This window comes from Ambystoma mexicanum, chromosome 3q (assembly GCF_040938575.1).
Source record: "Ambystoma mexicanum isolate Mex_15411 chromosome 3q, UKY_AmexF1_1, whole genome shotgun sequence".
Classification (NCBI taxonomy): Eukaryota; Metazoa; Chordata; class Amphibia; order Caudata; family Ambystomatidae; genus Ambystoma; species Ambystoma mexicanum.
Window position 1 is genome coordinate 107014644 of NC_090926.1, and position 72089 is coordinate 107086732.

A 72089-nucleotide genomic window follows, 5' to 3' on the forward strand; every position below is an offset into this window, starting at 1 on the left:
ACATACCTGTGAAGAGTCAGTGGTATGTAGGGCTCGATCGATGGCCGACCCTCATGCAGCACAGTAACGTACTTCACCGACGGGCGTGGCGTCCCATTTGTGATTGCAGCCAGTTAGCATCATGACACACAGCCGCACTACATTGATGTAATTGTGAATGCAAGCGTTCACAGAAGCCTTTTCGACGTAATGTTGCAAGTGAGGAATTCGAAGGCCAGCATTTTGGGTTTTGAAGTAGCGGCGAGGATACGCCCACAGGTCTGGCTGGAAATGTAACGTTCTATTGTAGAATGTCCTTGGGACATGGCCCATAACGAGCAGGCAATGAATGATATGAATTGAATGGGATGCGCAATAGCGTAGTGGACGATAAGGCAGGACGTTCCCAAATCCATCTTGCTTCACAACACTACAGATCCGGCCAGGGGCACAGTGGTTTTTGCGGACTGCATTACGCACAGACGCGATGGAAGTTTCACATATTATGTGAGTGAATATTCATGCGTTTTCATTGCGGGATGAGGGAATGATGAATGGATGCATGGACTGATGATTCCGTTTAGGGTCTGCCATGTACATGGGTTTTTTGATTCACTCCCCTTCCCCTGCGCTATGTGATGCAAGGCTGCCATAGTGGGACATACGTCTATCTGCCCTTGTCGGATCCTCCCTGTCTCGACGCGCCTTCATACACTTGTGTCTAGGCACGTTACTAATCCCATGTCATGGGTTCTATCTTGACGGACGCATGCACAGTAACCGACGTTGCCAATGGTGTATTTAGCTCGATTGATTTCGTTATGATTCGATACTGATTTAGGGGTGTGTATATTCCTTTGGAGTGGGCTAGCATGCATATGGGTGTGGATTTGGTGTGTTGAATGAAGATTGTAATGCATCATGAGTCCCGTAATGCAATCGGTTAATTTGTGTTTCTTTTGGGTGACAGGTATCTCCTGCCCTATTGCAGATGCCATCTCTACGCCACTCCTCCAGATGGTTTTTACTCTCGACTCCTGCAGCTTCGGGTGAATCAGTGGAGCACCATTTCGATCTTATGGGACGATCGCCAATGGGCCACATGCCCTTACGCTGTACTGGTGGCTAGGTGCAACATTTCGGCCTTTCAGCTCGACTAGTGCCTGCCTCATGGGACGGACCTGCGGTTCTTGCCGCTTCCATGTTGCCTTTTGGAACGTTGATGTAGGCCCTGTGTGCCATGATGGTACAGGGCGTCACACAAGTGGAAGCTGGTCAATTATTGCAGATGCAGACCTCGGTGATGATGGTTGTTTTGGTGTTATTTTGCAAATTGCTGTGGGGCCTTTGTCATTTGGATGTGCATTTAAATTGTATTCCGATATTTGTCGTGTTGCGTTGTTCTTTGCAGGTGATGTGGCGATTTTCGCTTTGTGGCGGTATGTATTGCGAGATGATCTGCATTGTGTTCCGCCTTCTGAGTTGAGTTGTGTGGTACAGTACTGGCCGCGTTTGCCTACGTAGCACAGTATGGTCACGGATAGGGGCTGCCATTGTGACTGTTTACATGATGTGCTGTTCAGGGGCGGGGGATTGGCTTTTGGCCGACTGGTGCCTGTCAGCCAGGTCGATTGGTGGAATGATGGGATGTTCAGAATGTGGCTGGTCACAGGTGACTGTGTTTGTGTGCGTTTGTTGGAGGGGGACTGGGGTCATGTCCATTGGAATAGCTTCTGTATTGATGCCATCTGTGCCCTGCAGCTCCCATCGGCCCCTCTTGGGATGAGCCTGGCTGCTCAGTCACTCTGCCAACTTGTGTGGTACATGCTTCTGCTGATGGTTGGTTTGTTTACTGGCATGAGTACAGGGCTGGTGCAATCCCCCTCAGGATGCTGTTTTGGATGTTGCCTTGCGCTGGTGGCAAGCGATGGGGGACTACTGTTGTTTTGTGTCATGTGTTCTTGATTTTCATTTTGATGTATTGTACCTTCACATGCCTGTGCTGCGTCAGTACGGCTATGGTGACATGCCGTACATGGATGCCCACTCACGGGGCGCTTTGAGCCCCTGCATGCTTTTCTACGTTGGCATGCATGGGTGAATTGTGGATTTCACTGGTTGCATAGTGTGAGTACATTGCGCCTGCCAGGAGTTGTGCAATGTGGCCAGGGAGTGGAGTACAGGCACTCAGTGGGCCATTTACGGTTGGTTCACGTTGCCGTATTTCTCGCCATGGCGGAATGGTACTTTACGACGTGCTTGATGGCGTTCAGTACATGTCCGCTAGGGTCAGAATTCGCGTACCGTTGCGCCATGGCGGTGATTCCGGTTTTGCAAGGCGCGCGTGCGCGTACTTGGTGCAGTTAGCGTTGCCGTTCACTGCGGTGTCGCTAATGGCATCGTACTTTACGGTGACGGGTCATGATCGCAACGAGCGGTGTTCGATGGCGGTATTGCATTTCCGCCATCATTTTTCCATTTCCGCAAGGGTCGTAATGAGGCCCAATGTGTGAATGTGTGAGAATGTGGCGTACGCCTTTTGATGTGCAATATCATTTACGTTTGCGCAAACATATGTTGGTGCATAAGGATTGTGCTGCGTGAATGCATGTTCTTGTGTGCAAGAAAAGTGTTGCTTGTGTGCTTATGGATGCGAGGGAGAGAAAAGTGTGCCACGTGTCTGCACACGTGTGGATGTCCGAAGAAGATACTGTGTGTGTCTGTGTGTGTGACTGCGACAAAATGGTGGCGTGTACCGGCTTTTATGCAACGATGTTTCTAAAATGTACTCCAAGTAGAAATGTTTCTATATTGAAAAACGCACTAAATTCGGGTTTACAGTTGTGTGGGTGTGTAAGAAATATTAAATGTATTTATAAGTGTCCGAGAATTGTGCTGTATGTAAGCAACGTGTCACGTGCATGGGTGCAAAAAAGGATGCTATTTCTTTATTTATGCATTCTGTATTGTGCTTTGTATAGCGTTATCTACGAATGCAGCCACTTCGAAGCGCGCATAGAGGGTTAAACAGTCCGGTTGGAAAGGTGGTGTGACCAAACACAAAGAAAGAACAAAAGTGCAAGGGGTCGCGGGGGCCTTTCGTGGCAGAAGATGTAAGTATCTGGTGCAGAGCTTTCATGTGGATGGGGTGTCTCCGCGAAAAATCTTGACCAATGGAGAGACGAAGCACATAATCTCAAGTGTTTCAGAGCCACCTTAAGCTAGTGCTTTGTGAGATGGACCATTTATGAACTGAAAGATCTCTAGAAACCTTCTAAAGTATTGATGTCTTTCTTCCTCTCTGAGGGCAAGTGGCAGGTAGCACCAACGTCCAGCTTCTGCTGTGTCTAAAGTTCTCCCAGGAAAGGCCATAAAGAGAGTGATTTGGTGCTTTTTGATCTCAATGCCCCGACAGGGCAGCATATGAGGATTTGCGTCTTCAAGTAGTTAGGGACCGAGTCCTAGAAAGCCCGATGGATGAACATTGCTCTACTCTGAGAGTAATTAAATGCTCACTTTTTCAGGGATCTCTGTTTGATTCCAGTGTGGCTTAATCATAGACTTACCGTTGCCTTCCGCCCAGAACAGACGGCCCTAGGGTGAAACGGCGCAGCGAGTCGACTGGTCTGCAGCTGAGCATGGAACAGTGACTATAGAACTAGTCCATTAACCATGCTCTTTGGGGAATCATTCGAAACAATGTCCTTTTGAATGATTATTTCATTAGTTAATCATTTATAAAACATGAATGTTGAAACACCCACAAACCAAATTAACTCTGGACTCCTGGAATTCCTGATTGAGATCTTCATCTATTTCTGTAGACCTCTCAAAGTAGGGCCAAGATTCGGTAAAGGGGTACACTATTTTTTTTTTTTTTAAAAAGAATGTTTATTGGTTTATAAGAAAACAAAACCTTTCACATATCCACTCCTATTTTACAACCATCTTCACATTCAACCAAATGTCAACAATTCATGATAAAATATATACACGCTAGAATTTGATCATTTGCTTTCCAGACCAATTAATCTTCTTCTTTTAAAACGTATTCCTCACATGTCATTACTGCTAATACCAAGCTTGTTTTCCCCCAATCAATACTCTCTCCCACCACTCTTCTGCAGTTAGGGTGTTTGTTTCAAGCTCCCCTCCCGACATCTCGTTCTTACCTCTGTCAGGGCCTCACAGGAAGTTATTAGGTGGAAGAGTGTTTCTACTTTCTCAGTGTCTCCACATTATCTCCAGTATGATGTACTCACCAATCTCCGTTTCCTTGCTAGCAGCACTTCCCTTGTTGCGAGCGTATTCAGGCAACATCGCATTAGAAGGTCTCTGTAATTGGCTGATGGAAACATTTGTAGGTATCTCGGAGGTTTATTTAAGCCTTTCAGCTTGGTACTCAATATAGGCCCCAGTCTATCATCATCATCAAAAACATACTTTTATTCTGGATTTTACCTTTAAGTTATAAAATACAGTTCATACAAAAAGAATACAATTGTAAAAATATTCACAGTTGATAAAAAGAGATTCATTGGGAGAATAGAACAGGGAATTACAATACAAGGGAGTATAGACACAGGACTTCACAAATACAAATTCCTGCTATTGTTTATCAATGTATGGCTATAGCCATGCCAGGATAGGTCCAGTGATTGTCGGGGAGAGCAGAGATCGCAGCCACCGAATCTCACTCACCCACATCTACATTGGCAGGGCCATACCTGATAGTCCTACCTCTCAACAGCCATGCTCTATGGATGAAACACGCAGTGCCAGAAACCACATAGGGGAGAGGCATTCTCTTAGGAATCGTAGAGCTGGCACTGCTTGGTGAATTTCTGCGTTGTTCAGAATGCGTCGCAGGTCCATATGTCTCAAACACTCCATTTCTTTACATAGTAATAGGAAATGCAGCATATTTTCCGATCCAGAGACACACATTGGGCACAGCTCTGATTGGGACCCATTCCACCTCCTAGTTAAGAAAGCTACTGGGCGGGATCCAAGCCTTGAACGGATATAAAGAGATTTCTCGAAAGGGCACGAGAGTGGAGTCAAGGTAAGCCTTGAACCCCTGTACTAGTGTGGTTTCAAGGTATTCCACACCAAACTTCAGTTTTGTGGCATCGACTTTAAGTTAATTATACATATGCTTTTTAACCATTTTTCTTAAGTTGGTCAAATTCCATACCAATGGTACCTGGGACACCAGGCTATCCCTACCACTTGTCTCAATAGTTGAATCCAGTCAGGGGATTGCTACTTCTTTTTAGCCTTTGTTGGATTGGACAGAAGTAGGTCCCTTGAAATGTTGCACCCTTTAAGATAGTTCTCACATTTATCCATCCAGCATTTCAGTCCCCTATTTGGGGCAATCTCATTTGGTTTCATAATGTCAAATGGGGCTAAACTGTCAGGGATAATAAACTTTCGCTATAAGGATATGGTTTCCGACATTACTATGGACTCCAGGGATTGTAGCCACAGCTCATATCGAATAGAGCATACGGTCAGTGAGTTGGATAGTCTCAGAATCGTCTGCCAGAATAGTCTCTCCAGCAGTCCTCAAACTTTCCATGATCGGTTCAACAAAGAGTCTGCACTATAAGTCAAAATCTGCACCACCTTCTGCTTGTAGAATGTAATGAGAGGGAGAGTTGAATAAACCCCATATTTTCTATGTAGGGTGGCTCCCTGAGTTGCCAGCCTTCCCATTTTAGCTCTAAACATTTCATAGTGACCTCTGTCATCTAAGTTTTTGTTTACCTCTATGACCAAGTAAGTCATCAGATCTACTGTATCCAGCTTTTGGTCCTCCACCTTCCACGAGAAGGTTCTCCTGTGTTTCCTGCACACAGATCACATGGTTAGAATTTTGGATTTCCCCACATTAATTCGCATTGCATTCTCTTTCCAATAGAGGGTTGAAAACGCTAAGCCTATGTTGTAGTCCAATGGGCGTCAAATCAATGAATACCAAGTCACCTGCATACAGGATCCAGGTGATGTTGATTGCTTTAATTTTCAGTGGGAAAGCTCAGATCTTCCTTTGAGACTCCTTCAGGCCAGACATATTGAGGCTAAATAGCAGGGGAGCCACGGTACAACCCTGCTTTAAGCCTCAGTAGGTGCTCATTTTCCTTGACATAGCCCCACCTGCTGCAAAATCTCACATGAATCTATGTGTCTATGTATAGGGCTCTAACTGCCTCTATCAGGTCGGAGGGACAATTCCAATCAGCCAGCTTGGACCACAGACGTTCTCTACTGACCCCGTCAAAGGCCTGCTCCAGGTCCATGAAGACCAATTACACATTATTCTTGGACTCCAAGGACCTCAGCTTTAAAAGGTTAAGGACGAACAGATTCAGGGTGGTGCCCACTCTATTTACAAAACCCGTTTGTCTCGGGTCCAGTCGGCCTGACCTTAACACCCATGCAGTCAGGTCTCTCAATAGTACTGATGCAAATAGCATAACTAAGGTATCATGAAGAGCGATTGGATGATCATTTTTGGGGTCGCCTTGATTGCCCTTTTTGAAGATTGGCACTATGAAGGGCTCTGGGAATGTGGCTGGTATTTGCTTTGTTTTCATGATCTGTCTAAACAATCTTACCACAAAGTCTCCCTACACATTCACATTTCCCTTTAGGACATGGTTTGAGAAACCATCAGGTCCTGCTGCCCTTGAAGAATTTAGTTTAACGACCATTGCTCTTGCATCTCCCACATCCAATTCAAAGAACCACCAGTTAACCCACCGCCCCCAGTCGCTACTAGTTATTGTCATTCCTTTTTGCGCAAATAGGTTCGTGTAGTGATCCACCCACCTCTCCTCTGATACTTGGACCATCATATGTGCTGGTTGAAAGTTGCCCCCATTATTAATAAGCTCCCACAGATTCCTTGTTTTATTTCTACATACTGCGTTCAGCATTTTCTCTGCATCTGATTGCAGCCTTGCTGCTTTAGTTGCGTGGATCCAATTTTGGGTTTTCCGCTTCTGCTTCCTTATCTTACCATCGCTAGAAGCCGTTCTGCTCTTTTTCAATGTTCTAATATCTGATCTAAAGGCTCTTCTTGCCAGCACCACATCATGATTATAGGCATGCATGGCAACCATGTTTGTCTTACCACTTTAATCACCCTTTTCCTTAAATGCTTTGAGGATCCATGCATATTCCATCTTGCTTGGATTCTCCACTATGAAATTCTCAAAATGGGTGGCGATTCCAGGAACATTTTTTGATTCTGAGCCTTTTTTTCCCCCCGACAATACTTCCACCGGGGCCATTACCGTCCTATCCATTTTAAGTGGTGTAATATTTCAGCTGATTGCTAGGAGGTCATGAACACTTGAGCTCATTTCTACTACTTCAAACTTTTCTACAGTTACTGCGACGTTTCCTGACACAAAGCAATAATCCAAACAAGCTCTGCAAGCCCACCCCTCCCCATATGCATGCTCTGGGAATGTCCCCTTTTTTGTTTGTCCATTTAACATCACCAGTTCTCGGGCTCTCGTCTCAGTTGTCCATCTTAGAGCTCTTTTCTCCAACAGTGTCTCACTAAATGGCCCTCCCTCTCTGTCTAATAGGCGTACATTCAAGTCTCCACATATGATAATGTGGGGATTTTCCATCATTATCAGAGCCTCATTCACAGGTCCCAGTATTGTTTTGATGAAATATTCTACTGGGCATATGTTCACACTCCAGTATACATTAATGAGAAGGATTGATATTTTCTGCTTATGATTCAGCCAGCTCAGTTTTAACCCCTGGACAAATGGGTTTGGATCAGCTATGCTTTTGACCATCAGCCCTTTGTCAACTCTAGTCATAGTCACAAGGCCCGATTGAGGTCTGCCCATTCGTCGTTTCCTTGCAGGATTTAGGTACGTCTCGTTTCCTTCACATGACGGTTTAGATTTCAGCCAGGTCTCTTGGAGGCATAACATGTCAAATTGGGCTAAGTTCCAAGATCCCTTTGAGAAAAGAATCAAACACTTGTATTGTAGTAGCTGATGCCCAGGACTTTGTCTATTTGATCCCAAAGGCTCTATTGTTGATGGGACTTCCCGAGAGCTTGCGCCAGCCATGCCCAATTCTTCGACTTTCCCTCCTGCTGCCGATATTCCTGATCGACAGCAGGAGGGAAAGGCCAACCTTGAGGAACTTTTAGTTTGGGATAAAACCTCACCCAGGACCATTGCTTCCAAGTCCAATAGGGAATAACAATAGGAATGCTTTCATGACAGTGTTTATTCCCCTTGTTGCATAAGCCTCAACACAAGTTTGGAGGTAAAGGAAATACGTCCACAATTCTCATTGGCTGTACAGCTCTAGCAAAATTCCCAGTTAATCACAAGATTTCAACATTGCTTTTGAAGGGTGATCTAGCAAAGAATCCAGAAAATATGGTGGTGCCCCAGGAGATGTCGTACAGAAAATTCAGTCAGAAAAGGGGAAAACCTCCAACGGTAAGCCCATCAGCAGAAGATTTAGCAGAGGAGAAGGAGGATAAATTGACTAGGTGTCCACATAGGAGAATGACTCTGGGAGCCCCAGTGAACACTTCCCGATCCGAAGGTGACAGCCTGACACCTACCCTTGAGTGGAGGAAGCCTAATGTCCAAAAGAAGAAATTGGACCTGAACGATAAAAGATAGAGTGACCTTTAATAACAGAGAACTCCTGACAGACAACAGGAGCTCTCAAAAAACAAAGAGACCACAAGGAAAGGGTGAAACAAATAAGTGGACCCCTTTAGGATCCACACAAATGAAGTCCATAGTATGATTTCCATGTGTCTCATCAGTGACTTAACAACGTTTAAGACCCATGCGCTATAACCGAGAGTGGCTAGTTTTGGAGAAGGGGAGGCTTTTGCCGTTGAGGAGCATGTTGACTGAATGTGATAAATGAAGATCATTTGGGTGTTGTGTAAATGGGAAGTGTTTCGGCAGGGGTCATATAATCATTAAGGATTACTCATTGAACCAAAGAAGTGTGTGCAATTACATGAAGAACTTGGTGAAGCAAAGGTACTTTAGGAACTCTTCCCAAAGGAAAGAGTAATCACAGAATTGCTGGATGGTAATGGAGTGGAAGAGTTTGGGGTGGAGAGGGGGGGTGGGTGAGGGGATAAAGATGGTGTTCTTTGGAGGGATACTTCAGCACATTCCTTAAAAGCCTCTCTGCTGTTGAGCACTAAATCCTACTAGACTTAAAGCTTGCAGACACCAGGTAGCTAGCCTTGGCAGGTGGCAGATATTTACCACCCAGTTTCCAGAAAGGAAGTCAGGAGGGGAGCGGGGAAACACAGGTAGGCAGAGATCCCCTGACAGTGTGTATTGGAGTAATTCCATGGGATCGAACTCCAGAAGATTTCCAAAAAATGACTTGTGAGAACCTGTTGGGAGTTTCCTTGCACCAGACGGATAGATGAGCCAAAAGAAAGATTCCCCAGGGAAGGCATGGCCCACCCATTCCTGTGACTCTAAGAAGTACATGGTTTAGTGCTTGGACTTCAGGGTGGGTAGATCATGAGTTGGGTGAAGGCAGAAAAGAGAAGAGAGATTACCACCTTGCTTGTACGGGACAGAGATGGGTAGTAAACGGATCGAATGGTGTTACAGCTGTATGACATGACATCCGATTAGTAAGACTGTAAGAAAGTTAGGTTAAAACGTTGACTGGTGAATTTAACTTTTAACAGGATAGATACGGACAAAACAGAGCCCATGAGCCTATCTACCTCTTGTTAGCACAGATGTAATTCTGGTGGTAGATATGCATGTCACTTTGTGCCTAGAAAAGGTGTCCGTTAGGATTTTGTCTTCCCTGGGTGTAATCAGCACCTTGATTGGGACCTGCTCATCCATAAGGCCGCTCTTCTCTATGGTGGGAACCATCAAGTGGCAGAGGTATGATGTGATGCCAGAGAGGCTGAAGGGCTCCTCATAGGGTACTTGTCAATACGATTTCACTACTTTGTGGGCGGTGGAGGTGTATTGGGATCTGAAAGGAGCCCAAGTGGGTCATGTGTACCCCCAGTCTCCTATCTCCGCCACTGTAACCAGCTCCATGCCAAATTACAGCATGGCCAATTGGGAGGAGCAGGAGCTGAACACCAAGATTTTCATAGAACAATTTAAGACCTGAAGTTAAGACTGTAACATACAACTGCAAGGCTATGGTACCCTTTTAGTGGGAATTTGATGAAATCCTGTCAGATGTATTTGCTTACAGGATGTTGCAACCGAATGTGGCTGATTCATACAACTGGAATTCATCTCCTGCTATCTGTTCGTGTACGCACGCATTCTGAGCCTTCTGACCAGCCTCCCGCACCTCCAGACACCTTTTGCCCCTGACCTCAGCTGTCAGACTCCTTCCAGCACCTCTCCACCCCTCAGTGGTCGCTGAAATTGAGGATACACTTTCTGACGTCCTCAGCCATATTCTGCCAAATTTACTTGCCTGCAGCACTGTTCACCACACTCTGAATGGGCAGTATTAGGAACATGCACGCAAACTTATTCTTCACCATTTCTTTACCACACTCCACTACAAGAGCTAATCACAATAAGGGCTGTGGCAGGCTACACCAGCCTGGTAATGACCTGTCACCTTCCGGCCTCCCTTCTCTCTGGCCTTTACTTGATCTCCTTTCTGTTCCCTTATTCATGCACCCCTTCAGTTAGCTTCAGTGCTTTGAGGCAGTCTAGGAGCCTTTAGGGATTCAGAAAGAACCACAATCTTAACAGTGTGTGCTTCTATTCTCTGCTTCAGTGAATTGCTTCCTACTAGTCCCCTCAGTATTTTTAAATGGACATCGATCTGCGTGTTTACAGTAGGCATCCCCGGTAGGGGGACCCCATTCATCAGGTATGAGAATGTGGTTTGCAGGAGCCAGAGAGTCTGGTCTTGCCGCAGCTTCAAGGGAGTCTTGCCTCCTTCATCAGGAAGCACAGAGATCCATTAACCAGAGATACTCTTTAATCAGCAATAGACAAGAAGATGGGTGGGACTTAATATCACATGTTTTCACCCCTTTACCTTTCCTGTTGCAAAGCACTCTGGTTATGACCTCATGCACACAGGAGATTGTTGGTAGGGACTGCCTGGATTGCTTCATTAAGGTAGGCTTTAGCCTACACCAATCACTGTGGGCCACTTGGCTTTTAGCAGATCATCTGAAGACTTTGCAAGCAGTTGCAAGAAAAACTCATTATTGGAACCTGGCTGAAGGTACAGTCTAAAATCCAAAATAAGACAAAGTGGGCACTCAACCTGGACCAAAGGCTGTAGGTTAAATACACATAAAAGTCCAGGTATCAATATCTTACTTAAGATTCCTTCTAAAAGCTGTCTAATTTGGCTAAACCTTCCCTCCATCCAAAACGAACTATCCCACATGGAGTGACGGACCCTAGTGGGAGCTGATGTGCCGTCTATCTAGGGTTAGGGGATAGACAGAGAGGATTGATCTGGACCGGAATCTCAATAGAAGTGCAACAATACACAATGTGGTTATTTGACTAGTCCCACAAAGTTATAAAATATGGGCATACTGGAACAAGAAGTACAGGTGGGGGTTTGGACTACTTTAATGCCCCCTACTCATCTGTTCACTTGTAACAACATTAAAAACAAAGGTAGTTCTTCTAGGATATCTGAATAATAGTCAGACATTCCAAAACGTGAATGGTAGACTGGTTTCAGTGCAATGTCAATTACATCTATCCCACTTTCCCTAGGACCCAAACACGTGAAAAACTTTCTTGTGCCAAGAGTCGCAATGTTGCTGCACGAGATGAGACTTTTATCCCAGGACCCACTTTAGAAGGCCATTTGACTGGTGATCCTTGCTTGAAGAAAATAGGGAGGTCCGCTGAGTGTCTCCACTATCTGACTGCCCTACGGGTGTATACAGTCCCCTTCTAGTAGGCTACAGTGGGTGGCATATCTGTGTCTCTATACTGCTGGCATATTGTGCAGTATCATCTTCTTTCTTTCTCTTTTCAATATCAAAGACACATATGGCACATACTGGTTCTTCTTGGAGGGAAAGTTTAGCCAAATCAGACGGCTTGTAGAAGGAATCTTAAGTAAGATATTGACACCTGAAGGTACAGTCTGCCTTACATCTTCCACCAGTGAAGAAAGTCCAGGACGTCCAAAGTGGGAAGCAGAATCCCTCCCCTAAACATCTCCCAGGGAACAGAGGGAGATAAAGACCTCAGGGGACCCTCCCGCCACTCCAGAACCGGTACACAGCCAGCAGACAGCGTGCCCTGCTAGGCTCTGCAGCAAGCTTCCTAGGTAGGAATCGCCAGAAGGTCCCTAAACCTAAAACAAAAGACAAGGAAGCTGCCTGCAACACACTCCTCAGCTTTGGGTCATCCACCTTAAAGGACAACACAAGCCCATTAGAGAAGCTGGGAGAAGTGCCCCAACGAGCATCTACCAACGTCCACCTTAAAGGACATTACCGACTGCAAGCTGACCGCAATCAAACCACAGTTGACTAAAGACATCCAGGATATCTCGACTAGTGCTTCAGAATCAGAACCACTGACCAGAACTGAGACAACGATTGCTGACCCCGAGCTGCCATGTAGGCCAGCCTGCAGCCGTTCATCCAGCTCCGCTCGCCGAACTGTCTTCCCGCAGCTGACTTCCGTCTTGAACTCTGGCAAGAAGGGTGCAAAGTGCCCTGAAGCCATCTCAACCCTGTCGAGCATCAAGAACACCTACGGCACAAAGTCATTTGTTGTTCTGTCCCCTTGGTCCTTCCCAGAAGGCCCCTAGAGACATATTAAGACCCATTTCTCCCTTTGCGCTGAAGCCAAGTGACCTGAAACTGTTGTGGGTATTAACCATACTGACTACCCTCCTTTCACTATCCAGAGTGCATCCCTTTTCCTTCTTTGAAACTGTCTTATTTATTTTATTTATTTATTACATTTGTTATATGCCAAAACCCAAGGGTATCACAGCATTGGTTACTTGAGACCTAGCTTGTTACAGATTCAGGTTACAGACATTCATTAATTGCAACATAATGCCAATATTAACGAACAATAGTAAGGCCATAGTCGAATTTGTCAAAAAGCCAAGTTTTGATCATTGTCTTCAAACGCTGGTGCAATAGCTAATTTCTGATATGAGTCGGTAGAGTGTTCCAGAGCATTGGTTCGGATGCTGGGAAGCTAGAGCCTCCCGCCCTTTTGCTCTTGAACCACAAGACATTCAGGTTAGTACTGCTACATGATCTGAAGGACCTAGTTGACAACTTTTGTCTTACACTGTTGTTCATATAGGAGGGGGCATCATTAAGGATACATTTATGAGCAGTGATCACAGTCTTAACAAGGATTCTTGCTATGAGAGGGAGCCAATTAACTTCTCTTCTGATACGTTTGATATGATAATTCCATTTTAAGCGAAGGGCAGCACGTAAGGCTTTATTCTGGAGTAGTTGCAGTTTGGCAAGATTTGTTTTTGAGGTACACAGTAAAAGGATGTTACAGTAATCTAGTTTTGAGAGGACGAGGGCTCGAGCTAATGTAAGGCAGTTCTGGGGTGTGAGGAATTGTCGGCTGAGTAAGATATGTTTAGTGGTATAGGCAGTAGAGGACAGGACATTAATGTGCTTGGTCATGGAGTGATTAGCATCTAAGTAGACCCCCACTGTTTTTACATGTTTCAAGACTGAGGTGGATGTACCATCAATAGTTATGGAAGAGTAGATAGCAATGTGGCTTTAGGGTCCGCCGTGAGCTTTAAGAGCAGGAGTTCATATTCTGGAACAGAGTCTATGGGCCATGGTCTGAACTACAATGAGGATCTCTGTTTTCTCCTCATTCAGGCATAGCCTATGGGTGGCCATCCAGTTTTGGATGATTGCGTGAATCTTATTAATGGTGGTAGTGTCTTCTTTATGGTTTCCAGTGATAGGAATCAAGATCTGAGCGTTATCTACGAAATTAGTGTACATGACGCCCATGGAGTCAAGTGCTGCAAATAGTAGTTTAGTGTATGCATTGTACAGTGTGGGTGAGAGGCAAGAGCTTTGAGGGACTCCTAAAGGTACTGTGATGGGGTCAGCCACCTCATCGCTGATGAAGCTTCTGGAAGTACGTTCTGACAGGAATGATCTGATCCATAGGGTAGCATATGTGTAAAAATTGATGTTTTCGGCCAGTGCAAGGCACAGCTTATCATGATCTACCAAGTTGAATGCAGCTGAAAGGTTGAGTAGGAGTAGAATGCCTATGTTACCAGAATCTCGGATGCTATCCATCTGGATTTTTAAATCTAGTAGTGTGGTTTCAGTACTATGTTTGGTGTGGAAACCCAATGGTCTGGATCCTAGCAGGTGGTTGCTTTCCAAGTAATATTGGATTTGAGTATAGGCTACTCGGTCAATTATCTTCAGTAGGAAAGGTAGTGATGGGGCAATAGCTGGTAGGGGTGGTGCGATCATAGGATGGTTTCTTAAGTAGTGGGGTTACCCAGGCCGATTTGATGCTGGACAGGACTGAGTTGGTGGTAAAGAAAGCATTGATAAAGTCTGCGACAATGGGCACTATAGCTGGTGCACAGATTTTGACCAACCGGGCGGGGAAGCTGTCAACTTTGCAGTTGGAGGCTTTAACGGTTGTTATGGTGGCCAAGACATGATCTTAGGAAACTTTACTGAATTTGAATGCTGTGGAATCGGCATTTGCGCTATGCGAGAGTGAGGGTATACTTTTGTCAGCTAGTAATTTTCTCTTGTTCTTTTTTCTCTCGTAGGGTGACGATTTTGTGTACCAGAGCATTTTGGATGGTAGTACACCAAGCCTGGTCTGTGTGGGCAAGTGTTGCTGTGGGGATGGGTTATTCTAATTCCTTAAGTATGACGAATAGTTCTTTAGTACTTGAAGATGCATTAGTGATGTAGTTGTTGATGGAGTTAGCTTTGTGAGCTATCACTGCTGATTTATAGGTTTTATTTGCTGCGGTAACGCATTAGTTGTGTTGGTGGACAGGTTCTTTTTGTGAAGGTGTTCCAATGCTCTTTTGTTGTGGCATAAAAGTGTGAGTTCCTCATCAAACCAGAAGTTCACTCGCTTTGGTTTGTGTGGTGTTTTGGAGGTGAGTGGGGCTCCTATGACAGTAGTGGATTTCAGACATGTGTGGTAAAGAGTGGAGATACTGTCAGGGTTTGTGTCTATATGGGAGTGAGTCTTGAGGACCGTCTGCAAGAATGGCGATGAGATTTTCTGCAGTGAGTTTTCGGGTTTTTCTAATGCAGATAGGGCGATGACTGGCATGTGGTAGAGCCTGTGCCTTAGTGGTGAGGAGGTTGAAATGTATTAGGAAGTGCTCAGACCAAGTAACTTCAGAGATGGATTCTAAATTTGTAGTTACGTTTGATGTTAGAATCCAGTCGAGGATTCTTCCTTTAGAGTGAGTGGGCGAGTTGACAATTTGTGTAAAATGCATATCATGGAGGGCAGAGGAGAGAGCAATGGCTTTGCTGTCTAATTTATCGTCAAATCCAAGTTTGACGTCTCCTAGGATCATTAATTTGGTGAGAGGTTTCAAGAGAGGGATGTCGAGTTTGGGGTTGTTAGAGTTATTTGGTTGTCAATAGATAATGAGGAAGATTAATGTGGTTTTAGGGTCCGCCGTGAGCTTTAAGAGCAGGAGTTCATATCCGAGAACAGGGTCTATGGGGCATGGTCTGAACTCCATAGTGTTTTGGAGATTACTGCTACTCCACCTCCTATAGTATCATGGCGGTCTGCCCTGAGGATTGTGTAGTCAGGGGGGATGGCTAGTGCAAGAAATGGCCCCGATGCTGGGTGTAGCCATGTTTCCATGATGGCTAGGAAGTCTAGTTGTTGATCAAGTAGTAGATCATGGATGTCAATGGCATGCGCCCCTAAGGAACAAGCTTTAATCAGTGCAAATTTAATACTAATGTCAGAGGCTGTTATGTAGGCAGGGTATCCATATGATGGGTGGAGGGAACGACAGGCATAGGGTCCATATGCGTTGTCGTCCCCTGCTCCTGCTGTGGAGTTTTGGGCTTCACAGTGTGCTATACTAATGGGCGTATGCACCAGTGTGGTGTTATCAATGTGTAGTAGGGGGGGCAGTTAGGTAATTGTGGTGGTAGTTCTGGCATGTGGGTGATGAGAATCTCGCTTGTCTGGCAGGCCGTAGTATAGGTAAGGTAATATGCTTTGGAGCTGCTAATGTTATGGAACTGAGGTGCACCCGACGAGTTGTGCCTAAGCACGGGTCGGTGGGCCCTGTCTGTACGGTTGTAAAGGGTGCTGTGTGTGAGCAGTAGGGGTGGGTAAGTGGATCAAGTGTTTGTTTGGGAGATGTGGGAGTTTTATGGGTGGCCTTGGGATTGTGCTTGATGGGCATTTTAGGAGGCTGAGATGAGGGTTGCCGGAAATGGTTAAAAGTGGATGGGTGATTCATTTGGGTAGGCAAGGGGAGCCCAGGACTGGTGTTTGTGGCTTGGGTAATGCAGGCGGCATGACTAGAGGGTTGTTTGGAAGCTGCTGTGTAGTTGGGATTAGTAGCTGTTATCAGAACATCAGATGGCGGAGTATATGGCAGTAAGAATGGGGATACTTTTGGGAGGAAGGGTGTTGGGTATGGGCAGAGGAGGTGGCATGGACAGTACAGGCGAGCAAGACCAATTACCATGTGCAAATAGGCGTCAGCAGTACAAGAAAGTACACTCAGCTTACCTTGGTACGTGTTGTACCTGTGGGCAGTGGTTTCCACCGGTACACATGGTGAGCTGCAGGGAGACGGGCGAGGGGAATTAACCTTTCCTTCCTGCCTTCACTTCCTGGCTTCGCCATTCGGTGTGAGGCAAGTCTATTTATTGGTCTGGGCGAGGGCTGTCTGTCCTCTTAAATCCTTTACAGGGTGGGTTGTATTTCATAGTGTTTCTAGAATTGTCTGTTGTGATGTAAATAAAGTAGATATTTTTGATACAACCTTGACTGGACAGTTCCTTTTATATTTTCGCTGCATTTCAACTCGTCAATGATCCACAACCTTTCGGAGATAAGCCTGCCGTTCCGTCCACGTTACCCAAATTGGACAAGGAGGTTTATAATTTGCGTGTTATTCCAGTCTGTTCAGATCCCTTCTTATGTATTAGAGGTTTGGGCTGGTTGATGGTTTAGAAATTGATATTCACCCCTGGACCACTGGTATCCCAGAAGTGGATTTGTTACATTGGTGGCAAACGGTTGGATCTAGTTGTAGCTTTGCGCAAAGCTTAGTCACCCAATGGTAAAAGTACTGTTTCAGGCAACATTTAGACACTGCTATGTATTCGATAATAATCATGGATCTTGACATAGAGACTGTGAAAGGCATGAGCAAGGATGTCCTGTGCATCCTATGGCAAGAGAGGGATCTTCCCCCAAAGCACCAGGGTTAATAAATCTGAGTTGCTGACCAGCCTCCAAGCTTTGGTAGAAGCAAGGCCGGCTGGAGAAGAGACCCCAGGGAAAGGTCTCCTTCATTTGGGTAGAAATGAAGGAGACCTTCCAGGAGGTGTAGTGGAAGATGACAAGGAAGATAGCACGAGTAGTGCTTTTCACCAACCATCCCGCCCGGAGTCAAGTGTGGTTTCTCAACACTCCAGAGCGTCAGTGAGGTCAGGGGCTAGTACAGCATCCTGCAGGACCCAGGCCTAGGCACAGCCTCTATTGAGCCCAGTAATCTTTCCGGCTGTTAACGATGTAGCGGCTAGAATGCTCCTGCTGGAGGAGTGGAGATTAGCACTGGAGGAACAAAAACAGCAGAACAAGTTCACCATAGAGATGCGCAAGCTGGCACTCGAAGAGAAGAAGGAGGCCAACTGACCCACCAATAGCGAAAGATGCTGTAGTGGCTAAAACCAGAGTGCCCGTAATAAGCCCCAGCACCACATCCCCAAAGACTTAGTGCAGGCTTTTGAAGTTGGGAAGGATATATTGAATGCTTTGAAGTGCTCATGCTCACTTTTCAGCTACAGGAGCTTTGGGAGGTACTGTGGAGTGCAGCCTTGATGAATAGCTTACAGACCCAGGGGATTGATGCAATCCTTCAGTTACCTCCTGAGGAAAGACCCATTTATGAGAGCATGAAGGTGGCCTTTCTCAGGAAGTTCTGTAATACCCCAGAACAGTATCTCAAGAGCTTCAGAGAGCTCGGAAAGAAAAGTGGGTAGACATTTGAGGTGTTCACACACTTGTTGAAATATCTGAGTGGGTGGGCATCTGATAAAAAAGTTGACACATTTAAAGGGATGTACAATTTGATTGTGTGTGAGCATTTATTGAAGAATTGTGAGGTTGACCTACACCAGCATCTTGTTGGCTAAACTATTATGGACCCTAGGGAGCTTGCAAAGGCTACCGACCAGTTTGTAAGTACTGGAGTACAGAAAAAGTCTCAGGCAAGCATACCCAAACCAGAAGAGAAATCTTCAGACAAGTAAGTTAACAAGGATGGGAAGGACAAAGGTCCAACCCATTCCGTTTCAAAATCAGTTTCCCCAAAGCATGATGGGTAATCCCACAACTCTAGTTCAGGCGTGCACTCTGAAAAGCAGGGTGCAGGAACCCCCATCACTGGGACACCTACGTTCTCACAATATAAATACTGTTTCATGTGCAAGGAGCTGGACCATAGTAAAGGGGATCCTGCTTGTAAGGGCTTACCCAAGCATAGCATAGTGAATGTTGGACTCGTAGAGGAGGCCATCATTAGTGTGGGCCTCCTATAGGAGGACTTCCCACTAGCCCAAGGAATGGCTGATGTGGATTGGTAACACTGAGTGGGAACAGTACTGGGTCTCCAAAAGAGATCCCTGTTCCCAATAATACTCAACTGTTCTTAGAACATGGGTATATCAATGGAAACAAAACTCCCGCGGTCAAAGACACCATGAATAGCCTCACTGCAGTCACACGGCAGTGGGTGCAGCCAGAACAGTATATTACCGGATCTGATTGTATGGTCAGTGGATTTGATGGAGTAAGTGCCCCTTGGCAATCGTAGAGTTCAGTTGGAGAGGTGAAATGACCGAACGCTGTGCAGTGGTGAAAGACTCAATCCCTGCCCCATGTCTGTTGGGTAATGATCTTCCTGAACCCAAGTTAGTCACGGTGGCTAACAGATCGAGGGCCAAAGAAGCTTCCAGATTGGAAACTCTCAGAGCCTTAGGGCCTGGAGTGCTTCAAGAAGCCTTATTGGAGGGACCAGCATGACCGGTAGCCCCTGGTCCAGCTCCACAGACTGTTGAATTGCCTACTCCTGTGGGAGAGGGGCCAGTAGCCACGGAGGACCCTACTTTGGTAGCAGGGGACTCAGTGACTTCAGAGTTGCCTGGTGCAGCGCAGGAACATGAGCTGAAGGACCAGGTGAGTTCAGATCAAAACGGCCTGCCCAAGCTGGATGGGTTTGTATCAGCTGGGGTCCCAGATCAGATTGACTACTTTAAAGCCCATAAAGAGTGTCACACTCTGGTAGGTCTGCGGAGGAGCAGGCTAAGGGTGAGGCCCCTGGACTGTTAAAAGTGTACTGGGAGGATGGACTCCTGTACAGTGACCCAAAAGACTCTGAAGGTGAGGGCACCAGACGGTTGGTGATTCCCCAATGCCACAGAAAGTTCCTTTTGGATTTGGCTCAGCAAATTCCTTTAGCTGTTCACTTGGGAGTGACTAAGACATTGGACCAGTTGTATGCTCACTTTTACTGGCTGCAGTTCAGTGTAAAAGTTAAGGAATGTGTAAATGTTGTGTGGTTCCGGGGTCAGCGGGGAGAGTGTCTGCTTCTCACTCCATCAAATACAAAAAAGACTGCATACTCCCCCTGCCTCTCTCTTGAAACCTCTTAAACCAAATACGTATTTATAAATTATTCTCAATGCATGAACTAAATTGCACCTCTTCTTGCTGCAGAAAAATGTTTAGTGGGGTGGGTCAGGGTTGGTGAAAATCAATGTGTGTTTAGTTTACACAGGTATTTTGATGTAATTCTGCCTAGGTTTTAAAGGGTTTTTGAAGGATTTCCCTAATCATCTACTGCCCAAATCGCCATTTATCCTGCTGCTAGCAAAGGGTATACGTGTGGGTTTTAGCTCTGGAATAAACGCATTTGTGTCGTGACAGGTTTTATTGCAACCCCATCTGATGCTTTTAAAAAGGTACCCAAGTATGTCGGCTCTCCAGAACACAATTTCACTTGCCACTGGCTTCATCTATGGAGCAAGGTAATTTGTGTTGTGTGCCTATTCTCTACATTCTGAGCCTGAATACTGTCCTTGGACTCTAGTAATGTTCTATGGAGAGAAAAAAGAAATGTGCTAGATGATTCAAAACACCGGAGCAGGTGTATAGATGATTTTGTCCATGTCACTAAAAATCTTTGGTACCAGCACATGGCCAGAGTGGGGGGGAGAGACATCTGGTGAGAGTTGCTTTGTTTGTTCCCTCCTCCCCTACACCATGAGCTCTTGCAGAATGCTTATAGTGACAGCAGACCTGCAGACACAGCACATTGCCTAACGCACCTTGCACTTTGTAGGACGATGGGGCAATTTCAGGGTCAGATGGCTACAATAGAGTGGACGAACAAAGCAAAGTCCCCACGGGAAAATAACTACATAAAAGAATTGAAAACTCTGATCAAGGCTAAGACACAACACAAGGTGAGAAAAAACATGACAACAGTCATAAGGGTGGGGCAGGGATTTGAGTAGAAGAACACAACATGCTGCAGTGTAACAATGCAAAAGGGAAAGAGGCCAGTTACAAATAAAAGCAACTTTACTTACTCCTGAAGGATGGACCGAAGGGTTGGTAGTGTGCAAAGCATTAGCACTCATAATAGTTTGAGGAGGTTGTACTAAATGCAAATAAAGTATGTCTGGACAAGTGGCCTAAAAGTGGCCTAAAATTACAAAACTATTCATATGGGTCAAAGATGAGGGAGGACCAACACAAAAAATTCCTCTTGAAAAATGCAACCCTGTGCTTTCAAAATAATGTGTTTGTTAAGTACAGTGCCTCAGAATGGTAATGACTGTATTCTGAAGCGGAGTATGAAAGAAAGGGGTCAGTATGAGTGCATGAAATCTGCTTTGATTGCCAAGTTTGGCAAGATACCCACCCAATACTTTAAAAGGTTCAGGGATTATAAAAAAGAGAGAGAATGTGTCATGGGTTGACTGGGTGAGTGCTGCGTATATGAACATGATGGGGTGGATTGATGGATACAAGGGGAAAACCTCTGTTGAATCATCCCACCTTTTGTTTTTTGAGCATTTTTCTGCAGTGGTCGCAGTGTATGGAAAGAAGTACTGGAACTATGTTCTCTGCTGGCCTGCACCCACTCCCAACAAACCACATCACCACACCCACTCCGACACACAATGCCAACCCCCGAACACATGCACCTGCTGTTTAAGGGAACATTCAGTGTAGTGCACTGAAAGTGCAAGTTTCAACTTCTTCCAACACTTTTATTTTAAAAACGAAACCATTCCTGAACAGTTTCTTTTTAAAATAAAAGTATAGGAACAGTAAAACTTAATTAACAAAAGTAGAGGAGCACCGCTCCCAACCGCTCCCGCTCACTTCGAACACTGTTTTTCTGAAGCCTGTTCACCAGGGTTGCATCAGTATGTTGCTGACCAGAACATTTTGGATCCCTTTAAGATGGCCAGGCTGGCTGACAAGTGGGTCTCCCACTGGGTGTCCCCCAATGAACTCAGTGGGAAGGACATGGACAAAGAAAAGGGGGCCTCTCAGAAGTTTGAGGAGTCCCAAAAGCATTCACAGTCGAGTACATCTAAACCTTCCTCTCCTAAGACCCCAAAGTCTAGTGGGGATAAGTCTTAAGTGGGTGGGAGTAAGAGTAGTGGTCCTCCTGCTGCAAAGCAGGTTCCCAGTGGATCCAGTACTGTACCTCGCATTCCTGGCACTTGTTGGGACTGTGGGGCTCTGGACCATATGAAGGGTGGCCCCAAGTGTAAAGGTAAGGCACTTGGAGTCCAGGCTGTCAGCCTGACCTACCCTTGCTTCATGCCTGAAGTGGAGGCCGCTGTCCTCCCCTTGTCTACAGGAATCACATTTGGTGCCCCTGCAGAGATTTCCCTAGTGTCCCTTAGGGCCCGGGACCGGTAGGCAGATGTATTGGCTACAATCCCACAAAACACCTGCAGATTTATGAGAAGTGTCCTCCTGAATGGCAAGCCTTCTATTGGTTTGTGAGACACTGGGGCAAACATAACAGTGGTGGACAGGACCCTGCTCATGCCAGAGGGCTATGTAGGTGCTCCTCTTAGAACTACCAGGTTAGCTGGTGAGCCTCCCAAATGATCTCCTGTTGCCCTAGTCACAATCACGATTGTGGACAAGACAGCAAAGCTTCCCATCCTGGTTCAGGACAATGTACCTGCCAACATCTTGTTGAGGAATGATCTAGTGGAGTTGGGGTTGATCTCGGGTGGACTACCCCTGACTGCTGCTGCAGTCACTAGGTCACAGGTCACACCGGGTCTGACTGCTAGTCAGATACCCAAGCCTAAGAGGAAACCCCAAGGCAAATCGGAGGAGCAAGCAGGCCACCTCTATGAAGGAGGCTCCTTCTCTTCCCGCTGTTTCAACAGCACCACTGGGATTCAGGCTCTGGACGGGCTGGATCCAGTGGTAATGCGAGACACAACTCCTGAGGGAGAAGAGACAGAAGACCATCCTGCGGGAGAGGTTCTCAACCCAGAGGATCCCCCTGACCTTCAATGCCTGCTGGCTGAAGGGGGGCCCTCTAGGGGAGATTTCTGCAAGGGCCAGAGAGAGTGCCACTCTCTCGAGGGTCTAAGAAAACAGGCCCAGGCACAGGGTAAAGTGCCTAGGTCTTTCAAATTCTTTTAGGAGGGGGAGCTCGTTTGTAGTGAGCCCACTAAGCCTGAACCTGGTGCCCTCAAGAGGCTGGTGGTACCCCAGGTTTACAGGCCCTTCCTGTTGCAGTTGGTGCATAAGGTGCCCTTAGCTGGTCATCCTGGGACCAAGAAGGCTAAGCAAAGGTTCTCTGCACATTTCTACTGGCCCTGGATGGGAGTAGAAGTGGAGTCCCACTGCCGGACCTGTCCCACTTGTCAATTGTCTGACAAGACTGGAGGCAGTGTCATTGCCCCACTGCAGCCTTTTCCAGTGTTTGGCACACCATTTGAGAGGGTTGTCATTGACATTGTCGCTCCCTTACACCCTCCCACATCAGGTGGACACTGGTTTATCCTGGTCCTGGTTGATCATGCCACCAGGTACCCTGAGGTTATACCCCTTTGGACCATTACTACCAAGGTGGTTGCCAGTGCTCTCCTGGGCATTTTTACCAGAATTGGATTCCCTAAAGAGGTAGTCTCTGACAGAGGATCCAACTTCTTGTCTAGTTGCATTCAAGCAATGTGCAAGGAATGCGGAGTAACATATAAGTTCTCCACCTCCTACCATCTCCACACCAATGGCCTGGTTGAAAGATTTAATACAACTCTCAAAGGCATGCTGGGTGATTTGGAAGCACCCCTAAGGAGGAAATGGGATCTCCTCCTTCCATGCCTGCTGTTTGCCTATAGAGAAGTGCCTCAAGAGGGTGTTGGTTTCAGACCCTTTGAGCTTCTCTTTTGACATCCCGTTAGAGGGCCCCTTGCCATAGTAAGAGAAGCTTTGGAAGCCACCCCTCCCGGTCCTGCCAAGAAAGTGAGGGACTATGTGTTAGGCCCCAGGCGGAAGATGGCACAGATGATGGGCCAGGTGACAGCGAATCTTAAGGCGAGCCAAGAATTAAATAATTACTGGCACGACCTTAAGGCCTCAGAAGCGGACTGGACTCCAGGACAGGAGATTCTTGTGATGGAGCCTACCAATCCTAGAGGTTTGGCCGATAAGTGGACTGGACCCTTCAGGATAATCTCCAAAATGGGTAAAGTCAACTATCTGGTTGACATGGGAGTCCCTGGGGTAGCCCCTCAGATATTTCATGTTAACAGGCTCAAGTCTTTCCACAGAAGAGAGGAAGTCTCATGTTTTCTGCTAGCTTCAGAGCAAGAGGAGGATGAGAGCGAGCCCCTTCCTTATTTGCTGCATAGTAACCCCCAGGATGGCTCAGTGGAGGGAGTGCATCTCTCTCCAGATCTGAAACCAGAGCAGCAGAGGGCCTGCAGGGCTTTGCTCCGGCAGTATGACTCCCTGTTCTCACTGACACCAGGCCTCGCCCTGTGGTGCAGACACAAAATTGACTCTGGTGACAGTGTACCAGTCAAAAGCAGGTGCCATTGGTTGTCAGATACCGTGAAAAAACCATATGCAGGCTGAGGTCACAGAGATGTTGGATCTGGGTGTAATTGAACCCTCAACCTGTTCCTGGTCCAGTCCAGTGGTCCTTGTCCCAAAGACAGGTTCCCAGACAGGTACCAATGATTGGCGATTCTATGTGGACTACAGAGGGGTCAATGCCATCACCAAAACTGACGTGCACCCATTACCCATGGCTGATGAGCTCGTGGACACCATAGGTGCTGCCAAATTTGCAAGCGCCTTTAACCTTACATCAGGCTATTTGCAAATAGCTCTGATGGACTGTGCCAAGGAAAAGAATGCGTTCTAAACACCTGAGGGGCTCTACCAGTTTAGAGTCATGTCTTTCAGGTTGAAGAACGCACCTGCCAGCTTCCAACGATTAGTCATCCATGCGCTCAGTAGGCTGCAGACCTTTGTGTGGCCTACCTAGACGACATTGCTGTCTACAGTTCCACCTGGGAAGAGCATTTGACTCACTTGGATAGGGTGTTGCAGGCCTTGCGAAGGGCTAACCTCACTATCAAAGCCACCAAGTGCAAGATAGCTCAGGTGAAGTCACTTACCTTGGTCATGAGCTAGGAGGATGTTGAATCTAACCTCTCCCCAGTAAAGTACATGATGCACATGACTGGGAGACTCCCACTACTCAAACCCAGGTGAGAGCTTTTTTGGGCCTCACTGGGTATTACTGTATCTTCACGGCGGGCTATAATAATAATAATAATAATAATAATAATAATTTGGCATTTATATAGAGCTACAAACCCTCAGGTATCTGAGTGCTGCTTATTATTATCCACGGTGTGTGGTGCTCATTTATCGACCTCGGAAGGATGAAAGGCTGAGTTTGGCCCTGCCGGGATTCAAACCTGCGTTAGCAGGCTCTGCACGGAGGTGCAAGCGAGCGCTCTACTCGCTGTGCCACTTGACCGGCTATGGAACGATAGCTGCCCCTCTGACAGCTCTGACTTCGCCCAAGAAACCAAGGAAAGTTAATTGACGGACGACTGTCAGAGGGCCTTTATTGGCTTGAAGGAAAGTCTGTGTGGGGCACTGGTGTTGTGTTTGCCTGACTTCAGCAAACCCTTTATTGTTCAAACTGATACCTGTGACCCTGCAATTGGAGCGATCTTGTCCCAGTTAGATGACAAAGGGAGGGAACATCCTATCATATTCATCAGTAGGCAACTCAAAGGTAGAGAATTTAGGTGGGCTACTGTTGAAAAGTAATGTTTCAGTATAGTTTGGAGCCTTAGGCGTTTTAGGCCCTACCTTACAGGGTCTACCTTCGAGGTCCAAACAGACCATAAGCCCCTAAAATGGCTTATGCAGATGAAGGGTGAAAACCCGAAACTGCCCAGGTGGTCCATTATCCTGCAAGGGCTAGACTTCACTATTGAGCATAAACCAGGGAAAAGTCATGATAATGCAGGTGGCCTTTCCAGAAGGTATGTTGACTGTCTGCATGAGGGTGTCAATCCGGTGAGAGATTAGACCACCCTAACCTCAGTCTGGGGGGGTGACTGTGATGCAGGAAATGCGTGGAGGGACTGGGCCTCCATGTCCTTGTCCTGTACTCCCTTATCATGTGTGTTCTGTGTTGTTTTCTGCATAGGAGTCCATGTGGGACTCCTGGCAGTGCAGCTTTTCCTCTTTTTGGTTGTGGTGATCAGAGAACCATGGGATACCATTATGGCACCCATGGGTGGGGGTACAAACCTGTACCCCTAGCGTATGATTTTGGATACCTGTTTGCGGCCCACAGAGCAGGGTATGGGCTGGTGGCAACTCCATGCTGAATTTCACAGGTGCTCTGAGTATCCTCCATTTTGCGATACCCAGGCCCTGCCATAGGATACAGTGGATTCTGATAGGAGACAAGATGGCCCCTGTGGCCTCTTGGTTTCTATTTACCTGTTATCTTGTTTTCCAAATGTCCTGGGAAGCCCGGACTCCGTCACTTCCCCTGACTGGCTGTTGGGTGGAAGAACCATATATGGTATTGTTGTGAAGCCTAGGTCAGACTTCCTGGAGCCTTCCCAGTGACTGTATGTTATGGGTACACCCTTAGGGTGGGACCCAAGTGAATGGAGTTTGTGACCAATATGCACTTCATGTTATGGGTGTCGGGTATTTGTGTGTGTGACACAAAGAATGAGACAGCCCTGCCCGAAACTGCCATGAATGCAGTATGGTGTGCTGAAAGGCTGGGTGTTTGCCCCAATCCACATTCCTTGTTATGGGTGTCTGGGTGTAAGTGAATGGCCTGAATGCACTGTGAGCCTGGCTGCCTGCCTGCATGAATGCCCTTCTGAATGATTGGCTGCCTGAGCCTGGCTCAGCAGTGTGAATGAGAGAAAGAACAGTGTGAATGAGAGACAGAACAGTGTATCTGGGGACCGCTCACCAGAATTGTTCAGAAGCTGAAGTTGAAACTTGAAGATGCTTTTCCTTGAAGCACAGCTGGAAGAAGAAGAATTGCTTACTTTCCTTTGGTCCAATCTGAAAGCTATTGAGTCTGTCAATGACTGATCCAAGAGAGGACCTGGCTAGGAGCCCTTTCCCTGAGCTACGAGGGAACATCGTGCCAAAGCTAGTCTTCACCAAGACACCCTGGAAGTCAGTCCTGAAAGGCTGCCGACTGAGGAATCCTGAAGTGAAGTACCTGGACATCGAAGTCCCTCATCATCAACCAGGGCCCAGAGGACCGTTGAGACCGCTGGAAGCCTGTTGAGTCGTGTTGCCCATAAGCGGGGACAGCTTGATGCTGTGCTGCCAACGACAGGAGCTGCAAAGCTCCACCTTTGCCTAAGACATTTAAACCAAGGGCTCCCTTGCCATCACTGTTGACCACTTTGTCCTGTCGGAGAAAGTCAAGATCGCTGACGAACCAAGGAGAATCCGCCAGTGGGTTTCCCGCCACCCGAAGTCCAGAAAGACACAGATAAAGATCTGAAAGCCAGCCGTAGTCGAGTCCCGATCGTCGACGCCAACGCCGACACCGACGCCCTCTGCCAGGCCTACATTCTTCATCTAGTCAACTTTGCGGCATCATACTCTCTTCTTCGCGGACTCTCGACGCCGAGGCTCACATTTCTTTGAGGAATCTCGACGCCCTGTGGATCCCGCTTTAAAGGGAGTTCACCCACGAGAGATCCGTTGATGAACCGTCGAAGAAACTCTGCTTAACTCAGGTACATTGGGGTAGTAGAACATTTTAACAGGAAACAATACTATTTTAAACACATATGGACTGGGCTTGTTGATACAATTTATTTACAGATTGCCCAGATGGGGGGATCCTCACACAGAATGCTGTCTTAGTAGCTAAAGTACTATTCTGCCATTTGTTTAACCTAACTTGTCTTCCTTCCTGTGTCTGATGTTTATTCACTTTACTATTTGATTTGTATGCCATTGGAAACTGTCACCAGTTGGTTCATTTTAAAGGAGTCAAGAGTTAACCGTGGTACCCAATAGGCATTGTACATATTTACCATATTAGATTTGCTGAAGCACAAAGTGTGTTATTGATTGTGTATATATTTATTTGAACCTTATTTATATAAAGAACTGTATTAGCACATAACATAGTGTGTGGACGTTCCTTTGTGGGGGCTTGGGGACTACACTGTTCTTAAGAACCAGCCTGCATCACCTCTTAAGAGCTTAAGCCTTGGTTGCTCATCCATTCTACCATATAGAGAATCTTGGCTGGGGTGCTCTGTGCTTCCACTCTGCCATATAGAGGGCAGGAGTACAGATACCCCCTCCAGTCTTTAATTGTAGCAAGCTGTGTGTGTTTGGAGGGTGAGGACCTGATGCATTGGTTTGAGTGTCTGATGGGCAAGAGAAGAGCTGTAAGTTTGTGCAAAACAGCATGTGGGTGGCCTTCAGAAGAGCTGATGGGGTTAAGTGTTTGAATAGAGCAGCAAACATGGCAGGATTGAAGAATTACTGGAGGGCAATGGGCGACTAGGGGGAAATAATATGGTCAATTTAAAACGCAAATAACTCCAAAATGGAGGACGGTGCATGAAAGTAGCACATTGGTGCATAACGCTTTATTAATTTGACAATTTTGTGCCTGGATAGGCTAATTTCCTTCTACTGTATTAAAGTAGTTACATGTATTTAATATTTCAAGTCACATATTCACGTGGAACACAGAAGATCACCATAAACAGTGTTTGCCCAAGATCACATTGCTAAATTATAACGCAATAGCCTAGTCAGAATACAGATTAGTGGAACATTTGTGAAGCTGGTTTGGGCTTTGCAGTTTGGTTGACATTTGGGAGAAGGGTTAGGAGCCTGTAAAGCAGTTGATAGCTTTGGGTGAGAGAGAATAGAAACGGCCCTGGAAGGGTGAATGGAGCAAGCAATATCTAGATGCAAGGCGGTAATGGTTAACGGTCACCGTTAATGGTAACGGTGACCGTTAACCATTACTGCCTTACTACGAGGTCCCTTAGCGGGTTGGTGCTTTAACGCCTGCTTTTTGCAGGCGTTAAAAACCAATCCGCCATGGGACCTTGGTGCTAATTACGGCACCGCAAAATTGCGGTGCCGTAATTAGCACCTTCCCCATTCCCATTATGCCCTATGGGGCAAAAATGGGAATGGGGAAGGGCAGTGGTGGAAGGGGGAATTACCGCCCCGCCAACCTTGGAATGGGGCGGTAATTCCCCTTTCCACCAAGGCGGTGCCGGTATTTTACCGGCATGGACCAAGGTGCTAATAGCACCTTGGTCCTCCGCCTTCGGTGTAATGAGGCCCACTATAGCTTGCTATGTTTTATAGTCTTCCAGAGCGCTAAGGGCCAAAGGCCCAAGAGCCTCTGCCTGTGATATTGGAAGATAAAATACAGCAACTAAACCATAAAACTAAAAAGACGCCTAAAAGCTAAAGTACATGTGGAGTTTGTTTTCAATTGCTTTCTAAAAATATGTAGATTGGATTGGGTTCTGCAAGTGGAGGGGAGGAGGCTTTTCAATATGCATGCACGGTTGGCAGAAAAAGGATGCCTGCCCTCTGATTTAAGATTCTTTCTTGGAACCCCAACATGGAGCTCTCAGGGTTCTATTGGGGGGCCCTGTTTGACTAGTGACCTCGGGTATAACAGGGCTATGCCCAAAAACCACCTGTGGTTAATAGACGCATATGGATGATCAATTCCTGCTTGCAAAGTGTCGGAGTGATGTGGGCAAAAGGAGGAGCGTTCACTAAAACTCGTGGCCACGTGATTCTGCAAAACATGTAAACAGGGAATTGAGATTTAGTGCAACAGGTTAATAAGGCATTGCCGTAACGGTCACATCTTTTCACAACAAGCAAAGGTAACGGGATCAAGACCTAATAATGGGGCTATTATCTGACCTATTGAGTGGGGAATCAAAAAATGGCCAAAGGTTTTAACCGTGGGAAAATGGGTAGAGATGCTGGTTGTTTAAGATGAAATGAGGCTGTAGGCTGTCATACTTCCTAAGATGCGTAGAGGCGTCAGAGATAGTACGTTTCAGCTTGATTGCATTAAGGCTGAGAGTAGCAACAACCTATCCAGTTTTTGTATGGTGTCTAACGCCATGTAGAGGCAGCCATTGTCAGCAAGCTGATCCCAAGCAGCTTCTAATACAGTTGTCTTTCATCGGAGTAATCATGTCATCACGTAATCATATAAACGTTTAGCGTTTCAACTCTGGAAGTCGGAGCGTTTTTCTACAGCTGCTGCTTCACTCGTGGACTTGCCTTGCTTTCGGACGGAGGACGTCTTTTTATGTAACACCCGACCTGCCTGAGTTAAACAACAGCAACAAAGGACTGTTACGCCCTCGACCACGCCCCCCGCCAAGCCTGCTTTGCTTGGCCCTTATTAGTCCATGTCATAGCGCACCCGCGCGCGCACTCGGCAAGTACTATAAGTACTGTTTGCTGTGCCGATCCTCTGTGCGTTTCAACTCTGGAAGTCGGAGCGTTTTTCTACAGCTGCTGCTTCACTCGTGGACTTGCCTTGCTTTCGGACGGAGGACGTCTTTTTCTGTAACACCCGACCTGCCTGAGTTAAACAACAGCAACAAAGGTGACTGTGCGTGAAGCTCATTGTGAAGCTCGTTGTGCACGTTGTGCACCTTTGATTAGCCCCCACGTTGTGTACTTTGTGTTGGTGTGTCACTTCCAACCACCGTGGCTGGCCCCTAATACAGTTTTCCGTTTTCTTTCTCCCTTTTTTTTTCCCTTCAAGGACTGTTACGCCCTCGACCACGCCCCCCACCAAGCCTGCTTTGCTTGGCCCTTATTAGTCCATGTCATAGCGCACCCGCGCGCGCACTCGGCAAGTACTATAAGTACTGTTTGCTGTTCGCGGGTCGCGAGGTCCTAGTTAAAGGTATAATTATTATATATATTTTTTTTTCTTTTTTTCTTTTCTCTCTTTCTCTCCATTACTTTTCTTGCTATCTACTATTGATCTATATATTTTTTCGTTTTCATTGTTTTACTGTGTGGCCAATTGCATGATTCCCTACACATTAACCACCAGCATGCCGCCCATATCAGAGACTAGATCAAAATTGATGGAAATGGGGCGTGCAAGTGCCACGAAAAAATCTCTTCTCCAACCACGACTCACAAGTCTATTACCATATGTGGGACGTGCTACAACTCAACGCTCACACTCAGTCTCTGATAATATGCATCTATGTCCAACTGAGGGGCTCATGTCTGAGATAGAGGGTCAGTCTGGCCCCCCACCTCCAATAATGCAATCTGTTCTTATGGGGCCAAACACCAGAGATCAACCCACTAGCCCTAGTACTCCTGACCCCGTGCTCATAACTGCTATTGATATTCCACCTCGAGAAACCAGCTCATGTAATGCCCCCACCGATAACACAATAATAGCAGCCTGTGCTGCAGGCGATTTGCGAATAACTCCAGCTCTCCTTCCGGGGGACACTATGCCCCAACCTGTGCAATGCTCAGTTCTGGCCCAACACAAACTGAGACAAGCATACACTCATATGACTGTGATTGGGGAATTAGAGGAGGAGGATATTGATTTTATGAATCTCTCCAATCGGACTGAGGAGCGCTCTGAAGAAGTTTTTTATGTGTGTTCAAATACCGGTGACTTAATTCAGCTAGAACGAGATATTAATAACCATTTTGGTGCAAATGGTGAGAACCCATCACCTGTGTTGCCTCATGATAACACGGCAATGGTTGAATCAACGGGCTCGCCTGTTACACACCCGTCTCGTCCCCCTGAATTAATAGAGGAAGCTGATTCCTATATAGCACCCACTCCGAGACAACCACGTTTTGATCAGGTTCCCCGAGTCTCTGATTTCTTTCTCAACCCTAATCTTAGAGAGAGATACTCTTTTCCAGAGGTTCCGGCCCTAAACAATACGTTGTCAGCAATGAACACAGCCCTATTAGCTATTGCAAAACTGTACGAAAGCTTGGATGCAAAGGTTTCCAAACAGACTTCCTGTCTTAATCAGTTACTCTCCCAGTACTCAAAAATCGTACCACAAATCAATCTATTAAGTCAGACTCAAGAGCTTTTTAGCTCAAAAGTCACCTATGCAGCCTACACACAGACACATGATAATAATCTGCCCTCACAAATAGAAGGGGCGCCAATTCAACTCAATTTGTCTACGATCCCGACCACTGATTTATTTCCTACCACGATCGAAAATGTCATTTCCCTTGACAGTACCACTAAGGCAACGGCAGGTTCTGTCATGATACCATCCACTGGCTGTACAAATGCTCCCACGCCAGTGCTTGCCTCTATACCAGAGCCACAAGTCCATGTGGACGTTCATGCACCTGCCGTAAGCTCGAAGACAAACCAATCCACCTGTCTACTACTGCAAAAGAATATGTTTGAGGTTTTTGGTACAACTGCTGCCAAACCCACTACATTACGGTCCATCAAAAGACGGAAAGTTCAATTCGTCAAGCCCAAGACTCCTGCCATAAAATCAACACTGAGTAAAAAACGAAAAAATCAGGAGCAGTTACCAATTGATCAGTCGACCGTTTCTACTTCTGATCCTGGCTTCTCGAACCCGGACGCGGCTCTTATAGCTGTGCCGGTTGTTCCGCACAAGCCATTGGACGATCTGGTGCAGATGGTCGAATGTAATAGCAAACAGCAAGACCCTCAGCTAAAAAGTTCTGATAGAATTCTCCCAATTTCTTTAATTGCTGCTGTTACAGCCCCAGTGGAGTCTGTGTCCCAAGCGCCTGATCTCCAGAATGCTCTTATGTCGAAGGAGATTCAGTTGCAAGTACAAAAATCCATTGACTCATACTTGAAATCCCTGCCAAAGAAAAAGTCCTCCCAGTTTTTAACTCGGGAGTCCTGTGATGCCGTAACCTTTATATCTGTGGATGATCAGACCAAGATCCACCCCTTACAATCTGACATCAGACGGGCTCCACAGTCTAATGGCCAATTGGTACAAAGCCTAGATGCCCATAATGGCCAATCGGTACAGAGCCTAGATGCCCATAATGCCCTGCCAAGAGAAGAGAGCTTCCCGATAAACACGGAGGAACAAATTAGAGCCTCAGTAGAGGCATACTTGAAGCGTAATGCCAATCCTAATCCTCAGATAAACGTTTTACATCAGTCTCAAGCCTCTTTTTCCACTCCTGACCCTATCTGCAATCAAACTTCAGTCTTTCGACAGGAGCTACGAGATGAGATCAAAGCCTCTATTGAAGCTTATATTCATCAATCAAAGGAGATGAATTCATCTGAACTGGCATAAAAAGGGTTTCCTTCGCTTAAATCCCTTATACAGGGACCAAAGGCGATTGTCGCCATCGACCAAGACAGAAGAGCCCGCTCTCCAGCCAGACCATCAATGCTGTCGAGAGATCGAACGGCGCAGACCAAACCGAAACAAGACCTAACTCATCATCACTTCATAATAAAATGTCGAGACGCCCCATTTAAACCCTATGATCTGAATCGGTCGAGTATTCTTAACATCTGTGCAGAAATTCCAGCCCTCTCAGCTATCCTATCACTGGATATTGAACAGATCGAGTTTATAAATCATGCGGACCTGTCTGTTGCCCGCCTGTACATTCGATCTCGATTGGTAGCTGAGACCTTGTGGCAGGCCAGAATGGCATTGTTTGACCTGGGGTTCATATTATCTCAAGAAACAATGCCTAGTCCTGTTACACTACAGGGCCACTTGTCACGTATATTCACATCATCCTCTAATGGCTCTTCGCAACAAGATGTGATGAATCGAACAAGACAATCATAAATATGCCATGAAATGAAGCTTCTAACTTTAATCTCGTGGAATACACGAGGTCATAGCCATTTGAATTCTATACCAAGCAAGGACTTATGTGATAGTGATATTGTTGCCCTTCAGGAAACGTGGCTTGTCCGGTCCCCGATTTGGGACTCGCATGCTATCCATTTCACCCCCGCAGAAAAAGGCGCCCACGGCAGACCTAAAGGAGGGCTCATATTAGCAGTAAAAAAAACCTGTGGACTAGAGGCAACCATGTGCAAGGTTCCCTCCGGCTCATTCCAGGTAGTAAAGTTAAGTAATACCCGCCACAGAATAGCAATCGTCAATATCTATTGGTGTAGTAACACATTAACTTCTGATGAATTTTTCCAGCAACTTATAGAAATTTTAGATGGATTGGCAACTGGTAAGGCTTTAACACATATTCTTATACTGGGCGATCTCAATCTACATCTTATCTCAAAAGGGCTTTTACCCTTCTCGGCAGATGAAATTAAATGGTCATCTATTATGGCCGAACGCAACTTTGTGAGGTTAAATGGAAATGTGAGGGGTGACTGCCCCGCCCAGCCAACCTGGCAAAGAGGTGCCCAATATGCTATAATTGATTACATTTATATTAATGCTAAAAATTTTATTTCAGTTCAAAAGTTGGAAGTTCTTAACACACATTTAAGTGATCATCATAAACTTAAACTGTCATTACAGATTGGCCATGCTCAAGCAACACAATGGTTTAATACATATGTAAGTGGGGCTGTCGTGAATAATGGGAGAAATAGATTGTCTTGGGACAAAAAAAAATTGAGAATTCTTAATTGCCACCTTGAGACCATGTACCGGAGCAATCTGGTAGTTAAAGATTATACGGCTGCCATGCAGATATTCACTCAAATTATTCCAAGCCATGGGCAACATGAACAGCGGCACACTCATTCCCATGACCTGGAAATACGTTATCGCAAATCTGATTTGAGACGAGAAATCCGACATTTGCGGAACTTACAAAAAATAAATATGGCTGAAGAAATAAGAACAGCCAAACGAAAGTATAAAAAATGGCTCCAAATCAAAAGAGCCAAGTTGTACGAACTAGAGGGGAAAACAATGCTGCAACAATTAATTACAAAATCTACAGCTGGCATCTGGGCCCTACTCAATCGTACATCTGACATTTCCCTACATGCAGCCCAAATCAACTCAATCTCCTCCGAGACATGGCAGTCATATTTTCAGAAACTGTATCTTTCCCCCTTTCCTGACATCCAACTAAATCTCTGTTTGTCAGTGGTAACAAAAGAACTCACCTTTGATATTGACGACATCAAATCATGCATCTTGAAATTGAGCTCGTCCCGGGCAGTAGGCCCTGATGGGCTGCATAACACTATGTTAAAAAAGCACATTGATGAATGGGCAGGTATCCTTCATCGTATTTTCAATCAGGTGTCGAATTCTGGTGTCATTCCCGAAACCTGGAAAAAATCTATCATTCTCCCAATTTACAAAAAGGGTAATCACGAGAATCCTAAATCATATAGGCCAATTGCTCTACTAGACTGTCCTGGCAAATTATTTGCCAGATTACTCTTGAAACAATTTACCATATGGCTAGAGAATAGCAATTTACGAGATCCATTCCAAACGGGGTTTCTGCAAGGGATAGGCACTGGCATAAACATCATCACCTTATCAAGTCTTATCCAACGAGCCTACCAAAGAAAACAGCCCCTGTACCTTGCCTTTATTGACTTTCAAATGGCATTTGATGCGGTGCCAAGAGAGCTCTTGTACAAAAAATTGTTTGATGTTAACTGTCCATGGTACATCTTGAAATGGATAATCCAACTATACACCAGCACCACAATTCAAGTGAAACTCACCAATGATGGTCTCTTGACACCACCAATTGTCACAGCTAGAGGCCTGAAGCAGGGCTGTTTATTAGCTTCAGCCCTGTTTAATTTCTTTGTCTCCGACATTCACCAAAGTTTCAATAAAGTAATATCTGATTCTCCCAGACTCATGGGAGTTCAGATCCAATGGCTACTCTATGCTGATGATATGGTCCTAATGTCACATACCCCCAAAGGCTTACGTCAACTACTAGGTTCCCTAGACGTCTACACAAAAGCAAATGGCATAACAATTAACATTGCTAAGACAAATGTCGTCCAATTTGGCACGAAGAGGCAAAGCACATCTCAGCTATATTGGCCCCTTCAAAAAAGTAAGATCATTGTTACTAATGACTATGTGTATCTAGGTATGGTCATTTCCAATCTGTGTGCCCCTGATCAATATAATAAAAATGGGCTTCATAAATTGCAAATGTGTATCTCACAAGCCAAAGTCATTAAGGCGAGATACTGTAAATTCTCTCTTTTACCGATCCTCACGTACTTCAAACAAAAAGTGGTTCCAGTCATTTTATATGGCGCCGAGACCCGCTGCATTATGACATACACCTACTGGGCCATCAGGGAGGGTCGGTTTTGGAGACAAATTTTGCATTTACCAGCCTCACAACCTTTGCCACTTGTAAGATATGAGTTGGGGTTAATCTCACTATATGCAATCTATAAGTGGAATTTATGTGCCTTATACCGCAAATGCCTCCTAAATCAAGCCACAATAGGGATAACCAATATCATATCCATCTACCTACTAAGATCTATGGACACTTTTCCGAAAGCATGGCGGCAAAAAATCCAATTTATTCTAGAAAAAGCACAGATAGATCCAGCCTTATTACTAGAGAATCCAGACAAAGCGAAATCAAAAATTTGGGAGGCCGACTGGATTCACACACGTCTAGCCTGTACTAACTATAAAAACTTTGAGGTTTTTCCATTTGAACTTAAAAGTTATAATACAGTGGCTGACTACCTGGTGAGGTCTCCCAACCCGAGTCACCGTAATGGTTTTCTGAGATTTAGGCTAAATCTATGGTTGACCAACGAAGTGTTGAATCGCAGGGACAACATCAACAGCAATTTGCCCTGCCGATTTTGTGAACAACATCCAGAAACGCTTCAGCATCTATGCACTGAATGTGATAGACTAGTCTCAATTCGCTGTACTCATTTTAAACCCCTATTTTTGGCCCAAGAGATCATGACCCCCAAGCACTTATGGGTCTTATTACTCCACACCAATAGAAAGGCCGTCAGATATGCTGTGGTAAATTACCTGTATCAACTTAAAATACCAATGTATGCAAAGCCAAAGCTTATGGCAATGTTTAAGCACATTGTGTAACATTCTTGATCTCTTTTTTTACTTGTATCCTGTATATATACTGTATTTATGTAAATTGTTGTGAAATTGTACATACATGTTTTATCATTTGTTTTTAAAGTTGAAAGGTCTCGATTGATCGCGACCAAATCAACTACTAATAATAAAAAAAAAAAAATTAAAAAAAAATAAACGTTTAGCGTACATGTTAAAAGAGAAGTTGGGACAGGGTAGAACCCTGAGGCACCCCACAAAAGAATGGCTGTTAAGGGGTGTTCTGATCACTTAGGGAAACAGAAGCGACGCATATTAGATAAGAATGAAGTGAACCGCTGCAGCGCAGGAGCAGATACACTGGCCAGAGATCCCAGTCTGCCCAGGATATGTTGGCGGTCCTGGCTATCAAAGACAACATAACCAAAAGGGTGCTTGGTTCTCTTTTTTCCATGCAAGATGTTCATGAACATGCATCAAGGTATGTTTAGTGCCCAGGTGCAGGTACAATCCTGACTGCCTATTACCCACGACATCATAATTCGCAACGTGCATCTTGAGTTACGGAGTGACCACCTCCTCAAGGATCTTGACCAGAAATGGGGCACTGGCCATGGGCCAATGGCTGCCAATAGCTGATACATTATTGCATACTTTACAGTGATTTTGTTAATATGCCAAACAATGCATTCACGTAGAACACAAGAGTTCAGAATATCTAAAGCTTGCCCAAGATCACAAGGATGCATTGCAATTGTAATAATCTGGTGGGATTCAGAGGAGTATTGATATAAAACAGCTCAGAACATATGGTTTTTGCTCAAGATCACAAAGCTGTTCTGTAGACCATCCACTTCACAGAGCCAAATGCTTTGATCATGGGCTGAAGATAATGCAGTTTAGAAACCAAGCCGCCATACTTCTCCTACCTCCCTCTGCATCATGTTGCTGCTTCGCAATTTCCTCTACAATAGGTAAGTCTGGCACGCTGTTTCCGGCGCTCATTTTGGCTTGTTTCATCCCTTTTACATATTGCATTATTCCCCACGCTGTGTGTATTGCAATCCCTATCCTTCCTAAACCCTCCCCACATGCTATAGGATACAGCACTGGCTACAACTCTGGTGCGCCCTGACAATGCGTTCACCGCTCCACCTGTTAAATCCACTAATGGCTGCACCCCTTGCGGCACATTACTCAACCCACGCGAGCCTACCTGCATTTTGCATGCCTCCTTCTGCATGGCCCTGCCGACCTCCCGCATCCTCCACTTGCTGTTCGGTGTATGCTTCCCAATGGGGTTGCAACCACCTAGAAACTGCCTCTTACTTTTTGGCTATGCAGCAGCACCGGACTCTACTAATCCCTACCAGGGGCTGCACCAAGAAACTTTCTCTGCGATCTTCGGTCGATGTTTGCAAAGCATTGGCTTTGTAACTTTTTACAGCAATCATAACACCATACCTTTGACTCTTTTGGCCAGCACTTCCGAAGAAGCCCCCAGCGCGCTGGGTGCAGCTTTTTGCCCCACATGACTGGTGCCTGCTACCGCCTTCTGTGTCCCTGCCTCTCCACCATGATGGACCCACTACGCATGACATGTTATATTCTTTATCCCAGAGACATTGGGCCTCATTACGAGTCCGGCCGTAATCCTCCCGGTGTTTCTGGCGAGTTGCCGTCAGACTCGTAACATTTTACTGGCACCTAGCTTCCCCGTGCCACTGCAACATTACAAGTCCCATCGGACCGGGAAGCTCAGTGCCGATAAATGTTAGTCCTCATTCCTGTGGAATCCGACAGGTTTGCCCCACTCTTTTCAACAGCCCCTCCTTGATGGATAGAAAGGTGTCTCCTTGAGCCAGATGCAGTAGTTGATATGAGGTTTGTAGTTCACCTTTCAACAAAGGGCCCAAATAACATCTTTTAAGGTTCTCTTCCCATCCCAGTTGCACCACTAGATGTTCGAAGTTCAGAAAAAAAATGTCCCAAGCCTTCACCATCCAGATATGGTTGAAGCACCCCCTGTGGCACTAGGGGTCTTGCTTGTAACTCAATTAGTTTAGCCACATTTTCTTGTAGCCTAACCTCTGCTTGTATCTGATGGGCCGCTAACTGGGCAATGACGTTGGTTAGATATGCCATTTCTTCTGGGGGTGTAAGGGTCCCTTCTGTGGATGGTTCGGAATCCGAAAGAAAGTAAGTCTCAATAGCATCGGATAGAGTTTCGAAAGAGTCAGAATCTACTGAAGCAACAAATTTGGATAAGTTAGTCTCCAACCCTGATGGCCCTGCTACGGATGGTGATGATGTACCAACCAAAAGGTTCTCAGGGAGGAGTGCTTAGGGCACTAGGTCTGACAAAAGAAAAAACGGGTCAAACCTTCAACACTATTCGATCCAACTGCTGTATGTTGTAGTGTGAGAGAAGAAGGGTGTTGAGTAATACTTGGGTCTTAAAAAATAGATCTTGTTGACCAGTCGGGATATGCAATTGTGAGAACTCCTCTTTGAGTGTGCATAGACAGTCAGAGTCGAGAAGTCCAAAAATCCTGTTTTCCCCTATTGATGCGACCAAGATTATCAGCATGGGTTTACATTTTTATACGTTGAATCACATGCCATTCATGACATCATATTTAAGGAACGCATGGTGGCAACAGTAAAGACAGACACAAGTGATCACAGTTCAAGGGTGTTTATTAAACCGCAAATTCACGGTGAAAAAGCATCTAATCTAAACATAAATCTAAGATGGCAGCAAGCTTCGAACATCAAATGAAAAATAAGGCTGTCCTTGTGGCGTCTTGTCAAAGTAAAAAGGCCTATACTGAAAACAACTATTGCCAACTCCTTAGAAATAATTACAAAATGAGTGTGGGATAGGGTTTTCAATAAAGGAAAAAGTGTTCACAAATTATATGTCAGGATGTGATTGCCAGGGGTCTCCGTTCACCATGTTTTGAGCACGGGACAAGGTGGATCTCCTTAGCACAGCACACACTCAGGCTTTCCCAGCACAAGCCGACAGTTCCGTTCCAGCTATCAGGTTCTTCGATTGTTATGTCTCTTTTAACAAAGTCTCTTGCCTTCGAGGGCCTGATATTTTCAACCAACAAACATAAAGTTCTGTTCCACGTATGGCCTTCGGTGATGGCTTCACCCCTGGGTCCCCCTCTTCCAGACGAAGACCACTCACAAATCACATTCAACAAATCAATTAAACAGTTCCTTTCTCAATGAACTTTGGGTGATAACTTTCCACCCCTGGATTTCCCTCCTTCGGGTTCATAATGGCTTTCCTGACATTCGCAAGTCTTTATGTCTTTTCAAACAATTCACTGTGAACTCACAATTGTCTGTCGGTCAAAGACTTTTTATGGTACAGAGGAATTTACAAGACCCCTGTATAACCACTTTGACCTCTCCTCGCCTCTTCCAAAGGCCTTCTGGTTACAGTAGTCTGTACCATCGGGTAATTGCCCAGAGTTTCCTGCGTGAGCACCCACGTGGTGACAGACGCCTCTTTTGTGGGTTTTCCCCGTCTTACATCAATGGTTTCTTTAAACCTTTAAAAGTTCAAATTACACGTTTGCTACTTTTCGTTCAACACAGTTCAGTTTCTTTTCGACTCTCCGCTCGACTCACCGGCTGTGATGAACTGATTGGCTTTCCTTCTCTTTGGAGTGAAGGTTGGTACCACCGAGACAAGCGTCTCTCCCCCGCTTGGTAATCAGCAGAGGAGGGTCTTGTTCCATGAACATCTGCTGCAACACATGCTGGCTTTTGTTTGCGGCCTTATGTTTCCATCTGCGGAGGTTTCACGGACCTTCATCAGAGAGGGCAAGGTCACTTCTCTCCTTATCACCCTCTCAGTATTAACCGTCTTTCGCCTCCTCTTGACCTGCCGTGCTGAGTTAGCTCTCATGTTGTGCGGTTTACCTTGCTCGTCCTGTGCTCTCATGCTCCACCTTTTATCCCAGTGGAGAAGGGAAAGGGGCATCAGGTGTCTGTGATTTGGGTAAATTTCCTGACTTTGCCTGACACTTGTATTGAGTCATGTCAGGTAAACAGCTTGGTGTTAGTCTGTTATCTTGCGTGTTGTGCGAAAAGTGTTTGTGTCGGAAAAGGTGGGGGCAGTGTTTTGTAATATCCTACATGGTAGGATGGGGAAAGGTGATGAAAGAAGGGGGATTCTGCGTCTCACCCGTTGGTGTCCCACTCCCACTCCCAATGAGGCCCATCCAGGTTATCCTCCCTCACTGGTCCACCCCCAGGAAATGGATCCAATAGTGATGGCTGTGTCCTGGCCACCTGGTTGACAGATCCCCGGAGACTAGCTAGGGAGACACCTTCAGGTTTCTCAGAGTACATATAGGGTTTTCATAAATGTTTGTGTAAGTGAGACCTTAGCATTGTGTGTGCTGTAAGTGATCCCTTTCAGCACTACCTTGTTCAGTGAGTTAGTGACGTCATACATTAAGTCTGTGCATAGGACTTGGAAAGCATGAGGTGTTGTGGAAGAGGTGTTGAGAAACTTGAGATTGACAGAGGAGGTTGTCCAGTGGGGGTGCGCGGAAAGCACATGTGCAAGATTGGTGGGTGTTTCTGAGGAGGCAGAGAATTGCAGAAGGGTGGTGTGTGGAGCACGCCTGACCGGTTGTTTTGGAGCCAGAGAGGCTCCAGTAAAATTTAAAGAATTGTCATTTATTGCGTTTTTTAACAGCAGAGTGTTATGAACCTCGACTTGAGGTCAAGTAAGAATGAACTCAATGTATTAAGGAAGGGAAGTGTGGGGAGACACGCCCCTACAGCACTTGTGTAAAACCCTTCCATGCTATAAGGAGAATATTTGTAAATATAGCACGGCATGGACGAAAAACACAGAGGGTAAATTGACTGAGCCATGGCCACAATTCAGAAGTTTCTCCAAAGATGTGCAGCAACCACTATTGACACTTACTGGACACTTTTAAGGAGAAAAAAATTAGCCAATTGTATCATATTTGAGCTCTGGAGGATGTTCCAGGAGTGCGAGGGGGAAGTAGCGAAGTGTCAATGGATGCTGAGCCAACAGGAGACACCAGGCCCAGGGTCCCCGCCCTCCGCTCCCCCACCTTCTCCAGTGAGTGGAAAAGAAGGGGATACAGATGATGAGCAACCCACTAAGGGAGATAAAGTCAGCAGAAGGGTACTCAAATACAGTATTCCAGCCTCCACCATATACCAAGGAGGAAGGGCAGAGAGGGGGTGGACAGACGGACAGTGGGAAGGGAGCGCGCGGTGAGGCACAGGTAGGGACTCAGTAGGGGCAAGGGGGCATAGTTTTGAACAAATGGGTAGGGGGACAGATCCTCCTGAAATTGGAAGGGAAGGCAATGAAAAAAGCAGTCGGGGCAACCAAAGAGATCAAAGGCCTTGAGGGGAGCAGCGAAGCAAGGAACTGGGCAGAGTTAAGGGAAGAAGTGGAGATAAGGGAGAAGAGAGATATGAAATAGCGCATAGAGACAAGAAAAGAGAGGAAGAAAAAGAGCATCAGCAGCGAGAGAGGAGGAAGAGGGAGCTCGCTGAGATAGAGATGAAGGGAAGATGAGAAGGAAAAGCACGTTTTAGTGACAAGGGAGCAGAGAAAGTGGGAAATAGAGCGACTCACCAGAGAGTGCACAAGCAAGGAAGAGGAGGAGCGTGTGATCATAGACATAAGGACAAAGTGGGGAATGGACACAGGAGATGACAAACTGGAAGGAAGTGGACAAACAGAGCCAGACAGCACTGTCATGCAGGACAGGGCTGCTACTTCATCGAACAGAATAGACAGAAGGTCCTTCAAAGAGAGAGACAGTGATGACTTGATTGACTTTGCAGGGAAGCCCAGTTCGAACACAGCCTCTAAGAGGCTGAGCTTTGCAGAGACTTTTTGCAGTGATATGCACACTGACTCAGGCAAAGATGAGATGCAAGAGGAAGTGAGGACAAGGAAAGTGGGTGACCCAAGCATAAGTCAACGGGGAAAAGTGCAGACAGAAGTGTGACCTGGGATGTAGAAAAGGACACAGGGGTATCTAAGGGAGACAAGGATGATCGATCACAGCAGTTGAGACACCTTATGTAGTCTAGATGGCCTGATCCCATATGTGCAGAGGTTTAGGGATCTCCCAGGGCAACAGAAGGGGAGCCAGCAAAAGTAAACACTGACAATAAAGACGCTGCCAGACATGACAGACAGATCAGGCTGACACGAGGATTAAATGGGGAGATTGGGTTCATTTATTTGCCCCTACTGGAAAAGGGAGGGGGGCGACCTCAATATATACCATGGAAGCACACAGACAGGGAAAACCTGACGTGTAGGCTGCCCTTGTTAACCGTGGGTGCGGGGAAATGGATATATGAAATGGAAAGCATGACAGGGGGACAGAAATTAGCCATGGGGGACATAAAGGGGCTACTAGAGTCAATCCTCAGGGAGGATGCTGATGACATGTGGAGAAGGGTGGGGTACCCAGGAGTAACCACCCAGGACACAGAGCATGATGGTTCGCCATTTGCAAACTGATGAGCAGCCATATGGCAAGCTCTAAGGACACAATATCCAGACTCGTCAGACATTAGTGCGATTATGGCATGCACAATGGGGGAAGACAAAGACCCCTTACACTACATTCAGACGATTCACCTTGAAACGCGAGAACCATGGGACAAAACAGTAGAATTATTCTATCACATATTATGCCAATGGTTGCCAGAGCAGGTGCAAAATCAATTCAAGAGACTTGTGGGGACGGAAGCAAAGCATTGGTCAGAAATACAGTTCACGGTAGTAAACTATTGTAGGCTATTACAAGAGAACGTGAGGAAAACGCGTGAGGAGAGAAAGCATGAGAAGCGAAGTTAGTACAGAGGAAGCTATCTAAATACGCCATGAATGGGCAGCACTGACGAACAAGGTTGGACAAGGGACATCACAGATTCAGCACGCACTGCTGCCCATGGGGGAGTATTCATGGGGTGGGGCAATGTGCAAAACAGGTTTCGAGGAAGATGGGAGCTACCTAGAGAAAGCGGGTATGGGCCACAGATACATCACAACCAAGGGGGATTTCCAGAGAGGTTTCGAGGATATGGGCAGCAGATGCAGCAGGGCCGAGCAGGATTTTCTGGGAGTTTCCAAGGTCAGGTAAGGGAGCCACCATAGTGCTGGGTGTGCAGACAGATAGGGCACATTTTAAGAGTGTGCAAAAGCAGGGGGATGCCACAAAATGGGCAGATTCAATACCAGCCAGCATACCAAAGGGAACAGGACAAGTACTATACACAGGCCAAAACACAACAGCAAGGACAGCATCGAACGCATACCTGCAGACACACCAGCCCATGGCAGAGACACCACAGATGCAAGCGCCTATGCAACAGTACTCGCAGGCACCACAGATGCAAGGTACCACACAGCATGCATACACGGCACAGCAGGTACCGCAGATACCGAACAGCACACAACCAAATGACAGGACCATGACACGCACGGACTCCATAACAACGACACCAATTAGGAAACCGGGGGGGTCACCATGGTGGTAAACAACCAATTTCTGAGGAACGGTATTCCTTATACCCTCAATAGGACAGCCCACACACGTACTTGATGTGTTCCATCCTGTCGATTGCACTCATCCCTGCGGAGGAGCCATGCAGAGTGGTGATGATAGGTGACAAAACCTTTTCCTTTCTTGTAGACACAGGGGTGACTAAATCCTGCATCCGGCAGGGGAAATATAGTTTGTCTGGTGATGCCATGAATGCTCAAGGATTCGCTGGGGCGACAGAAGTGGTTCCTTTCACAGATGATATTACACTTTCTATAGGGGAGCAGTATCTATCCTTGCCCCTACTTTACTCCCGACAGACACCTGTAAACATACTGGAGAGAGACATTATGAGCAGACTCAACATGACCATTTCTTTCACGGACAACGGGATAATGTGCTCCACACCATGGATACACCTTCGCAATGTAAGGGAAATCATTCAAGCCTACTGTGGACAAAGGATACAGAGGGGGGTGCCAGTGGACGAGGAACTGTTCCAATACAGGACTGAGATTGTAATAGCATGTCTCTCAGGGATTCAGGGGAAGATGTGGCGTATTCCAAATGAGTACTTATTCAGACCAGAGATACCACTGGATTAAGAACAAGGGACAATAGTGCCACTAGAGCTAGAGGCAGTAAGCGTGGGAGACGATTGGATAGCAGTGCATGGGACATATGACACAGGGTGACCATGGCAAGCAGTGATCGCCCTAGCACAAGGATAGAGGTTGACCACAGTCACAGATGAAGAACTTGTCGGGGGGAAATTCTCCCGGGGTCGGCTGAGCCGTCCACGGACCTCCGGGCAGGGAGGCCCCAACTCCTCCCGTGTATCCTAAAAATGAGTATAAGGCACACGCAAGAAGCAAGGTGATTCTGCTGTTTATTGAACAAAACGGCAGGGATGGCCAAGGATCGTACGCGTCCGTCCTGACACACACTCTTCATCATGGGCTCGCAGGCCCTTTTTACCTTAGTATGACGCGCTACTTGCGTCACCTGGGAAAGTTAGCAAAAAACCTATCGCCACTCTGGATTGGCTCCTCGAGTGGTAGGGTTAGTATAGCATACGTATAGAGAGCATTGTTAGTGGTTAAGGGTTAGTCAGGTGGTATACTTGGGTTGTCCCTTCAAATTGATACATGAAAATCGTTACATGGAGACCCCTGAGGATTGGTCAATGTTAGTGGCGTCAGTGATAAGAGCCCCATGTTCTGATTGGTCCACACACGAGCCCCCCAGTCAGGGACCATCGCTGTTCCCAGCTCGCGGTGCACCTGTCATTTGCAACAATGTTTCACTATGGGTATGTACAGACAATGTGAGATTTATTCATGTGCTGGAAGGCCGGCTACTCCCACCGCTGCAGATGTCCTTCGAGACGCTTAGTAGTATCTGCCTGAGTCTTGAAGCGGGGAATCCAGGCGTCTCCCTCCTCCCGGGCCTGGCACCCTGTCAGATTTGGCTTGATCACGTGAGGTGGGACCGTGGTTGAGGCAGAATTCTGCATGATTAATATTGTTTTTTTTTTCACTGTATGCCTGGCTTAATTGCAGGTGTGACCTTGGCGTCGGCTTGTGGCATGCGAATTAGCAACATTGTGCCCTTGACTGTCTGCTTTCGCCGGGCTCATTCTGCGGGATCAGCAACTGAACTCTGGCTCATTCGATGTTCAAGGGACTCTTGCTTGAGGCCTACTTGGGCCAGGTGTATAAGTGGAGCCATCTGCAAACTCACTTTAGGTTATGGTATCATATTGCTTTATCTCCAGTATCGTGTCTTCATTATACTTTTCATTATTGCGCATGGTTTTAGGAGAAGCGCAAGCAAACTTTTTCAGATGCGTTCAATGTGCGTCTGGCGTTTCTGCATTTTGAGAGGCCTATGTGAAAAATAATAAAGATGCACGTCTGTGGGTGTGTCCGTCACCTATGTCGTAGCACTGAGTTTGTTCTTCGTGTGGATTGGTGTGGGAGTGTCCAGTGTGTATGTTGCACGGGTATTCTGACCGTTGGCTAGGCCGTCATGGCATCTCTAACGATGTGTTGAGTTAGTGCTGGATGATTCAGTCGAGTCCTTCCATGCCGCAGGCATCGGCAAGGGTATGGCAGGCTGGCGGGCACGCGGGTGGGCACGCCGGAGGGCACATCCGTATGTTCTTGTACCAGGGTATTTGGTCGTCTGGTAGATGGGCAAACTCTTCTCGTGGCGGGTGCCTGGGCCGCGATCCTCTAGGCCAGGAGAGAGAGGGGATTGGTGGGAGCCTTTTCTTCCATTCTCCCACTTCAGTCCCCCCTCTGGTCGACTTGTCGACCACAAACATATCCTTTTCCTTATCTCCTCTCACTCTCCATATTTTAGTTACTCCTCCCAAATGTCCATAGTGGTTCACATGGTCTTCGAATGACCAATACATATATACACACGTTCCTCCGGGTGTGCAGTATACCCACTTCCCTATGTAGCTCCTTGGGTTTCTTGGGTTTTCGAGCTTCACAGATGGTGGGTCCAGATGGTTGGTGATGATCTGGTTGCGCAACTTCTCTCTTTCCTTTATTATTATTCCTGTGTGTTGACCGTCATCTGCTGGCATCAAGGGGTGCATACCAACCATCTCGATCATCTCGTCAGTGGTTCGTGCCTTCCGGGCCTTCCAAAATCTTATCAAGATCAGTGCAGCTCCAGCCAAAATAATGCATCCAACTATAATCTTCAGTCCATCTGACAGCCAAGATGGCATCCACGACCATAATATCGAAAACCAGCCGTCGTCCTTTTTCACACCTTTACTTTCATCCACCATTTTGGAGTGCATCTGGGCCAATTGTGATACTGCTTCCGTCAGTGTACCATTGTCAGCATCGTTAGCAGGAATAAATGTGCAGCATGATTGTCCTATCTTTGCGCAAACTCCTCCTTCCATTGCTGTGAGGAGGTCCAGTACATATCTGTTCTGTAGTGCTACCATCCTCACTGCTCTTAGTTCTTCTTTTATTGCGTTGAATCCATTTACTGTAGAATTAATTGTCATCATTAGTTCCCATCTAGTTATCTGGAGCCATTTTGCATTTGCGTAAGCCTGTAGTCCCGGATGTATTATTGAGGAGAAGAACATTGCTGCTCTGCTGAATAGTCTGTGCTCTGGCGGGATTGAAGTGAGTGCTGTTTCCGACCGTCCCCATAGGTAATTTCCTGTCGAAGGTTCTCCTTGTCTTTTCTTTCTATTCAGGACAGTGTTGTTGCCGCTGTGTTGGTTTTCTGGTTTCTTTTGGGAGTGTACAGATCTCTTCTTCCTCTTGTTTCCTTCATCCAGTTTGCCACATTCACATGTTTCTGGGGCACCACTAGTGATGGTACATTGACGTGTACCATTGTGCATATGCCATTCCACAGAGGGGGCAGTGTGTGGTATGCCTTTTCTCCGCAGGCCCAGTAATGGTCCATCACCACTGCTGTTCCTGCTCCCCCCTCAGGTAACTCCGTCACACTTGCACAGTTGGTGTTGTATCCCACGTCCACTTCTCCTTTATGTTGGTAGCATAATTTAGGCGCAGTCAGCGGCAGTATTGTTATTGGGTCCTCATCCTTCTCTATCCACGTTAGCAGGGGTACGTACTTGACCCAGGTCATCCAACATCTGTCGTTGTGTTCAGCAATACTCTTAGTATCTTCTCTCGTTATCATGTTGCTGCCAACCACTCCTATGTCCCACTTGTCACCCAGGTACACCTTTCCTGTTATTATTATCAGTGGTCTTTCCCAACATCCTTGTTTACCAGGAACTTCAGTGGCGTACCAATCACATGGTAAGTACTGTAATGTTACTTTCTTTGTTTCTTCTTTTTCAGGACCGCTTGTTATGTATCTGAATGCTTCAGCGTGTAAACTGGCCTTGTGGTAACTCAAGTAATCCTTGAGGAAGTTGTTTTCGTACGGGTATGTGTCTCGTGTTTTCCATACCAGGTGCACCGTGTTCCCTTGAAATCTCCCTTTCGTTTGGAATAGTGCCAAATATATTATACATCGTGTTGTTTTTTTATCAATTTCCGTGGCAACGAATGTTCGGGAAGCGCTCATGGCGTATGGGATCAATGAGCAGACGTAGCAGCTGTCTTCTGTTGTCTGTTTACCTATTTGAGTCATGTGTTGGTACCACATGTTGTTCGAGACGTGTGCTGAATCTTGTATGTAGTCGTCAATACCTTTGTTGTCTGAGTATGTGCTGCGTTTAACTCTATTTCCCTTGTGTGGGATTTTGCTAGTACCACCTGACGTAACACCTGTTGCAGCCGGGGGTGGGGGTATGTTAGATTTGGGAACAGCCAAAATATGGATAGCACAACTGTTCTGCCATACAGAGGCAGCCAAGAACCCGGTGATCATCAAAATCCCTATCATTTTTATTACAGATGCTAATCTCACCGGCATTTTGCTCTTACCTTGCTGCAGTCCGGCAGCTAATTCTTGCGACGTTAAAGTTGCCCGCCTGAAAATTCTCAATGTGCTCGTTATTAGTGTTAGTTGTTGTTTTCAAGCTCTCCCTATCAAGTAGTCGTTCAGTGCCCAGGCGAAGAGCTGTTCCCACGCCAATCTAAGTGATCTATCTCTTAGGACAGGCAAGTAAGGGTGGAGATGGGGCATCGACTGTTCTATGGCCAAGAGAAATGCTGTGTAGTAGACACGTACTCTCCTTCTTTTTAGGTACTTTGGCCTTTTTATGTGATAAACAAATTGGTGTGATAATTCTTCAGGGTAGTTATCGTCTGATGGTAGCATCTACTCCTGGGCAGTGAACTTTGTTAGTTATTTACTTTCTTAGCAGTATAATAATACACGGTACCTGCATGTGCGAGAAAAAAGAAGGGGACCATTCAAGTGTTTACATGTGTATATGTGCAAAATAATGTCCTTCAGTTGGGTTACTGCTGCAGTGGGAGGGACGTCGATAGGCAGGGGGTTTAGGGCTCAGCTGGCGGAAGTCTCTTTACTCTTTGATCATGTGACCATGGGGTGGGCGGTGTGGGGATTACCCTTCTCTATGCCAGTAGTTGTCTCTGGGGAATCTAGGGGGTGGTGGAGTAGGGAGACACTTGGGCCGTTGGCTGTGGTAGAAATCTCTTCCTCCGTCGGTGACGCTGTTGCTGTTCTTCCAATGGCCCTGTTGGTGACGCTAGGGCGGGTCTGGAGTTTGCAGATCTTTACGTCGTGTAGGTGATTCCAGGCACGTTTGTCCTGTAGCTTTACTGCTCTTGTTGATACTTCCTCTACCAGGTGGGGGCCAGTGAAACGTGGGCTGTTCCACTTCCTGTTGAAATTGCGGAGTAATACGTGGTCACCTTTAGCAATTTTGCACAGTTTTTCTTTTTCTTGTTCTCTGTCCTCGTCTTCTTGTTGATCACTCTTAGACCCGCCCCGCGTGCGCTCGAGCTGTTGAGACACAAACACTACACTAGTAATCAAAGAAGACACATATTGGTACATTTCATCACCAAGAACAGCTGCAGTGCTCTCATAGTCAGTAAATGCTCTTGAGGTTGGCGTCAGAGGAAGGCGCATTTGACGTCCGGTCACCACCTCGTGAGGAGTGAGGTGGTGGTCGGAGCCTGGTCTATTCCTTAACTCAAATAGGGCTAGTGGAAGGCAATACAACCAACTCTTCTTTGTTGTTTGCTGTATTTTTGCAATTCCCTCCTTTAGTAGGCCATTCAGGCGTTCGCATATACCGTTGGCCTGTGGGTGATATGCGCATGCAAATTTATGCTTGATATTCAGTAAGGATGTGATGTGCTGAAACATTTCATTGGCGAAATGGGGGCCATTATCTGACCGCAGTACCTCGCACACTCCCCACCTGGGGAAGACTTCCCTCACTAGGAATTTAGCTGCTCTGAATGCATCTGGGTGTGAGCAGGGTCCAGCTTCAATCCACCTGGAGAATGGGCATACTACTACGATCATATACCTATTCCATTGACATACGTTAATCATATCAACATAGTCAATATGGATGTGTAGGAAGGGTCCCTCTGGCCGGGGTATAGTACCTTTAATCACCTTCAGTGTGTGACCAGCCGTGAACTGTTGGCATGTGAGACAATTGCTGATGAAGTTTGTCACATGGGAGTTTAACTCGGGGCAGAACCAGTCTTCCCTAATTCGTGCTGCAATGACCTCCTTCCCTGTGTGGGCTGGGTGGTGTAGTTGGCTCAGGGCGGTGTTCAATAGTGTCAGTGACATTACCATCTTTCCAGTGTTACCCTGGCGCCATAGTGCGTCAGTTGGGGACATTGTTCATCCTCTTTTTACCCATATTTCTTTTTCTGCCATTGGTGCAGCTGCTTGTAGTTCCATTATCTGTGTGGCCGGGAGATGTGTGTACCCTTCTCTTATCAACATCTCTTTAGCTATCCCCCTCCCTCTTCCTCTCTCTGACTCTGGGGGTTCCATATCTCACCAAAATATGCAGCATACTTTGCATGAGCGTCTGCTGCTGCATTTCCTTTTGAGACATGATCTTCTCCATTAGTGTGTGCGGTGCATTTGACCAATGCTAACTCTTGGGGGTCATTTATTACTTCAATTAGTTCAGCCAACAAGAGGGCATGTTGTACTGGAGTGCCGTCTGCTCTCCTAAACCCTCTTCTCCTCCATTTTGACAACCCTGAGGGGACTGTTGATGTGACATATGCACTGTCCGAATATATGGTCACTCGTTTGTCAAAGCTTTCCTTCAACGCCAAGATCAGTGCAACTAATTCTGCTGCTTGAGCAGAATAATGCTGTGGTAATTGTACACATTTCATCGCCACACACACCGGTACCTCCGTCATTTTTACCACTGCTGCCCCAGTTCTCCTTATACCATCACTTTGGTCAATTGTTGATGACCCATCAATGAACAAGAGCTCACCTCCATCTAGTGCGTTCTCTTCAACCTTTCTAGTGCATGAGTATATTTCAGTAGTCTGCGTACAGTCGTGTACATAGTCTCCTTCCTCAATTACTTCTGCTATGAACCTTGCAGGGTTAACAGTGCTGCATCTAACAATAGATAGTTCTGGTCTGGATAAAATTATCTCATAACCTGACGCCCTTTGCGTGGTCAGTGTGGACTTAGGCTTGTTCAATATAGCAAATAGTGCATGCTCTACAAACAGTGTGGTTGGGCACCCCATGGTAACTGCTGATGCTTTCTCTACCGCAAAGGAAGCTGCGGCGAGACCTTGTTCGCAGGGGAAATGTCCTAACATCACAGGATCCAGGTGGCTGCTGTAAAACGCTACTGGTTTGTAGCCCATGCTTGTTTTTTGAGCCAGTACTGCTTTCATCACTGCTGAGTCGCAATGTGAGAATATGAAAAATTGTCGTTCATAATCTGGGGTGGCCAGTACCGGGGCAGTGGATATTGCATCCATCAGTTCATCAAAAGCCTCTTTCATTTCCATTGTCGACCCCAACCTTTTCTCCCCTCTGTTAGCTTCTTTCAATCCCTCAAGTAGGGGTCTTATGTATGAGCTGTAGTCAAATACCCATGCTCTACAGTAGTTGCATAGTCCCAGGAACTGTTGTAGTTCCCTTACTGTTTGTGGCAGGGGTGTTTTTGAAATGGCTTGTGCCCTTTGTGGTGCAATCTTTCTTCCGTATTGGGATATGAGCTGACCAATGTAAAGTACCTGTTCCTGACAGTACTGTAATTTTTCCTTGTCTACCTTGTAACCCTTTTCAGCCAGTATTGTCAGCATCTTCACTGAGTCTTCTCTGCATCTCCTCTCACTGGTGCTGCAAATTATTATGTCGTCAACATATTGCAACACTGTGCTTTCCACTTCAATGTTGCCTAAATCCATCTGTATTACTCTGTTAAATATTGAGGGTGACTCGCAGTACCCTTGTGGTAATCTGGTGTGTTTCCACTCTGTGTTTCTGTAAGTGAAGCTTGTCAGGTCTTGTGAATCGGGGTGTAGGGGTATTGAGAAGAAAGCATTTTTGAGATCTATCACTGTGAATCGTGATGCCTCTGCTGGGATGCCGCACAAGATTGTGGCCGGGTTTGCTGCTATAGGGTATTCTGCTTCCACTATGTTGTTCAAAGGCCTGAGGTCCTGTATGAAGCGCCAAGACCCCCCCTTGGCCTTGCGCACTGGGTACACAGCTGTGTTACATGGTGATTCTGATGGAACCAATATGCCATTGTTAATAAGGGCCGTTATTGTTTCATATATGCCCTCATCTGCCTCTTTTGATAGTGGGTATTGTTTCACTCTGGGTAGTATTGCGCCCTTTTTCAATTTTATCCTGACTCCCCCAATGCTTTTTATGCACCCCACGTCATAGGGACTGGTAGTCCATAATGATGTGGGTACTTTTGCCATATCCTCCTTGAGGAAGGGAACTGGGGTGGACGTGGGTGCCTCAAGTGCCATTGCAATTTTCTGTGCCACTTGTTTGCACGTCACTCTTAGCCATATTTCTACACTCATCATAAACACCATTTCTCCTTCTTCCTTTTCTTCCGAGAAGAGCTCCTCATCTGACACCTGGGTGAGTCTACATCCTTCTGCTAGTGCTATCACCGCCCTCCATGCTTTTCCTTCTCTGTCTTGGGCATGTACTGCGATGTAATCAGCGGTTGCTATTATACTCTCTATGTTCACCGAAATCACCTTTCCTTCTTGTTCATTTGTGGGCGTTTCAGGTCTAAACAAGTAGGCTGCTGGTCTCCTCCAAACTTTTCCTTCAATCCCTGGCGTCCATGCAAATGCCATATCTGTCCCGTATTGGAACAGTTCACCATCCACTGGCTCAGCCCTAACCACTGCCTGCCCACAGTATGCTTGCATAATTTGTCGTGCAGTGAGCATGTTAATTCCTGGGGTTGAGCAAATTATGCCGTCCTCCGTAAAGGAGATCGTCATATTCAGTCTGCTCATGATGTCTCTCCCCAGTATATTTACTGGTGAGGCCCTATGATACAAAAGTGGGACTGACATGTCATAATCCCCTATAGATAAGGGAATGTTATTAGTAAAGGGAACCAACCCTCTAGCCCCAGAGAATCCTTGGGTGTTCATGGCTTCACCTGACATCTTAAACTTACCTTCCCTTATGCAGGACCGGGTCGCCCCAGTGTCAACAAGGAATGATCATTTTTTGTCACCTATCGTTACCTCTATGCGTGGTTCCTCCGCACTATTAGGTGTTACTGACAGGATGGGACACACCAAGGCCGTCTGTGGGCTGTCCTATTGGGGGTATAATGATTGACCACTTCCTGTGTAAGGGTTGTGTCCCAAGACCGTCACCCTGCCCAATTGTGTTTGCTGTAGTTGTGTATTGGTAGACGATATGTTATCTTGGATTTGTGCGGGTTGTTGTACCTGCTGTGTTTGGGGTTGTTGTGCTATCGCTACCTGTTGTTGTGGTTGTGTTACCAGTTGTTGTTGTCCATTTCCCCGTTGCAATGTCTGCTGTTGCTGGATGCCCTGCTGTTCCTCTGTGTGTCCTTGTTGTCCCTGTTCACTCCATGATGGTGTACCTGTTCTCACTCTGCAGGTGCGTGACATATGCCCTACTAATCCACAGATCCAACACACCGGTGGTTCCCTGTTCTGCCATGGGAAGTTTCCTGTGTTGTCCTGGTATACTGGTTGCCCGGTGGGGTAGTAATTTCTAAGTCCTCCCACCTGCTGTTGTGTATTATATCCGTATCCTCTCCCTCTCATTATTCCTCCCCGCCCCCTGTTGTAGTTATAATACCCAGCTCCTGGTGTTGAGTATCCCCCTCCCATGTTAGTTGTATATGGCGGGAGTGGCGGCTGCTGTTGTGTTATGATCTGTGATGATTGTATTTGAGAGGGATCTTATGCAGCCACTACTTGTGTGGGGTTTTGAATCATTGTTGTAGGTGTGGTTATTAGTGCACCTTCCATCATATATTTATTAAGTTTTTTCTGTACTAATTTAGCCTCTTCCGTTTTTCTATCCTCTTCCTTTTGTTTCATCTTTTCTTGCCATGTTCTGCAATGATGCACTATCGTCAGTTGTATTTCTGGCCATGTTTTTGCTTCCATCCCTACTACTTTCTTCAATTGTTTCTGAACTGCTTCTGGGAGCCCTTGTATTAGTATATGGTAGAATATTGCTGGTGTTTTGTCCCATTGCTCTCTAGTTTCCATGCGCCACTTCTCTTGAATTTCCTGGATATAATCAACAGGATCTTCGTTGTCACGCATCTTGCGCGAGGTAATTGCTCCTATGTCTGATGTGTCTGGGTACTGTACCCTTAGTGCCTGCCATAATACATGCCTGCAGTTTGCGAATGGTGCCCCATCGTGTGATGTGTTTGTTATTGTGACCCCAGGGAAGCCTGCTCTCTTCCAGATGTCATCCGCTGCATCCCCTAATATTGATATTAGAAGGCCCTTTACATCCCCCACTGCCAACTTCTGTCCTGCAGTGTGTTTTTCCATTTCATATATCCATTTACCAGCACCTCCACTTAATGATGGGAGTCTGCACTTCATATTTTCCTTGTCTGCGTGCTTCCAGGGGACGTATTGTGGTCTAACCCCTCCCCTCTCCAGGAGTGGCATTAGGTTGTGTCCTTGTTGGCCCTTTGGGTCCCACACAATCGAATCCGTACACCCCTCCTCTTCTTCTCTATCTTCTATGTCGTCAATGGGGTCCATATTGCACGTAGCTCTTTCGCCTCCCTCTTTTCCCTTTCTTATATTTTTTCCTTTATTTAATATGGGCGTGTGTGTTTGTTCTCTCTGCCTTCGTCCAGGGAGGTCTCTAAGCTTCCGTGCATAGGGTGTCAGTTCGTGTGGGAAGGGCGCTAGTTTAGATGGGCACGCCGCACGTAATGAGCGTGAGGTAGTGGAGCATGTAGGACGGGATGGTGACGGTGTGGCTGCACGTGTCTGCTTTCCACTGTTCCTTGCTCTTCCTCCTCACTTCCCTCCAGTTCTTCCTTTCTCCTGCATATCCAAGGTGATCCTCCGTTTGTCCGAGTGATGTATAGTTTATCTAAGCTTTCCCTTCCACTGTCTCTCCCTTCCCTCTCTATTCCTCCTTCTTCCTCATTGCAAAAGTCCTCCATTGATGGCAACCCCCAGTCTGTCTTGTTCCCCTTAATCGTACTGTTTGTAAGTCTATTAAGTCTATTCCTTCATTGCCTCCTTTGCCAATTGTTCCCCTTTGTTGTGATGTTGTTGCTACTTCTGTGTCTCTGTAAATGCACTTTCTTACTTCACTCCCCCCTTTCCTTTCTTCTCTCTCCCCTTCATTTTTTTTTCTCTATTTCCTTACCAATTTCTTCTCTTTTCTTTATAAATTCCTCCATTGCTTTAATACTCATTTTTTCCATTATTTTTCTTCTTCTCTTTCTTTCCCATTTCACTCTTTCCTGTTCTAATATGCCCTCTATCATTCTTCTTTCTTCGTATTTCCTTGTCGTTTCTGATAGTAATTTTCTTCTACATATTTCCAATTTCTTTTCTTCTTCTTCTTCTTCCCTCATTTTGTCACGCAGTGCTGCTCTGGATACCCTTTCTGCTACTGCCTTCACCCTTTCTGCTTCTCTCTTTTCCTCCTCATTTCGTTCCCTTATTTTGTCCAGCTCATCCTTGCTTTCTTTCTTTTTTCGTGCTCTCTCTCTTTCCTCTTTCTCGAGCTGCTTGATCAGTGTATTCTGCTCATCCCTTAATCCTGCTAGTCGTTCTTCCAAGATTTCTTCCGTCTGTCTTAACAGCTCTTCCCCTTTTCTTTTCCCCTTTTCCCCTTTCCCGTTGCTCCTCCTGGTGTCATCCTCGTCCATCTTCCTCACTACCTCCTCCTCTTCTTCTGTTAATGAACCTCGTAATTTTAATAATATCTGCGCGGCTACCCACTCATCCTGTCCTATTCCTGCGATCCGTTCCTGGCTAATCCCTCCTTCCCCTGCGGGCATTTTCGTGCAGGGGGATCCCATCGCGCTATCCTGTTCCCTTCCTGTGTGGCTACCTGAGGCTATATATGGTGGCGGGCTGTATGGCGGGTTCGAGTACCCCTCAGCCGCCCTCAATTGAACCATGTCCCGTAGTTCTGTTAAAGGATATAACCCCCTTCCTCCTTTTTCACCACTTTCGCTAGGGGTATATCGCTGTTCTGTTCCTTTTTTATTTCCTTTTCACTTATGTTGTTGCTCTTCTCTCCCTCTTCTCCATTCCCCGTGTTCTGTGGGCTTTCACTCTCTTTTTCCCTATTCTCTCCTTCCTCTTTAATCTTTTCTCCCTCCGTTGTTCCACCCATAATAAACATTCCGTTTGGTCCTGGTCGGGACCCTTGGAACATTCTCCATAAGTTAAACACCTCCACGTGGTGTGTCAACTTCTTCCCCTTGTATGTGTTATGCAGATAGGTCAATAGCGAATGTTGGGTATATGGATCGAAACTACCATTAGGTGGCCATGGTGTCGTCATTTTGTTATCCGTCCCCTGTGTCCATTCAATGCTATACTTGATCAGTTTCTCCCTATGGGGCGACAATGTTTTACATATGTGTTGTAGCGGGGTAGTGAGGGTGTTCCCCCACCCTCCCGATCCTGCCCCGTATGACATGGTAGCTCTTTACTTGCTGTCCTTCCTCTATTTGGTAGCCGTTATCTTACTGACAGTTTATAATATACAGCCTCTTACCTGGCCCCGTAAATTTGGGGACTTGTGATAATCCGATAACCAAAATTAGTAAACTATAGCATTCATGTTTGTATATTCTTTTCTTTCTTTTCCACCCTTACGGCCCCCTGCGGCCGAGGCGCACGTAGCCCCCTGCAGCTGCGTGCCCCTTATTACGTTCTTATACAGCCGCCCCACTTCCACTTGCTCCTCCTCTCTCCTTTACACTTGCCGTGGCCGGCGTTCTCCGTGCGCAGCCACGCCCCCGTTTCCGCCTTTTCCCCGGTCTATTCACTACCGTTTATCTTTGTTTCCACTCCCCTACCACAACTCTCTTTCCCCCCACTTTCAAAAATAAAAATGCCTTGTGCTCGAGATATCCTATGAAAACCCTACTGGTGACGTCACCGATTTCTTCAAACTACTGGTAAGTTCTTCACATGTTTTTTTAAAGTTCAAAATATACTTTCAATCCACCCCCGTTAACCCCACAGCTGTCTTCCTGTCACGCCTGGAACAAGGTAATCAACTATATAATCGGACTGCGCACACTGCGTCGCCTCGCGTGTGATACGCCCCTCGACAGGAGGGCTTAACCAGCCAATTATCTTCCGTATTGGGCAACCAGCTAGCTACCGCCTACAGGGAACCGTCATCTATCTATCGAGTTTCCTGCTCGATCAATAGGGATCCTCATCTACTCATTGATCAATAATCACCAAATCGTAGGAAACCGTGCACGCACACACACCCTTACACGTGGTCGCGACCTAGGCCAATCAGTGTCTCCGAGTGGTCGCACGTGATGTTTTCGTGCTCCGCCCCCTTCTCTCCCATAACGTAGCGGACTGCTCTCGCACTTGTCCGGCTACCATTCATTTCATTGCCAACACTAATTTGTCAAACCTTCGCCGCGCACCTGTGCAACACCTCCCACCTCCCGTATTCAATTCCTTCCCCCTCCCTCACAATTTCACATTGCTTGTTGTGCGTGGCATACTCACCAAGTGCTCTTGATGCGGGGCCACTCGACTGCGTGCACCCCTCCCAGCGGCTCGCCACCTCCCCTTCGTCTGGACCACGTCTGGACACTCGCCAACCGCGGGCGGGATACTTCTCAACCGGCTCCCGAAGGCCAATATCCGGATTGCGCTGTCCGGTCTTCTCGCAGTTCCGCGATGGTCCTGTAGTCCTCAAAAGGGGGCAGCGGCAGAGGGGGCCGCGCCGCCGGGCCTCCTCGCAACGGGAGCACTCGGAAAAATAAAAATAAAAGCAGACCTCAAACAGATCTCAGCAGTGCCTCCCACTTGTCGGGGGGAAATTCTCCCGGGGTCGGCTGAGCCGTCCACGGACCTCCGGGCAGGGAGGCCCCAACTCCTCCCGTGTATCCTAAAAATGAGTATAAGGCACACGCAAGAAGCAAGGTGATTCTGCTGTTTATTGAACAAAACAGCAGGGATGGCCAAGGATCGTACGCGTCCGTCCTGACACACACTCTTCATCATGGGCTCGCAGGCCCTTTTTACCTTAGTATGATGCGCTACTTGCGTCACCTGGGAAAGTTAGCAAAAAACCTATCGCCACTCTGGATTGGCTCCTCGAGTGGTAGGGTTAGTATAGCATACGTATAGAGAGCATTGTTAGTGGTTAAGGGTTAGTCAGGTGGTATACTTGGGTTGTCCCTTCAAATTGATACATGAAAATCGTTACATGGAGACCCCTGAGGATTGGTCAATGTTAGTGGCGTCAGTGATAAGAGCCCCATGTTCTGATTGGTCCACACACGAACCCCCCAGTCAGGGACCATCGCTGTTCCCAGCTCGCGGTGCACCTGTCATTTACAACAATGTTTCACTATGGGTATGTACAGACAATCTGAGATTTATTCATGTGCTGGAAGGCCCGCTACTCCCACCGCTGCAGATGTCCTTCGAGACGCTTAGTAGTATCTGCCTGAGTCTTGAAGCGGGGAATCCAGGCGTCTCCCTCCTCCCGGGCCTGGCACCCTGTCAGATTTGGCTTGATCACGTGAGGTGGGACCGTGGTTGAGGCAGAATTCTGCACGATTAATATTGTTTTTTTTTTTCACTGTATGCCTGGCTTAATTGCAGGTGTGACCTTGGCGTCGGCTTGTGGCATGCGAATTAGCAACATTGTGCCCTTGACTGTCTGCTTTCGCCAGGCTCATTCTGCGGGATCAGCAACTGAACTCTGGCTCATTCGATGTTCAAGGGACTCTTGCTTGAGGCCTACTTGGGCCTGGTGTATAAGTGGAGCCATCTGATACACAGGCGCTTTAGGTTATGGTATCATATTGCTTTATCTCCAGTATCGTGTCTTCATTATACTTTTCATTATTGCGCATGGTTTTAGGAGAAGCGTGAGCAAACTTTTTCAGATGCGTTCATTGTGCGTCTGGCGTTTCTGCATTTTGAGAGGCCTATGTGAAAAATAATAAAGATGAGCGTCTGTGGGTGTGTCCGTCACCTATGTCGTAGCACTGAGTATTTTCTTCGTGTGGATTGGTGTGGGAGTGTCCAGTGTGTATGTTGCACGGGTATTCTGACCGTTGGCTAGGCCGTCATGGCATCTCTAACGATGTGTTGAGTTAGTGCTGGATGATTCAGTCGAGTCCTTCCATGCCGCAGGCATCGGCAAGGGTATGGCAGGCTGGCGGGCACGCGGGTGGGCACGCGGGAGGGCACATCCGTATGTTCTTGTACCAGGGTATTTGGTCGTCTGGTAGATGGGCAAACTCTTCTCGTGGCGGGTGCCTGGGCCGCGATCCTCTAGGCCAGGGGAGAGAGGTGATTGGTGGGAGCCTTTTCTTCCATTCTCCCACTTCAAACTATTCAAAGACAATAGATCAGAGTGTTGGAAATTAGCATTACATGTTGGGTGAGGGTACATTACAGAGTGGTACCACAGAGGATGGCAACATTTCTTGAAGAGCATTTGGCCAAGGTACCCAGCATTTTATGGACCACTACCCTCTATGATGTGTGGCTCCTTAAGGGGGTAGGAGCAGTGAAGATAAAGCTGAAGCCAGGATCGATTTTACCACAAGTAAAACAATACCCACTCTCAAAGGATGCAGCAGAAGATATTTATGAGACCATTGCAGCACTAGTGAAGCAAGGCATTGTAGTGCCATCAGAATCACCATGCAACACAGTTGTGTAACCAATCAAAAAGGGGACAGGGGGTTGTGCCATTTTATACAGGACTTGAGAACTCTTAATCATATTGTAGAAGCATAATATCCTTTAATTCCGAATCCAGCAGCAATATTGTGCAGCATCCCAACAGAAGCTGCCTGCTTCATGGTCATAGATTTAAAATATGCTTTGTTCTCTATACCACTACACCCAGACTCACAAGACTTGACTTCATTTCTGTATAGAAATAAGGAGTGAAAACATACAAGACTTCCTCAAGGGTACTGTGAATCACCTTCCATATTCAATAGGGTCCTTCAGATGGACCTAGGCAACGTACAGATGGAGAGCACAGTCATACAGTACGTAGATAACTTATTGATCTGTAGCCAGACAGAAGAACAATGTGGAAATGACTCAGTACACATACTGACAGTGTTAGCAGACAAGGGATATAAGGCCAAGATGCAATGGTGCCAGTCAGGTGTATTGTACATTGGACAGATGAGCTCCCAAAATGGCAGACGAGTGATGCCAGAGAGGGCAGAGACAATACGTAAGACAGCAAAACCAACAACAGTCAGAGGGATGCAGCAGTTCTTGAGTCTAGCATGGGTATTTGACTACAGCACATACACCAGACCCTTATTAAGTGAACTAACAGGAAGCACAGAAAGGAGAGAAAAAAATACAATGGACAACAGAGATGACTGGATCATTTAACGAGCTGAAGCACACAATATGCACAGCTCCAATGTTAGGGATCCGAGACTATCAAAAGGAATGATTTCTGTTCTCAAACTCCAATGCAGTGGTGATGACAGCAGTACTGATGCAGAAGACTACCCTGGAGCACAAGCAACTAGCATATTGCAGCAGAAGTTAGACCTAGTAATGAGAGGACACCATCCTGCAGCCACATTCGCAGTGGACAAATCAACGCGTGTTAAAATGGGATGCAGCATCACTCTTTACGTGGAGCATGCTCTCCTTGCGATACTGGAAAAGCCAAAGAGCACACTGACAACACAGAGAGCCTCAGGGTATGAGGTGTTACTATCCAACACAGCTCTCAAGGTAGACTTGTCAACCCGGCGATCTTTATCGCCGACGCTCTAGAGGAAGTTGACTACACACATGACGGCACAGAAAACCTAGAAGAAGTCTGTGACACTAGCAAAGTACAGGAGGATGCACTTGAGGGGGGGAGACGTGCTTTACCTTCATGGGTCATCAACAATTGAACAGACAGATGGGGAGAGACATACTGGGACAGCAGTAGTGAGACTCAGAGGAGACGAGACTAATGCGGTAGTGACAAGTGCAAGACTGCCATCACATTACTCAGCGGAAGCAGCAGAACAAGTGGCCTTAATATTGGCATTGGAGTGCAGCAGGGCAAAGGAAGTGACAATATATTCAGATTCAGCCTACATGACATCCACAGTGCATTCTGGGCTGTCACGTTGGATGAGTAGGGGCTTCAGGCGTGCTGATGGATCACTGGTGCAGCACATACTCCTATTGGGCAGATTGGTAGATGTCATAATTCTCCCAGAGCGACTAGCAATAGTGAAATGCCGAGCACAAACAAAAGAGGAAGACCCTATCTCAAGCAGCAGACATAGAAGAAAAAAGTGCTGCATATTTTCAAGACATTCTAGAAATGGAGGCTTTGTCACACGCATATGATTATGCAAGAACAATGATACTCAAGGAGGGGTACGGCATATTACCAGCGACACGTATTTATACTGTCGCACAAATGCGGCTCAGTGAAGTCGTAGACACTTTTCCCGATATCATTGGTCCCCCACAATTCCACCCCACTATTCTTTATGTTCAAATAGCACAAAATATTTGCTTAAATTAAACTTCAGAAACATACCTTTTCCTGCTATGCACCCTGTTCTCTGGAGGAACCAGCACTGATCAAAATGGCAGCTTGTACCCCACACTTCAGAAAGGATCATAAGACCCTAAGCTTGAAAGACCAGTTTGAGAATCACTGATTGTTCCACTCAACCTTACTTCTCCCCATCCCGAGGTGTCCCGTCCCTTGCACCCCTAGCCATCCTAGGAACCTCTGCTCCCCGCATCCTACCCACTGGGTGAGTCCATTATGCTTTATAGGAGCCGTGGTACATAAACACATACATGGAACAGGCAAAGGATTATCTGTCAGGAACGGAGAATGAGGGTACAGCACAGAGAGGTAATCAACACAGAGCAGAGTAATCATTTGTGGAACTGAACACAGGCTCTTCTCTGTGGGCATCAGCCGGCGTCAACGTGGAGGATTGGAGTTTTGAAAAATTCCTACGAACTCAATTGATCTCTGCAAGGCTGCCCTGACAACTATAATTCAAAATATCTTAATCCCTCTCAATCCTATACCAAAAGCTTTTCCCCTCGGGCCAACCGGTCCCCCACACCATGTTACCCTCCTGAACCACTTACCAGACCTCCACCACCTACCCAGGTCAAGCCCTCCCCTGGGCTCTCTGCAATTAAGCAAGGACCCCACAAGTCCTTTTTATTAATCAACTAAAGCAGGCATTTGTGGGCAACATTGCCGGCGTGGCAGCCACACCAACAACAAGCAGTTTATAATCATCTCTCTGACGCGTTGCTACCAAGCTACCCTGCTCAGAGATATTACCCAACTCCCTACACCTCAAGTCGACCACAACTAAGATCGATTAAGAGAAACCACTACTTGAACCCGATGAAGAACCTTGAATTCGAAACATGCTATGCAATGTTAAACACGTGATTTTGATACTGTTGCTCTCTGGGGTTGCTCTCAGACAAATGCAAAGTAAAGTAATGTAATTAAAGACAGCCGGACACTGAAAACAGAAGACTGCTGTTGGAAAATGAAAAGAAATACTGGCATTAAAATGAGCACCTGTTGCGCAGGGTTGATCAGTTCTCTCCAAACGCAAACTCTGACGCTTGTTGCTTGAAGAGCGTTTAAAAATGGAGCTGCTCATTGCTAACTTTATAAAGAGCCTACCATCGGGGCCGCGTGCTAGGCGCAATGTCACGTAATTCGTGTGTGACAAGCTCAACCTCCAATGGGAGAAGCTTCAGCATCTGATTTCAAAAGGGAACCCTTCCTCAAATTCTAACAGCAAATAAATGTTCACCAACACAAGGTGGCCTTCCACAGGACAGAAGCAGAAGTGGGCAATTCCTGACTACGCCACTGCAAGGCCGGAAGGGCTGGCTGAAAATTCAGACAAGGCAGGAACGGCGTACTTGCCCCAGGAAGGCACTGCTTCATTGCATACACGCCCCATTCCATTTGGGAGATGCTATGCCAGCCCTGGTTCTCACTTTGCATTCTGGGACTTGTAGTCCCGGCATTACAACGAGGAGACCCAAAACTTCAAGTCCTAGATTACAAAATTGAAACCAGGACCTAACTGGGATCTCCCGAATGGGTTGGGGGCATATTGGCGTGTATGCTATTTCGATATCTGATCCTTCTCCCGCCAGTCCAGGCTACCTCTGGATACTTGGCCTCCCTTGTGAATAAAAGGCCTCCGGTGGGTACTGGGCCGCTTTTGCACCGCGGATGTTGCGAGAAGTTTTTATGCGCCAGGTGCGCGCGGCCAGGCGAAATCAGGAGGAATTAGAGCCGGAAAGAATCCACGTGTCAGAGGATCTTGCAGAGGCGGAGGTGCAGTAACGGGGTCACGACGCCATGGTCGTTTTCGTCCGTCGTGATTGAAAAATGGCCCATTCTTGCATATAAAACTGTTACAGTCTTTCTGCGATGAAAAATACACAGAGATTGATTCTGACACCCGCGATTGATTACCGCCGTAAATAATGAGCTGCCGGTGGCAATTGATTCTTTTATGGGGGATATTTACATCTAACACATGCAATCAGTTATGTTTATGAACGCAATTAGCATAATCGTTATGGCTAATGAAGCCCGGTCCGTGCCAGACCTGGCCGCGAGGGGGCGCAGGAGACAGGCGCCAGCAGCGGTAGTTCCACGGTCTCGTGCCATGCTTGGGTGCCGCTCCTGCCCGCAGTCTGCTATCGATGCTCTGCAGAGGATGGCTGCTCAGTGAACTGGCCACAGCGTCAATGGGGGAGGCATGGAGGCAATCGGGTACACATTTACTACGAGTTACTACTCTCAGCCGTTGCAGGGACTATTATTTGCAGTGCTCTCATAAGCACCGAGTGAGCTGACACCGACAGATCTTAATGTGTACAGTTTGTGGGCAACACAAAGGAGGTCATTATGTACAAGCACGTTACGAAAACGGAAAGTGTACATACTTTGGGTAAGGCTTTTGCCCCTTCCATTCACATCACGTCTAATTGTCCGTGATTTGCAATGCCAGTGGTCGAAGTGTAACAAAAAAAAGTAGGGGGGCTATGTCACCTCTACCCTTTGCCACTGTGGTGTCACGTGTCCCGAGACGCAGGGTCACGTGACACACGACGGAGGGGTGTGGAAATAAAGGTATCACCGGAACTGGCGTCTTAACGCCAGTCCGGGTTTATGCAGCTACGAGCGTGGTCCTGTCCTTATTTGCTGCGGCGCCCCCGCGCACTGCGACAGCAGCGCGAGGCCCTCGCTTCGCATCTATCACGCCCGCCGTATCCGGAGGGCGAACATCACACTGGCGACGAGGCGGTAAGTGGGTTGCGAGCCCCGACGACAACGGGAGCCGTCTCACCCACGGACCCGCGTTTACACCATCGCGGAGCCGGCAAGGCAGTGACGCCGGCCCCGCCCACCATCGGAGATATCCTCCCGCAGCGGCGGAGAGTGGCCCCAGTACCCCAGGGCCCCAACAAGAAAAAAAAAAAACATATTTAAACAACACCCCAGGAAGCAGCCTCATTAACCCTGGCAGCCGCATCCAGCAGTGATCACCACCCACACGACAAGTGAGAGGCAATCCACGTAGAGTACACGCGGCCTACCCTGCCAAGACGCTGCACGTGGGACCACGCGCTGCACGCACACCAGGCCCAACTACCACAACACGGTAAGCTGCAACACAGCGCCGCAACACTGCAAAGCACAACATGTCCGACCCGACGTTCAGCCCATCAGAGACCAGCGCCAGGTCCACGTCGAGGAGGAGCCTCACCGATGAACGCACTGACCCCTCGCTAACCACGTTCATGCCACCTTTCGACCCGTTCACCAACGGAGCAGCCATCAGATGGGAAATATGGCTACAACAGTTTGAGATGCATCTTGATGCGAGAGATATTGCTACACCCAAAAAAATGCGCACCTTTCTCCTCCTCAACATAGGATCTGCCGCCCTGCGCCTATTCAACGCCACGCCAAACAGAGGAAGCGAGGGCAACTACGCCGCAGCAAAAGCCGCTCTTTCCAACATGTTTAAACCAGACCTCAACCCCGACTACGAGCGGTTTCACTTCTGCATGGCAAGACAACGAGAAAAGGAGACAGTGGACAAGTTTCATGCTCGCCTTCGCGAGATGGCCGTAGGCTGCGAATTTCCAGACGAGGAATTCGCCATCCGCCTCCAAATCATCAATGGCATCTCCTCTGAGAAGCTGAGGAGGGCGAGACTTTCGGAGAAGAATGTATGGCTATCACGCATCCTCGAGATGGCACGACTCCGCGAACAAACAGAGGACCAGTTGGCAGTAATGGAAGCAGCCATTCAGAGGCTACCGCTAGACAACCCTGGACCAACAGAAGACGTAGCAGCCATCTTCCGACACCAAGGCACCCGCCCGAAACAGAACCCGAGAATGCAAACACCACAAAGGCGCGACCAATTGTGCAAGTGGTGCGGAGGTCCATGGCACAAAGGGGAATCCTGTCCGGCGTGGGGGTCAACATGCAGAAAATGCAACCGCCTGAACCACTACGCCGCAGTCTGCCTAAATCCACCGAACAAAAACGACAGAGACGCAGACCCGCGGCCATCACGAGAACCACGAAGGAGATTCGCGCCCAAGGAACCCCGCCAACCAACGCGGAGAGGGAAAGCCAGGGCAGTCGACGAATCACAAAGATCCCCAACCACGAGCGACAGCGACGAGAGTGACAGCGACTCATCCCCCAAAAGGCAAGGCAAAGAAAGGAGAAAGAAAGGGAAGAGGCGAATACACCGAGTGCACCTAATATCAGCAGTGGACCCACGGAAATCACGACAGAAGAGGGGACCAACATGCACCATCCTCTCCAATGGAGACCCACTGAAAGTAATCATTGACACCGGTGCCACAGTAAATGTCATGCCCGTGACAGCATTCAACAGTCTCAACCCCAGACCAGAGCTCCTCAAGAGGAAAGTCAGGCTATACGCCTATGGATCAAAGAAACCCCTGCCTGTGCGAGGATCATTCAAATCCAACTTCGCTCACAGTAACGCCAGCTGCCGAGCCCGAATATACATAGTAGATGCTGGGTGCGAGACCCTCCTAAGCTGCAAAACAGCCGAAAAGCTAGAGCTGATACACTTCGCATTCAGTGCGCAACACGATGAACTACACGACCTCTTAGGGCGACACAAAAAGCTGTTCCGAGGCATCGGGCGCCTAAAAGGGAGAACGGTCAAGCTACACAGACCCCACCATCGAACCCAAAGCAGTACGGCACAGGCGAATCCCATTCCATCTGAGATAGGCCGTAGAAAAGGAACTACTCAAGCTCGAAAACGCAGGAATCATCGAGAAAACATCTGGACCAACCCCGTGGGTTTCGCCGATGGTAGTAGCACAGAAACCAAAACAACCAGGCGCGGTAAGGATATGTATCGACATGAGGCTCCCCAAATTAGCTATCGGCCGTGAACGCCATGTCACTCCCACCATCGACGAGCTCATTGTGGACCTCACGGGAGCAACGATCTTCAGCAAGCTCGACCTCCGGTCCGGCTATCATCAGCTGAAATTATCAAAAGAATCCAGATACATCACAACATTTTCGTCCCATCTTGGCCTAATGCGATACAAGAGACTCAACTTCGAGATATCATCGGCGGCGGAAGTATTCCAGCATGAGATCCGGAAAGTCATCACAGGCCTCGAGGGGACCACCAACATCAGTGACGACATCCTCGTATATGCATCGAACAAAGACGACCACCACCAACGCTTAGCAGCAGTCCTAAAGAGACTCGAAGATGCCGGACTGACCCTCAACGCAGACAAATGCAAATTCAACAAAAAGGAACTCTGTTTCTTCGGATACATATTCAGCGCAGCAGGAGTGTCCCCAGACCCATCAAAGGTACAGGACATAAAAGAATTTGAACCACCACAGTCGGCCTCGGAAGTGAGAAGCTTTATGGGAATGGCCACCTACTGTGCACGGTTCATCCCTGATCTTGCAAGCATCGCCAGCCCACTCAGGGAGCTAACCAAGAAGGACCAAAAGTGGGAGTGGACGGAGGTTCACCAACAGGCCTTTCAACAAATAAAAGACTCCCTGTCCGCCTCCACCACCATGGCGTTCTTCAACGTAGACCGACAGACCGAACTTCTCGTCGACGCCAGCCCAGTTGGCCTAGGAGCCGTGCTGACCCAAACAGATAAAGATGGCACGATATTCCCAATCGCATTTGCCAGCAGGGCCCTCACCAAACCTGAACTGAACTACGCACATATCGAAAAGGAAGCCCTGGCTATTCTGTGGGGATGTCGCCACTTTAAAGTTTACCTGTTAGGGAAACAGGCGAAAGTCTTCACCGACCACAAGCCCCTAGTCCCGATATTCCGAGGCTCCGCCCCACATCCTCCAGCCCGCATTGAAAAGTGGATGTTGCAGCTGCAACCTTACAACATTGAAGTAGAATACCGCCCAGGATCGGACAACCCGGCGGACTACCTGTCCCGCCATCCGCGGCCAGCTACTGACAAAGAACAGCACCATGCTACAGAAACGGACAAACACGTCTGTCACGTGATAGCGTGCGCCCGACCACGAGCCTTGACACTGCAGGAAGTGGTACAAGAAACAGCAGATGACACAGTCCTAAAACATACGGCCACAGCCATACAGTCAGAAAACTGGAAGACTTACCTCATGTCAATGTCCCACAGAACAACCACGGCCCAAGCCAAACTCAGGGCCCTGTTCGGCATCAGACATGAACTCTCTGTAGCCCCTGAAGGGGTAATACTGAAAGGACACAGGATCATATTGCCAGAATCCCTCGAGGACAGGGCGCTCAAGCTGGCCCACAGCGGACACCAAGGGATTGTCAAGTCGACCGCCTACCTAAAGTCCCGAATGTGGATGCCAAACATGCACCAGAGAATTACTGAACTCGTAGAATCCTGCACAGCATGCCAAGCCTCACGGAGACCAGCAAACCCCGAACCAATCAGCTGCGCCCCCCGAAGCCAAAAACGATGGGATGCCGTCAGTATGGACCACTGCACCATCGCAGGAGAAGGATACCTGCTAGTGGTAATAGATGAGTTTAGTAGATACCCTGAAGTAGAGTATGTTGCCTCAACAAACGCAGAAACCACCATCCTCACACTGGAGAAAATATTTGCCACAAATGGCATTCCCAGGAAAATGAAAAGTGACAATGGCCCATCGTTTACCAGTCAAGAACTAAGGGAATTCTTCGAAGAGGTCAACGTTAAGCATCAACGCATCACCCCAAGATGGCCTCAAGCAAACGGTGACGCAGAGCGTTTCATGGGATCACTGAACAAGATCATCAGGATCGCCAAAGAACAAGGACACCCCTGGTTGAAGGCGGTATATCGATTTCTGAGGACACACCGACAAACCCCACACTCAGCCACAGGAGTCAGTCCAGCGGCCCTCATGTTTGGAGTTCCCATCCAGGCAGAACTACCGATACACCCAGACTGGACAGCGCCAGACCCAGACATCATCGAGATGGAAGCCAGACGAGAAAGACACAACGAGCGAGAAAGCATTGCTCGACGTGCACATCACAGAGAAATAAACCCGGGTGACACAGTCCTCGTCAAGAGCCGGGCACCACCGAAGAAAATGTCCCTCAATTTCGAAGCACGCCCGTGGACCGTCACGACCACCAACCACAGCATGATTACGGCAACCCGCAGAAAAGAGACTGTAACCAGAAACGTCTCCCATTTCAGGAAAGTGCCCCAAGAAATGTGGGAAGAGCAACGGTCACCCCAGAGGGGAGAAGTAGTGCACTCACCCCAAAGACCCACGCAACAGCCGACCACAGAAGCGCCGGAAGAAGCAAATGGTGAAGTGGAGGCCGCCACGGAAAACGCGCCACGAGAGAGAAGCACCCGATACAGTCTGAGAGAAAAGCCCAGACCATCTTCCCGCCTTCAAGGGTATGTAGTAGACGAAATATGCCAAAGAAGACGGCAGCAGAGACAGAGACATTCACCTATTCAGAAGTAAGACTCAATATAAAATGTTAATGTTAACCCGTGGGAATTTTGCCTCCAAGTTGGGGAGGAATGTGGTGTCACGTGTCCCGAGACGCAGGGTCACGTGACAAACGACGGAGGGGTGTGGAAATAAAGGTATCACCGGAACTGGCGTCTTAACGCCAGTCCGGGTTTATGCAGCTACGAGCGTGGTCCTGTCCTTATTTGCTGCGCCGCCCCCGCGCACTGCGACAGCAGCGCGAGCCCTGCGCGAGGCCCTCGCTTCGCATCTATCACGCCCGCCGTATCCGGAGGGCGAACATCACAGCCACCCTTTCTGCTCCCTCCACTCCCCTTTACTCACCGTCACTACCACCCCTCAGCCCCCAATCGCCAAATTCAAACCCTCTAACTGGGTCCTTCCTTTTTTCCACTCCACCCGACAACGCTGTGTTGTTTCACAACAGTTCTAGCAAGACAGAGGAAAACACAGTGAAAGAACATACATTTAAATGCTCACCATTAGTGTGTCACTGACCCCTTCAGCGTGCCGCTTTATGCCGCCTCCCCTTCCAATCATCATTCGCACCCCTTAAAGGACACGCCTAGGACTATAGCCGCTGATACACCCCTGCCATCACCTGCCCACACTGCTGCCCCAACAGCAATTCACAGATCGCTGCACGAGCTGGGCTTTTTTGACTGCTTGGGAATAGACTTTATGCCTCAAGCAGTCTATTGAAAAAAGCCAATCCAGCACCTGCAGGATAGCACGATGAGGGGAGGCACTGGATTGTTAGTACCAGAGCCTAGGATTGAATCCCCAGCAGGAGAGCAGTTTTTTATAAAAAAGTGTCCTTTCCTACCATCCTGAAACGGTACTCCAGGTCACATAAAGTAAGGGAACGATGAAAAATTTCCCTGAGATGTATGGGAATGTCCTACCATTTAGTTCCCTCCCATTTTCACCTCTGTGTTTGGCAGCGCGGAGGGGTAGAACATAACTTACATTTCTGCCACGCCCTTCTTTGCCAAAACAAGGGGGGTCATGGGAGTCTCTCTGCCGGATATTAGTCGCAGTTACGAGAGACTTACCCAGAGTCTTTAGCTCACTACCTTTCACAGAAAAGAAATATCCCAAACATATCAGTCTTTGTCCTGCCCTGGGGCAGTCCAGCACGGAAATGTTAGCCAATTCTCCTCTGAACAAGAGTACCAACAGCAACCCCAAACACGTGTTTCAGGCTGGTTGGACCTCATCAGTAGGGTGGAGCTGTGCCTCTCTAAGAATAATGAGCAAGGGGTCCACGTCTGGATCTCCCTAGTAACTTAGGGTGAGACCCAAAGTTACTTAAATATGCCAAAACAAGGGGGTTCCTGGGAGTCTCTCTGCCGGACATTTGTCCTGTTTACGAGTGCCTTACCCAGATATACTCCAGCATTTTCACTGGCGTTATTTTCATGCAAGTGCAAATGCTGGGGATTCCTATGGAGCTCGCCTGCTTTTTGCATAAGCAAAAAGCAGTGAAACTCCATGAGAATCAATTGTAAAACCCACCTTCCAGTCATATTTGGAAGATGGCGTTTTCTTCATTTGCATCACAGAGTGCAAAATGGCAGCACACGAGCGTCTACACTGCCTTTTTTCCTCCCCTTTTGCACTCTGCCGTGCAATTGACCAACATTCAGCAGCGAGGACCCGCTTATCTAAAAGTGTGCATGTAACTGTCCCAGACTGCCGAATTCAGCGGAATTCGAATATGAGCTCCATAGAAGCTGGTTCAATAAGACTGGCATTTTCAGGTAAGTTATGCCTGGTGTAAGTTTTACGTACGTGTGTTGTAAATTACGCCTGAAAATGCCAGCCACTCCGAGTGAAGCCAGATGAAATGTTAGCCTGTCAGTAAAATAGGCAGCAGTTTCATTTAATTATTTAAGAAAGAGAACACTTGCACTTAAAAAACGCCTATGGGTGATTTTGAGGCATATTCTTAGGCCCAAGTTCGCATTTTTCTCTCACAAAAGAAAACATTCTTTTCATACTTTAAGGCTGGGCAAGCCTTAAAGTGATCAACTCCCCGGTTTAAACCTTTGAAGAAACGATTAAATCGTCTCAACCCGTGCTAGGTTTGCGCCTACGGACCTGTGATCAGATGTTCGACCGAGGCACCAGCCGCACTAAGAAGCACTACTCGGTGCCCAGTATCTTGCCATGTAATACAGCCATTCTCCATCGTCGTACTTGAGACAAACCCACCCGCCTTGATGAAGACCCCCATTTGGTCGAAACATGTGTCGGCACTTTTAGTAACATTAAAAACTAATGGCACAAATGGAACCAATAAGTTCTCCTCATTCTTTGAATTGAGACCCAAATAACTGACCACCAATAAAATTTAATTCGAAATACTTGAACTATATGTGCAG